At 39.7% G+C, this 72089-nt stretch overlaps 2 protein-coding genes and 1 non-coding gene across 5 annotated transcripts; 2 read left to right on the top strand and 1 right to left on the bottom strand.

Moving 5' to 3' along the window:
* Nucleotides 1-37134: 37134 nt before the first annotated feature.
* Nucleotides 37135-40592, top strand: LOC122042204 (sec-independent protein translocase protein TATB, chloroplastic-like). Of its 2 annotated transcripts, none has more exons than XM_042602206.1 (6): nt 37135-37438; nt 37785-37906; nt 38594-38653; nt 38801-38930; nt 40009-40170; nt 40302-40592. In XM_042602206.1, the coding sequence occupies exons 1-6, from the start codon at nt 37195-37197 to the stop codon at nt 40337-40339; spliced, it is 756 nt and encodes a 251-aa protein (XP_042458140.1). In that variant the 5' UTR covers nt 37135-37194; the 3' UTR covers nt 40340-40592. The 2 variants fall into 2 exon arrangements, with proteins under 2 accessions (XP_042458140.1, XP_042458139.1); XM_042602205.1 differs by having other exon boundaries at nt 37136-37438; nt 40260-40592.
* Nucleotides 40593-40778: 186 nt separating this feature from the next.
* Nucleotides 40779-40862, top strand: TRNAL-CAA. Its single transcript has one exon. It is a non-coding gene; the product is annotated as a tRNA-Leu (tRNA).
* A 429-nt stretch (nt 40863-41291) lies between these two features.
* On the bottom strand, nt 41292-50752 carry LOC122042203 (pumilio homolog 4-like). Of its 2 annotated transcripts, XR_006129181.1 has the most exons (12): nt 50578-50752; nt 49815-50429; nt 47428-48256; nt 46718-47249; nt 46495-46636; nt 46308-46415; nt 45505-45717; nt 45274-45384; nt 42126-42320; nt 41784-41958; nt 41593-41697; nt 41292-41497 (listed from the first exon to the last, which is right to left on the bottom strand). XR_006129181.1 is itself a non-coding variant. In XM_042602204.1 (11 exons), exons 2-11 carry the CDS (start codon nt 50418-50420, stop codon nt 41669-41671), a joined length of 2940 nt encoding a protein of 979 aa, XP_042458138.1. In that variant the 5' UTR covers nt 50421-50429; nt 50578-50751; the 3' UTR covers nt 41292-41668. The 2 variants fall into 2 exon arrangements, 1 of the variants encoding a protein (XP_042458138.1); XM_042602204.1 differs by having other exon boundaries at nt 41292-41697; nt 50578-50751.
* Nucleotides 50753-72089: the final 21337 nt, after the last annotated feature.

Below are 72089 nucleotides of genomic sequence, written 5' to 3'. Positions count from 1 at the left end.
TAAAGTATTAGCTTTTAGCTTTTTAGAAAATAGCTAAGTTTGTATAGTCTAATTTTCAAACAGAAAAATTTTTAAGTTCCAAATTTCAAGAAATTTAATTTTCAAAATAAGTTTTAACTTGGAACACTTTACAAACATGAGTTTTTGAAGATCAAAGTTTCACGATCAAGGTGTAAATTTTTAGAATGAGTTTCAATTTTGAAATACTTTTCAAACATGAGTTTTCAAAATCCAATTTTCAAAGCTTAGTTTGAAATTTAATTTTCAAAAAATTAATTTTCAAAACTAAGTTTGTATTTGCTTAACTTAATTTTGAACATTAAGTTTGAAAAATCATAATTTCAGAATTAAGTAAAGTCTCAACATCACAAGTGAGGTCAACTTTTAAGCTAGATTCAATTTTCAAAATCAAGGACAACGATTTTGAAAAACTTAGATTGTGAACTTAAGTTCTAATTTAACATTCAAATCAAACTTAAGTAAAATCAAATTTTCATAAATAAATTTTCAATTTTAATTTTCAAACCTAAGTTAAAGTTAATTTTCAAAATCAATTTTCAATAAAAAGTAAAAAAATTTAATTTTATATGAGTTAGTTTTCAAAAATAGGTTTAAGAAAGCATAAAAAAATATTTTTAATAATTGAAAAATAAGTAAATTAATTTCTACCCTTGAACCTGACGTTAAAATTTTCAAAGTAAGATTTTTAATGTAATTTTTTTTAAATTGAGGTAGGATTTTCTAAAGAGATTTAAATAGAAAATTTGATAAAAAGAAAAATTTGAACCTCCCTTGAATTTATTACTCCCCTTAATTTAATATCTCCCCCTTAAGTTAATACTAAGGTTTGGTTATATTAAATTTTACAGCATCAATACATTTTTGTACCTAAGTGTTTTGGTGGATACAGTGTTAGTGACACTTATTTATATAAGTATATTTATATACCTGGTATAGTTTTTTTGATAAGAATAAGATTATTGAAGTTAACGAGTAATCAATTTAATAATAGGTAATAAGTAATTTATTACAAACTTAATAATAGTTAATCATTATCAATAGTTTATTGATTATCTTTTATTTTACTTGACTTTTCTAATTAAATTTCATATTAATTGACTGAGTTGGTCAATGAAAGTGTTAGTTATAATTATTATTATTATTTTCTTTTCTAATTCAAGTCAATTTTAGTACTCAACTAAAGTTAGAATTAAACAATTAAGTTATACATGATTAGGTTTAAAGTTTAAGGTAATGAAATTTAAGTTTTTAAGACATGTGTCTAAGTTTTAAACGAATTAAAAAGAATTTTATTATTATTAACATAATTTTTTAAATAGTTTTCTTTTTGGAGAATTTTTAAAATGATTTTTAAAAGAGTTTTTAAAATGAGTTTTAAAAGTTTTTTTATAAATAATTTTTAAAAGAATTTTTCAAATGATTTTTAAAAGAGTTTTTACAATGAGTTTTAAAAGTTTTAAAAATAATTTTTAAAGGAATTTTTAAAATAATTTTCAAAGGAATTTTTAAAATGAGTTTTAAAAAAAAATTCACATAATTTTTAAAGGAATTAAAAAAAAATTAAATAATTTTTTAAAGGAATTAAAATGAGTTTTTAAAAAGTTTTTAAAATAATTTTTAAAGGAATTTTTAAAATGAGTTTTTTTTCCAAAAAAATAAAAAATTTTTTAAAGGAATTTGTAAAATGAGTTTTAAAAAAGTTTTAAAAATAATTTTTAAAAGGATTTTTAAATGAGTTTTTAAAAAATTTTTAAATGAATTTTTAAAAGAATTTTTAAATGAGTTTTAAAAAAGTTTTTAAAATAATTCTTAAAAGAATTTTTAAATGATTTTTAAAGTAATTTTTAAAATAATTTTTAAAGAAATTTCTAAAATAATTTTTAAAGTAATTTTTAAAATAGTTTTTAAATATTTTTTAAATATTTTTAAAATAAGTTTTAAAGTATTTTTAAAATAGTTCTTTTTAAAGAATTTTTTAAAGAATTTTTAAAATAATTTTTAAAGAATTTTTAAAATAGTTTTTAAAGAATTTTTTAAAAATAATTTTTAAAGAATTTTTAGAATAGTTTGTTTTAATGAATTTTTGAAATAATGTTTTAAAGAATTTTTTAAAAGAATTTTTAAAATAATTTTTAAAGTAATTTTTAAAATAGTTTTAAAAGAATTTTTAAAGAATTTTAAAACAATTTTTAAAGATTTTTTAAAATAGTTTTTAAAGAATTTTTAAAATAGTTTCTAAAAGAAATTTTTAAAATAGTTTTGAAAAGTATTTTTAAAATATTTTTTAAAAGGATTTTTAAAATAGTTTTTTTTAAGTTAAACGAATTTTTAAAGGTATTTTTAAAATAATTTTTTAAAAGAATTTTTAAATAATTTTTAAAAGAATTTTTAAATAATTTTTAAAAGAATTTTAAAAATAATTTTTGAAAGTGTTTTTAAAATAATTTTTTAATTATTTTAAAATAATTTTTAAAGAATTTTTAAAATAGTTTTTTTAAAATGAATTTTTAATTTAATTTTTAACGAATTTTTAGAATAGTTTTTTTTAAAGATTTTTTTTTGAAATAATTTTTTAAATAAATTTTTAAAATAGTTTTTAAAGAGTTTTTTTTTAAAATAAATTTTAAAGTAATTTTTAAAATGGTTTTTAAAGAATTTTTAAAATAAATTTGAAAGAATTTATTAAAACAATTTTTAAAATAATTTTCAGGTTAAAATAAATTTTAAAATAATTTATTAAGTTAAAATAATATATTTTTTTGAGTTAAAATAATTTTTAAAATAATTTTCAGTTCAAAATAATTTTTAAAATAAATTTTTAAGTTAAAAAAAATTTAAGTTTAATTTTTAAAATAAATTTTTAAGTTAAAACAATTTAAGTTTAATTTTTAAAATAAATTGTAAAGTTTAGAAAAATTTAAGTTTAATTTTTAAAATATATTTTTAAGTTAAAACAATTTAAGTTTAACGTTTAAAATAAATTTTTAAAGTTAAAAAAATTTAAGTTTAATTTTTAAAATAAATTTTTAAGTTAAAACAATTTAAGTTTAATTTTTAAAATAAATTTTAAAGTAAAAAAAATTTAAGTTTAATTTTTAAAATAAATTTTTAAGTTAAAACAATTTAAGTTTAATTTTTAAAATAAATTTTAAAGTTAAAAAAAATTTAAGTTTTTTTTTAAAACAAATTTTAAAGTTAAAAAAAATTAATCTAATTTAACTTAATTTAAATTAAATTATATTTATTTTAATTCTATTAATTAATTTCATTTAGGTCCTTAGTAATCTCACCCGATCTATGTTTTCAATCAGGGAATCCTATAATTTTGTGAGATGAGTTAGGTTCAATTTTAGGGTTTGTTTTTAACTTGTGTTAGATTCAGGTTTAACTTTGGGTTCAACAAATAGGTGTTCTCTGGATAAACTTCTGGGCTATGGTGAGTCACTTGGACATCATTAGAGTAACCATGCTGATCTTGTCCGAACGCTGAGTCGACGCTGGGGACGTGACACTCTCCTCTATCTCCGTCCAGCTGCACAAATCTCCGGCGAACCTGCAAGGAAATCGAGCCGGGAAGGGGTTCCCGGCGACGACCCTCCGACGCTCAAGTCAGGCAAGAGGAAAAGGATAAAGTGGCTCCAAAGATGAGATATCGCATACCTCCGGCGAAGTCTGAGGGCTCTTATATAGAGCTGCGGGGAGACTTGTGCACACCTACCGAGGCGTACACGTGTCCTATACCATGCCTTAGTATGGGCTTGCCAGAGGAGCATGCATGACACCATACTGCTACAGTCTGAGCGCCTCTCTGATGGGACAGCAGAACCTTTCGTCGTACGATTCTGCGTATGGCCTGGTCGTCGAATATGTCTGCTGTCAGAAGATGATGTTCCCCAATGTCCCTTTGTCCTTGTCTCCTTTCTCCCCGAGCCGAGCATCCATCCATTCGGCAGGCATCAGTCCGACCGGGCGTAGGTATCAGTCCGACCGGATGCTCGGCTGAGACTATTCCTTCACAGTATTGATGCTTTACGCCCCGGCCGAGCGGGCTACCCGCTCGGCCCGGCGACCCTGTTCACCATGAGTGTCGGAAACCCGACTCCCCGTCGGGTTGTCTTTGATTCCGGCTCGGACCCTCAAGGCCGGTCGGTCGGTTAACCCTACTCATATCCGATCGTTCCGACCTTAGGTTGACCATTTTGCCTTTTGACCTCCACGTGGCGTTGACTCCCCTTCAGAGGGGGTCCCCCGACCTTACTGCCGGATCACTTGCCTTCCCTTCAAGTCTAGTCGAAGGAGGCGCATAGTCCGACTGACTGGACGCTCGTAGTGCCGAGCGGCGCATCCAAGAAACCCTCCTCTGATCAACCCGTGTGGAAGTAGCTACGGGCTCAGTCAACGCCACCCTCCCTCGGATCTTCTCGGAATTTGCATCAATCTCCGTCATTAAGGTGGAGCACGCGCTCATTAAATGCACTCCAGTGGCCGAATGCCACGTGGCGCTGCTGTCGTCATCGTACGGCGGCGGCGTCGCGGTGACGAGACCGAGGCAATTTGAAATGGACGGCCCGATGCCTGCTTCGGTTCCCGTGACCTGCATCTAACGGTGGAGGTCACTCGGGCCCAACCCTATAAAGCCTTCGCCTTCTCCCCCTACTCGTCGCATTTGTGCTCTCGCGTGCCCAGAGGCTTCCCCTACCATCTTTGCTCTGGTGATCCTACTGCTGCTTCTTCCGGCAATCTCTCGCCTACTTCTTTCGATCTTCGTCTGCTTCCGTAAGATCCTTCTGCCTTTTACTTTTCATTTCCTGTTTTTCTCGTGCTTTCTTCTTCTCTTCGCGTTCTCGTCTCCCGGTTACGATTCGGTTTCCTCTCTTAAGCTTTTTGCCCTTTCGTTCATCTTTCACTCCTTTTCCCGCTCGGCTGATGGCCAGCTCTTCTCAACCCCAAGACCCAGCCCTCGGCCCGTGGTATACCACCATGGAGTCGCGCTTCAATCGGCGCGACGCTGAGGTTCTGATGAACAACTTTGACATCCCCTCCGACTTTGAACTTATCTTACCCTCCCCCTCCGCTCGGCCACACAAACCATCGCACGGAGCTTTCTGTGTTTTCCGCGATCAGTTCACCGCCGGTCTGCGCTTTCCCATCCATCCCTTTATCGCAGAAGTTTGTAATTTTTTCGGCATTCCGCTTGGAAGTTTGGTCCCTAACACCTTCCGCCTTCTATGCGGCGTTGTTGTCTTGTTCAAAATCCATAACATTCCCCTCCGACCGGAGGTCTTCTACTACTTTTATTATCCTAAATAGTCCGAGCTGGGTACTTACATGTTCCAGGCTCGGTCCGATTTAGTTTTCTTTAATAAACTACCATCTTCCAATAAACATTGGAAAGAGTATTATTTCTATCTCCGTCTCCCCGAACGGGCCTCCTTCCGAACCCAGTGGCAGGTCGGACCGCCAATTTCCCCTGAGCTAAAGAGGTTCAAGACCCGACCGAACTATCTTCACGCTGCCAACATGCTAGCCGGTCTGAAGTTTGACATCAACAAGTTCTTACCTGAAGGGGTGATGTACATATTTGGCCTGAGTCCGAACCGGACTCCCCTCCTGAGCGGCTTCAGTAAGAATTTTACTTGTGCATTCGCCTTGATTGCTAACTGATTTTCTCCTGTTTTCTTTGCAGCGGACATTGTCATGGAATCCGTGATGGCCAGAATTTTGAAGAGGAAAGCGGCAGCGCTCGAGGCCGCAGCTGCCAAGGAGATGGAGGCTCTTGGCATTGAGCCGGTCGGCTCACACGAAGGGGAGAGAGGGACTCACGAGGAGTCGGCCGCTCAATCCTCCGCCCGGGATGTGGCCAGAGGCGCCACCCCTAGCAGGGAGATAACTGTCCATGAGGAAGGCTCCGCTCAGGAGGAAGAGCGCCCTCTCCGACAAAAGAGGCGCCGAACGGAGACACCACTTCGCTCGGCCACTTCAGCGGTTCAGCCGTCCGAACGGACCACCGCCGATTCTCGCGGTAAAGCCCTAGCGGTTGAGGCGATTTCGTCCGATCGGACACCATCCCAGTTGGATGCGTCTGCGGACCCCCTCGAGGCCATTCCTGTCAGCGCCCTTCCGCCCGCTCCCCGCCAAGTCCAACGTTCGGCCATTTTGTCCCAGTTTTCTGCGCCGGCCTCCGATCCTTCCCTAGCTTCTGCTCAGACGACTCCCAGTCGGCACCCTACCATCAGGGTCTCCCTACATCTCCCCACCGAAGAGTTGATGCCCGAGTCCGCTCGACCAACCGCGCCCGAGCACATGATCACCATGAAGGGGCCACTAGCGGAAATGTGGGCCGACGCTCGGGCACGTGTCGCGATGATTCCACTCAGCAATCTAGCCAATAGCCATATGCAGCAGACTACTGGGTAAACGTGTTTTCTCAAGTCCTTTCCGCATTCTTTCCATTCGGCTATTAACAATCTTGCTTATGTCAGAGATGGGTGGAGGAGATCGCTGTCTCCAATCGTCTAGCCATGATGGACGAGGAGCTAAAGAGGTTAAGGAGTTCGGGCGGCGCGCCCTCTCAGGGTCCTTCATACGCCGAGCTGCAGACAGAGTTCAAGAAGACCCAGGCTCTGCTGGCGGCTGAGCAAAAGAAGACGGCCGACCAGTCCCATACTTTGGCCGAACTCGATCGACAGGTCAAATCACTGGACCGAAAAATAAGCCTGGCCACCGATCGGAAGAGAACAGCCATCGCCGATCTAGAGAAGAAGAAATGTTGAGGCGCGGGGCTTGGAGCAGCGAGTCAAAGAGCTGATGGAGCAGCTGGATGGCGAGAAAACGAGTCGCTCGACCGAGGCGATTAAACATAAGGATGAACTGAAGGCTTTGCAGGAGTCTCTCGAAGCTTCTCAAGCTGCCTTCAGGGAATATCAAGAGCGGAACTGGACCGAGTCGCAGCCTTGAGGCTGAAGCACATCCGCTCGACCGAATTTTCAGAAAAAGTATGCGAGCGGATGTATAATGCCTTTGAGTTGGCCATCACCGCCACAACGGACTACCTGAAGTCCAAGGCTCAACTCCCTGACTCCGCCAGCATCCCGACCCAAGACTATGCGGCGCTCCTCAACACCATCCCAAAGGACCTTTATGATTTTTTGGAGTAGAAGTCTTCATGTAATTCGACCGTTCGGCCAAAAAAACTTCCTTTTGTAATTCGGCTGCTCGGCCCTAATTTCTCTAATTTGAATGCAAAATTTATCTTCGTGCAACTTTATCTTTGTGCAACTTCATTTTTATTTTGCATGCGTGTGGGTGATTGGTCGGGGCCTATGACACACTTGGCCAACTAGGCCTCCCGAGCGGGGCGTAGGTGGCATACGACTTGTCACTACTTTCCTTTGTCGCTTATCTCAAAGCGTCTTTCGTTCCGGCCGGGGGGTTAAAAATCGCCGGTCCGACTCTCAATATTTAACGTCGGAGCTCGACGGTCTTCCGGCCGGAGAGTTTATAGTCACCGGTTCGACTCTCGATATTTAACGTCGGAGCTCGACCGTCTTCCGGCCGGAGGGTTTATAGTCGCCGGTTCGACTCTCGATATTTAACGCGGAGCTCGACGGTCTTCCGGCCGGAGGGTTTATAGTCGCTGGTTCGACTCTCGATATTTAATGTCAGAGCTCGACGGTCTTCCGGCTGGAGGGTTTATAGTCGCCGGCGCGACTCTCGATATTTAACGTCGGAGCTCGACGGTCTTCCGGCCGGAGGGTTTATAGTCGCTGGTTCGACTCTCGATATTTAACGTCAGAGCTCGACGGTCTTCCGGCTGGAGGGTTTATAGTCGCCGGCGCGACTCTCGATATTTAATGTCGGAGCTCGACGGTCTTCCGCTCGGTTTATAGTCGGTTCGACTCTCGATATTTAACGTCGGCTCGGCGGTCTTCCGGCCGGAGGGTTTATAGTCGCCGTGACTCTCGATATTTAACGTCGGAGCTCGACGGTCTTCCGGAGGGTTTATAATCGCCAGCGCGACTCTCAATTAACGCCTGAGCTCGACGGTCTTCCGGCCGGAGGGTTTATAGTCGCCGGCGCGACTCTCGAGATTTGACGCGGGAGCTCGACGGGCTTCGGGCTGGGGGGTTTATACTCGCCGGCACGACTCTCGATATTTAACGTCGGAGCTCGACGGTCTTCCGGCCGGAGGGTTTATAGTCGTCGGCGCGACTCTCGATATTTAACATCGGAGCTCGACGGTCTTCCGGCCGGAGGGTTTATAGTCGCTGGCACGACTCTCGATATTTAACGTCAGAGCTCGACGGTCTTCCGGGCGGAGGGTTTATAGTCGCCGGCGCGACTATCGATATTTAACGTCGGAGCTCGACGGTCTTCCGATTCGGCTGACGATGCCCTATACTTGCGCTAATTTTCTGACTTTTTTACTCCTGCATTTCAAGTATACAGCCGAACGGAAAGTATACAGCATACATTACATTGGCGCACCTTTCACCCCGCCCGGTAAGGCTGGAAGTGGTTCGCGCTCCATGGTCGATCCAGTTGCCGTCCGTCTTCATCCTCCAAATAATAGGCACCCAAGCGGAGCTTTTTGATGACTTTGAAGGGGCCCACTCAAGGAGCCTCCAGCTTGCCAACGTCCCCGACCGGCTTTACTTTCTTCCACACTAGGTCGCCGACCTGGAATGCTCTAGGGATCACGCGCCGGTTGTAGTTCTGCTTCATTCTCTGCCGGTATGCCATCAGCCAGACGGACGCCTTGGCTCGCTCCTCGTCGATCAAGTCCAACTCCATCTTCCTCCGCTCGGCATTGTCATCATCATAGTTCTGAATCCGGACGGACTCTACGCCGACTTCAATTGGGATAACTGCTTCGCCGCCGTACACTAAATGGAATGGCGTGACGCCCGTTCCTTCCTTTGGGGTCGTACGGATAGCCCATAGGACGCCTGGCAGCTCGTCCACCCAGCTTCCTCCCATATGGTCGAGCCGAGCCCGTAGAATGCGAAGGATCTCTCGGTTGGCTACTTCGGCTTGACCATTGCTTTGGGGGTACGCCACGGACGTAAAGTGTTGTTCGATACCATAACTTTTACACCATTCTTCGAGTTGCTTCCCGACGAAATGTCGCCTGTTATTAGATATGAGCCAGCGAGGAATGCCGAACCGACAGATTATATGCTGCCAGATGAACCTTTTGACCATCTGCTCAGTGATCTTGGCCAGTGGCTCGGCCTCCACCCATTTGGAAAAGTAGTCGACCGCCACTAGAAGAAACTTCCGCTGACCAGTCGCCATAGGGAACGGACCTACGATATCCATTTCCCACTGATCGAACGGACATGATACTGTAGATGCTTTCATCTCCTCAGCCGGTCGGTGGGAGACGTTGTGGTACTTCTGGCAGGAGAGGCACGTCGCGACGGTCCGAGCGGCGTCTGCTTGCATGGTTGGCCAGAAGTACCCGGCCAGCAGGATCTTCCTAGCCAGCGATCGCCCGCCCGGATGTCCTCCGCACGATCCTTGGTGCACTTCCTGGAGGATGTACTCCGCGTCCTCCAAGCTCACACACTTCAAAAGTGGGCGGGAGAAAGCCTTTTTGTAGAGTTGGTCTCCAACGAGTGTGAACCGACCGACTCTCCTCCTCAATAGCTGAGCTTCCTCCCAATCGGATGGTGTCGCACCCGAGCACAGAAACTCCATGATGGCTGTCCTCCAATCGCTCGAGAATGCGAGGCCCTCCATCCGGTCAATGTGCGCCACCAAGGATACTTGCTCAATTGGTTGCTGGATGATGATCGGTGATATTGAACTTGCGAGCTTGGCTAACTCATCTGCCGCCTGGTTCTCTGCTCGGGGTATCTTCTGGATAATGACTTCTCTGAAGTGGGCCTTGAGCTTTTCGAAGGCCTCAGCGTAGAGCTTGAGTCGAGCATTGTTAATCTCAAAAGTGCCCGAGAGCTGCTGGGCAGCCAGCTGGGAGTCTGAATGGAGTGTCACCCGACCGGCTCCTACATGCCGGGCTGCCTGCAAGCCGGCTATGAGGGCCTCATACTCCTCTTCATTATTCGTGGCTTTGTAGTCCAGCCGGATGGATAGGTGCATCCGCTCTTCTTGGGGGGAGAGTAATAGCACACCAATTCCGCTCCCGCGCTGAGTGGACGATCCATCCACAAATATTTTCCAGGTAGCTTCGGGTTCAGAATTTTGCACTTCGGTAACAAAATCTGCTAAGGAATGCGCCTTTATCGCCGAACGGGGTTAATACTGAATGTCAAATTCACTCAACTCCGTTGTCCATTTGATGAGCCGTCCGGACGCTTCCGGATTCAGCAGCACTCTTCCCAATGGACTATTTGTCCGGACGATGATTGTATGTGCCAGGAAATAAGGACGCAGTCTCCGAGCGGCGAGGACCAAAGCAAAAGCCAGCTTCTCGAGCCCAGTGTAGCGAGATTCAGCATTTTTTAGAATATGGCTCAAGAAGTACACGGGTTGTTCTTCACTGCTTGTCCTCACTAACGCCGAGCCTACTGCCCGCTCGGTTGAAGATAAATAAATACAGGGTGACTCACCTACAGCTGGCTTGGCTAACACGGGCAAGGAGTTCAGGTATGTCTTCAGCTCCTCAAACACCCGATCGCATTCTTTGTCCCAATGAAACTTAGTAGTTTTGCGCAAGATCTTGAAAAAAGGGAGACTCCGGTCGGCAGTCTTAGAGATGAATCTTGATAATGCAGTTATCTGCTCGGTCAGGCGCTGTACTTCCCTCAGATTTCTTGGGGGAGGCATACCTTGCAACGCTTTTACCTTACTGGGATTTGCCTCTATGCCCCGCTCGGTCACTATATAGCCCAAGAAACGTCCGCCTTTTGCTCCGAACAAACATTTGTGAGGGTTCAGTTTGACTCCATACTTCCTCAGCATTCGGAAGGTCTCCTCCATGTCCGTAAAAAGGTCAGCCACTCGGACAGACTTGATGAGAATATTATCTACGTACACTTCTAAATTGTGTCCGATATGCTCCTTGAATACTTTGTTCATTAAGCGCTGGTAGGTTGCTCCCGCATTCTTTAGTCCGAACGACATTACATTGTAACAGTAAGTGACGTCGACTGTGACGAAGCTGACATTCTCTTGATCTTCTCGGGCGAGCGGCACCTGATAGTAGCCCTGATAGGCGTCTAGCATGCATATCAGCTCGCACCCGGCTGTGGAGTCCACCAGTTGATCAATCCGGGGCAGAGGGTAGAAATCCTTTGGGCATGCTTTGTTGAGATCCCGGAAATCGATACAAACCCTCCACTTGTTGCCTGGCTTGGAGACTAGCACTACATTTGCGAGCCAGCTCGGGAACTGGACCTCCTTTATATGGCCGGCCTCCAGGAGCTTCTCGACCTCCGCTCGGATGATGACGTTTTGTTCGGCGCTAAAGTTCCTCTTCCTTTGCTTCACCGCCCGAGCGTCTGGTCGGACGTGAAGCTCATGTTGTGCTATACTTGGTGAAATTCCCGGCAGCTCATGCGTCGACCAAACGAAGACGTCGCAATTTCTCTGGAGACATTTGATCACCTCCTTTTTCTGGCTTGCCTCCAGATTGGCCGCAATGAATGTGGTGGCCTCCGATCGGGTTGGGTGGATCTGCACCTCTTCTTTTTCTTCATAAACCAAAGAGGGTGGTTTTTCGGTTATGACGTTCACTTCGATCCGTGGCGTCTTCCACACGGAATTAGCTTCGGCTTGGACCATTTCGACGTAGCATCACCGAGCCGCCAGCTGGTCTCCTCGCACTTCTCCAACTTTATCTTCAACCGGGAACTTAATTTTCTGGTAGAAGGTGGAGACGGCTGCTTGGAACTCACTGAGCGCTGGTCTCCCCAGGATAACATTGTATGCTGAGGGAGAGTTGACCACGACGAAGTTGGCAGTCCGCGTCCTTCTGAGCGGCTCCTCTCCCAGCGAAATAACCAGTCGGACCTGTCCGACCGATAGAACTTCATTGCCCGTAAACCCGTAGAGGGGGGTTGTCATGGGTAGCAACTCAGCTCGATCAATTTGTAGTTGGTCGAAACCCTTTTTAAATATAATGTTGACCGACCTGCCTGTATCAATGAAAATGCGATGAATAGTGTAGTTAGCTATTACCGCTTTGATGATGAGGGCGTCGTCATGTGGCACTTCGACTCCCTCAAGGTCCCTGGGCCCGAAGATGATTTCGGGCCCGCTCGCCCGTTCTTGACTGCAGCCGACCGCATAGATCTTGAGCTGCCTGACACTCACCTTCCTTGCTATGTTGGAGTAGCCTCCGGTCGGTCTGCCAGAGATGATGTTGATTTCGCCCCGGGACGTGTTGCTTCTATTTTCTTCCTCCCGGGCGGACAACCTAGGCCGCTCCTTAGATACCCGGGGATTGTCCTCATGCCCTTGAGGATGATACCGCTCGGGAGACTTTCTGGATATCCGCCGATCGGCTTCATGGTGTCGCTGTCGCCTGTCGGATGATGGCGATCGGCGACGGCCACTCCGGGGAGCGGGGTGGGCGATCAGGGGAAGGTTTCGGCAATCTCGTGTGTTATGCGTGTCGGTCCGGTGGAACGAGCAAAACATGGGGGTCCATTCCTTCTTTTTTGGTTTGGGTCGCTCGGCGGTTACCTCTTGGACGGCATGGGACCTTGCGTGGTGAGGGCGGACTGCTTCGGTTCGCGGTCCTCTAGGCAGCTGGTGGCCAGCGAGCGGCTTCTGCTCGGCAAGGGCTAGTCACTCAGTTGGAGCTTCTTTTCTTCGGGCTGTCTGTGCTTCCTCCACATTAATGTACTCATTGGCCCGGTGTAACATATGATCATAGTCTCGGGGCGACTTTCGAATAAGTGATCGGAAGAAGTCACCGTCCACGAGGCCTTGAGTGAACGCATTCATCATTGTTTCTGAGGTGGCCGTTGGAATATCCATGGCCACCCGGTTGAATCGTTGAATATAAGCTTGGAGCGGCTCCCTGGGCTCTTGCTTGATGGCATATAGACTAACACTGGTCTTCTGGTAACGCCGACTGCTCGCAAAATGATGGAGAAAAGCGATGCGGAACTCTTTAAAGCTGGTGATGGATCCGTCCGACAGTCTCCGGAACCATCGTTGCGCCGATCCCGAGAGGGTGGTAAGGAACACCCAACATTTCACTCAATCTGTGTATTGATGTAGTGTAGCTGTGTTGTCAAACTTTCCTAGATGGTCGTCCGGGTCGGTGGTTCCGTTGTATTCCCCGATCGCCGGGGGCACATAATGCTTGGGCAGAGGTCCCGTAGGATGACCTCTGAAAACTGCTGGTTGATCCGCTCGGGGGAGGAGTCCGTTCGGGGAGCCTTGCCTTTTCTGTAGTCTCGCCTGGGTGCCTCGTCGGATGAAGATCCTTGATCAATATTAGCTGGTGCGACTTCAGGAGGCGTACGGAATAGGGCCCGATGAAATGGAACTGGGGCAGGCGGTGCTTCCGCTCGTCCTCCTGACGCTGACGTCGCTTGTTGCTCCAGTCGCTCGGCTTGCGCCTTCTATTTCTGTTGCTCCACGAGCTTAGCTGCTCTTGCCTCGATTAGAGCATCGAGCTCCTCCTGGGAGAGCATCACGGTGTGAGATCATCCAGCTTCGTCCATCTCTTCCGCTCGGATGCAGGTGCGTTCCCACAGACGGCGCCAATTTGATCCTGTCCGAACGCTGAGTTGACGGACGCTGGGGACGTGGCACTCTCCTCTATCTCCGACCAGCTGCACAAATCTCCGACGAACCTGCAAGGAAGTCGAGCTGGGAAGGGGTTCCCGGCGACGACCCTCCGACGCTCAAGTCAGGCAAGAGGAAAAGGATGAAGTGGCTCCAAAGATGAGAGATCGCATACCTCCGGCAAAGTCTGAGGGCTCTTATATAGAGTTGCGGGGAGACTTGTGCACACCTACCGAGGCGTACACGTGTCCTATACCATGCCTTAGTATGGGCTTGCCAGAGGAGCATGCTTGACACCATATTGCTACAGTCTGAGCGCCTCTCTGATGGGACAGCAGAACCTTCCGTCGTACGATTCTGCGTATGGCCTGGTCATCGAATATGCCTGCTGTCAGAAGATGATATTCCCCAATGTCCCCTTGTCCTTGTCTCCTTTCTCCCCGAGCCGAGCATCCATCCGCTCGGCTGAGACTGTTCCTTCACAGTATTGATGCTTTACGCCCCGGCCGAGCGGGCTACTCGCTCGGCACGACGACCCTGTTCACCATTAGCGTCGGAAACCCGACTCCCCGTCGGGTTGTCTTTGATTCCGGCTTGGACCCTCTAGGCCAGTCGGCCGGTTAACCCTACTCCTATCCGATCGTTCTGACCTTAGGTTGACCATTTTGCCTTTTGACCTCCACATGGCGTTGACTCCCCTTCAGAGGGGGTCCCCCGACCTTACTGCCGGATCACATGCCTTCAAGGTTTTCCAAATAGTCCTATCCACTAGACTTAGTACAAAACCTGGGTCTAATTGGTTAAGATCCATAAAGGGTAGCTTCGGTCAGTTCCACTTAGCCAAATGCACCAGGTCGAAGCCATATCTTCATAGACATGCATAGACTAAGCTTCCCTAACGTACTATCATCCAAAACTTCACCAGTACCATTTTTAAGTTAAACTTGAACCCTTTTTAACTAGTCCTAATTACCCTCTCGGGTAGGTTGGTTAGGGTTACCCTGCCGAGTAGATTAGTTTTAGAGGTGCCAGCTATTCTGGAGCCTCCCCCTAAATTATTGATTTTCCTTTTTAAGATTTCTTGTATAATTTAGTTTTGGTTAAAATTTAATGTTTAATTTGTAATTTAGATTTAAGTTTTTAATTTTGAATTAATTAAATTGGTCAAATTATCTTTCTTTAAGAGAGTGTATTTAATATTTGAATTTTCTTTTAATTTTATTAAGTTAATTGAATTATTTTTATTTAATAGATTAGTGTTAATGTTTAAGTTTTTATTAATTTTTAAATTTGAATTAATTAAAGTGTTTGAATTATATTTCCTTAAAGTTTATCTTTTAACCTTTTATTAATTGTTAATTTTGAATTTTTATTATCTTTGTTTAATATGTTATCTTTAACATTTAATTTCAATTTTATTAAATTTAGTTTTGATTTTATTAAAGTGTTTGATTTTATCTTTATATTTTCTTTGTCTTTTAAGTTGATATAATTAGTGGAATTTATTAGATTATTCTTATCATTAAAATTTAATTTTTTTATTAATTAAATTATCTTGGATTTGGATATGATTTTCTAGATTAATATTGTCTAGATTATTAAATAATTTATTAATTTTATCTAGATCAATATTGACTTTGTCAACTCTATCATTTGAGTTTTCAGATTTATTTAGGTTTAAGTTTGAATTTTTAGGTTTATTAATTATTTTCAGACTTTTTGAATTTTCTAAATTAATTAGATTTGTTTTATCAGATAATATTCTAGGGATATTTTGTAATTATTGTCAACTACATTATTTTCACATATATTTTCAGAAATATCTAAATTAACATGTATATTCCTTAAACTACTATTAGCAGGGGTATTTTGATAAATATTACTCACCTTAACCGCATCCCCTAATTCAGTAGGCTTTTCAATTGGATCTGACCCGAGTTCGGATTCAATTTTTACTTGATCCTCGAGCTCCATCGACTCCTCGTGAAGTTTGATCAACTGGGTCCAAAGCTCATGTGCATCTTTGTACTTTTCTAGTATGCATAAAATATTGTTAGGTAAAATATTACAAATAATTTTACTTACATTTGTGTTTAGTTCTGAGTTCTGAGTTCTGAGTTCTGAGAAGATTTTCTCAATATCAGCCAATAATCAAAGTTTAGACTTCCTAAGAAACATTCCATTCTTTGCCTCCAGTAGTTGAAATCTTGATCGTACGATGGTGGTTCGTTGGGGTTCCATCCTTCTTGAAGAGGCATTGGTCTTGTACACTTGGAAACAGAGAAAAAGTCCCAAGACTTGGTCTTGGATTAGCAGTGTTGGAGAAAAAAAATATAATTTTTCACCTTTTTTTCAAAAAAATGATAAAATATTAATAAAAAAATATTATCTCAAATTTTTGAAAATATAATATTTTGTCGATACTAAATAATGGTGAAAAGATGACGATATATTTTTCAAAACCAGTTTTGGAGGGAAAAAATGAAAGGTGTAAGGTTTTATTTTAAGAACGAATGATATCTAATTTTTCTTTAAAAAGACCCTCCCCCTTTGTCTGATTGGTGGTTGCACCAAATCAGAGCGGTACCTGCTCTGATACCACTTGTTGGATCGTAGACGTTCGATAGAGGGGGGGGTGAATATCGATTATAAAAATTCGTCGAGAGTAAGCGCAGCGGAAAAGACAAAATTGAAACAACGCTAACACAAGAACCAATTTTACATGGTTCGGAGCCTTTGGCGACTCCTACTCCAAGGCCCGCACACGAGGGTGCTTTCGATGGGCAATTCACTAGCAGTTCGAAAGATATTACAAACTAAGTACAGAAAAATACTAATGAAATAATTAAAGCAATACCGACAAAATAAGAGACTTTAAAAAGAGAAGCAGAGCGTTTGTCGGAGCTTTGCAGCGTCGCAGGAGCACAAGAGAGCGAGTTCTTCAATTCAGAGTTGTTGTCAAGGTTCCACCCCTGCCCCTTCTTTTATATGAGGCTCGGGGCGCCCCGGATCCCTTCTAGGCGCCCTGGTGTGACATAGCAGGTCCAACCAGCGAGCTCCACGTGTCGACGCCACAATCAGGATAGAATTCACCTCCGGGCGCTCGTACCACCTTTTTCCAGGGAGCATCTTTCTTGCAAGACAAGGTTAGTCCGAGGCAAATAGATAGTATATATCCTGCAAAACAAAGTGTTAGCACAGTTTATAAGTTCAATATAAAAAGTATGACTTAGATTCCGTCTTTCTGAGACCGGAATCTAGTCACGATCTCGACTTAGATATCCAAAATAGATCTAAGCCGGATCAAAGCCTAATGTTCCCTTCCCGGGAACACGTCCTCACAGTCACTCCCTTCCAGTGACTTACCTTTACTCACCTGCCAGACGTCCGGTTAGCCCTTCAACCCGTCTGGACTTCTCGCCAGCTATCCGGTCAGCCCGTCGACCTAGCTAGACTTCGTGTCAAATGCCCGGTCAGCCCTTCAACCCATTTGGACTTCGTGCCAAGCGTCCGGTCAGCCTGCCGACCCGCTTGGACTTCTCGCCAAGCGTACGGTCAGCCCGTCGACCCGCTTGGACTTCGTGCCAAACATCCAGTCAGCCCGTCGACCTGTTTGGACTTAGCCTGTACACTCGATCAGAGTGTTAGATAGCGACAAACCTAACTTAACCTGATTTATTATTCATCAAAACTTGAGTTAGATCGTTAGTGCTAACCACACCAACAATATCATTCACGGTCATCAAGGACTCGAGGTATGTTTTTATGCTATTTTGTATAAAACTATATGCACCACTAAAAGATCCATGATTCAGTATATGCCTTTCGCTGTGCTCTGAACCCAACAATACTTTCATTAATTAATTAGCTCAATCAATTAATATGAAATTTAAGTTGTTTTAATCAAATAAGTATTAAATTATTAATTGAGTTAGTAACAAATTATTTATTATTGAGTTAGTAACAATTATTTCTTAGGGATGTAAATGAACCAAACGGTTCGCGAGCTATTCAGAGCTCGATTCGGTAAAAAGCTCGTTCGAGTTCGTTCGTTTATCTTATCGAGCCGAGCTCGAGCTCGATTTTGAGCTCGACAGTTTTATCGAGCCGAACTTGAGCTTAAGGATATTCGACTCGTGAGCTCGCGAACATGTTCGTTTATAGGTTCGCGAGCTAAAAAAATGAGCCTTAAACCGAGCCAAAAAATGAGCTCTAAAATGAGCCAAAAAACGAGCTCTAAAATGAACCTTAAAATGAGCTTTAAAATGAGCCAAAAAATGACCTCTAAAATGAGCCAAAACGAGCTCTAAATCGCTTAACGAGTTAGGCTCGTTAACTTTGATAATCAAACTAATAACGAGCCGAGCTCGAACTGTTTGCGAGCTTGATAATTCTAAAACGAGCCGAGCTCGAGCGTTGTGATAAAAGCTCGATTCGAGCTCGAGCCCTAATATAACTTAAACAAGTCGAGCTCGAGCTTAATACTGTTCGGTTCGGTTCGACTCGTTTACATCCCTATTATTTCTTAACTTAATTTAAGAATAATTATTTAATGATCTTATTTTAATCAAACTTAAATGAACAATTATATTACGTATATATAGAAATACTTATGTAAATAATATACTTACTGAACATAAGTGTTACTAACACTAAATCCCCTAAAAACTTAGGTAAAACTTCTTATAGCTAACAAAAATAATCAAAAGTTGCTAGGTTAAGAGGGAGGAAGGGTCTTAAAAATATGTTGCAAAATTTAACATACCCAAACCTTAGTACGACTTAAGGGAGAGTGTTAACTTAAAGGAGAGAAAAAGTTCAAATATTTTGAATTTCTTTAAAACATTGATTTGATTTTTTTTTTTAAATTTGTAACTTACTTTCAACACATCTTCGAAAAATTATTTGCTTTGAATTTTTTTTTGAAAAATCAAATCATTTTTAACTTGAAAAATTATTTCTTACCTAAAAATTTTTTTAAGAAAAATTTTCTTCCACTTTGAAAATCTTTCTTAAAATTTTTATGTAAAATTATTTTATTTTTTTTTAAAATTTACAATGAAAATCTTTCTTAGAAAATCTTTCTTTAAATTACTTTTAAAATATTTTTTTAGAAATTTTTCTTTGCAAATATTTACTTAGATTTTTTTTCAAAGGTTTATTTAGAAGTTTATGAAATAGTTTATTCCAATATTTTTGAAAAAGTTCACATGAGAATTTTTTTCCCCTACTTTGAAAAATTGACTTAGAAAATTCTTTTGAAAAGAGATTCCTCAACAATTATGAAGAAATTTTCTTGAAAGTTTTTTTTCAAAAGTCTTACTTGGAAAATAACTTTACTAAAATTTTACTTAGTAAATGCTTTTAAAAAATTATGCATTCACACTTGTTTCTTACACTTATTAAAAATTTCCTTGAAAATATCATAAAACCCTCTTGAAAAATATTTGAAGTTCCTTCGTTCTTTGAACATTATTTGAAAATCTTTATCTTACTTGTAAAATTGACTTGCAAAATATCTAGAAATGGTTTACAAAATTCAGCTTTGCAAATTTGCAAAACTCAATTTTCATTATTTGAAAATCTTTTGAAAATTTGAGAAGATTGCTTTCAAATTACTTTAATTTTTTATCTACTCCTCTCTATAATAAACCTGAGTTTTTTTTTTCTGAACAAAAACTTCACCTTTGTTTACTTGAAAAAATCATTTTTAAGACATAATATTTTCTATTTGTAATGGTTGTTTCAAAATTTAAGAATTTAAAATTATTAATTGAAAACTTGTTCGAAAAACTTAGTTTGCAACATTTATTTATTTTGCTGAAACTTCACTTAAATTGTTCAAAAATTTCCAAACATTAGTCAAACAAATTGGTTGAAATATTTGCAACTTTTGTTTAAACTTTTATAAAAAATTGAAAATTTGTGCTTAATGAGTTGTATCAATTTTTGATATATGCCAAAGGGGAGGATAGTGTGTTAGGTTAGAAAATCTAACTCACTTAAATTTTGCATGTTTAATGCTTATTTGCATGTTTTTTTTTTCTAACTTTAACCTAGGTTGTCATTACATCAAAAAGGGGGAGATTGTTGGTGCAGGTTACACTGATAATCAGATTTTTGTTAGTGCAATTGACCTCTAGGGTTTTGATATTTGACAAGGAGAGAGAAGTCTAGTCAGGACTAAAGAACTAATAAAGGTAAGTCCTAACCAAAGGTTAGGCAAAGTGGAAGTCCTGTTGAGTGAAGTCAGACCCTAGTGAGTGAAGCTAAGTGGTGAAAGTCCCAGTAAGTGAAGTCGGGTCCTAGTGAGTGAAGGTAGGTGGTGGAAGCCCCGGTGAGTGAAGCCGGGCTCTAGTGAGTGAAGTTAGGTAGTGGAATTCCTGGTGAGTGAAGCCAAATCCTAGTGAGTGAAGCTAGGTGGTGGAAGTCCCGGTGAGTGAAGGCGGGCCCTAGTGAGTGAAGTTAGGCGGAGGAAGTTCTGGTGAGTGAAGCTGGACAATGGAAGTCCTAGTGAGTGAAGCTAGGCAACCCTAGGGAGGTAACCCTAGGTTTACTGTACTATTTTTTATCTATTGTGCTAACTCAGTGTTGGTAGGTCGACGGGTTGATCGGGTAGCTGGCACGAAATCTAGACTGGTCGACGGGTTGATCAGATGTCTGGCAGGTAAGTTAAGGCAAGGTACTGGAGGAGAGTGACTGTGAGGACGCGTTCCCGGGTAGGGAACTTAGGCGTTGATCCAACTTAGATTCATTTCGGAAATCTAAGTTGAGATCATGACCAGATTCCGGTCTCGAAGAGACGGAATCTAATTACTAGTCTATTTTACTATAATTGTGCTAACTTCTGTTTTATAGGGTAGTTTAGCTATTATTTTGCCTCGGACTAACTCTTTCTTGCAGGAGAAGGACTTTCTGGAGAAAGGTGGTTCGGGAAGGGATCCGGGCGTCCAGAGTTGGTCCGAGCGCCCGGAAGGCAATTTTTATCCCCACAAGTCATTGCAACGTGGAGCTCACTTGGTTGACTGGGCTACGTCACAGTCCAGGCGCCCGGAAGGGATTCGGGCGCCCGTAGTCTCCTATATAACGATGGTGAGTCCTGAAGCAAAAAATAACAATGACATCTGCTCTACTGCGTTGTGTCCTTGTGATGCTGCGAAGCTTCTCTGACAACATGTTGCTTTTTCTTTCCTTTATTGTTGTCGGTATTTCTTCTTTAAAAGTTCTTGTACTTTCATTTGTATTATTTTTACGAACTATTAGTGATTGCCTAACGAAAGCACTCGATAAGTGCGGGCCTTGGAGTAGGAGTCGACCAAGGCTCTGAACCAAGTAAATTGGTTCTTGTTAGCATTGTTCTTTTTCTTTTTCGTTGCGTACTCGCTACGAATTTTTCGATCGATATTCACCCCCCCCCTCTATCGACTTTCACGATCCAACAATTTTGATATATGACAAATATGTTAAAGTTAGATGTGGTGTTTGTCTAACTTCTTTACTAAGTGTGCAGGAGTTGACGGGTCTAAAGGACCTGACACCAAGCTGAAATCCAGCTAGGTCCATGAGACTCGATAGTTGGTGCTAAGCCCAAATAGGTCAAAGGGCTGACTTGATATCTGGCTGGAAGTCTAGTTGGTCCGCAGAGCCTGACAGCTGGCCAAAATCTAGTTGGGTCTGCAGACCTGACAACTAGCATAAAGACCTGGTAGGTCGAGAGACTAGTTGATAGACTGTAAATTCGTAAGTGAAGGTAAGTCATTGGAGGAGAGTGGCTAAGTGAGGAGGCGTCCTAATTGAGGGGATAGTAGGCCTCGGTCCAATTTAAATCTATTTTAGAAATCTAAATTTAGACTCTGACTATATTCTGGTCTCGGGTAGACAGGATCTAACTCATAAATCTTTATAAACTGTTCATGCATATATTTTTCTAACCTTATGTTGTAGAGACAAATGTAGAGTGGAAACTGACAAAGCTTGATTCCGAGTTCAGAGTCAAAATTAAAGTTATGGCCTTCGAAAGATTGCTGTTGGAGGCGCCTTGAGCTTGCTGGAAGGCACCTTGAAGAGCTTTGAAGGCTCTTTCTAGAGGATAAAACTTGAAGTTTGTAGATTTTATCATCATCGAAGATTGGGGTATAAACTTTACTTGTGGAGGCACCTTGGAGGAGGTTGAAGGCACCTTTCATAGCCTATATAAGCCCTGTTTGAGCAGCATTCAAGACATAACTCTTTTACAAGTTTGTACACGTCCGTTTGGATTTTTGACTACTCCGGCTTTCTACTGTAGCCCTGCTACGACGCTATTACGCCCGACTACTGCTAAGGAGTCGTCCAACATCGAGCCTGATCCGATCATCTTTGAGGGTGTTGGGTAACGAAATTTTAATACTGTACTTAATTGTTGTATAAAGAAAAGTGTAGTGTGTTATACTCTTTCTTATTCTTTCATTGTACTCGATCCTCTCTTTTGGTAGTTCCGAAAGAGGTATTTTAGTGGATTACCCATTGATAGGTTCAAGGGACTTAGGTCTTGGAGTAGGAGTCGCCAAAGGTTTCAAACCAAGTAATTAAAACTGACCGTGTTTATCTCTGTCTTCTTATTCCTTTTAATTCTTGTGTTTTCCTACTGCGTACTTTGATCTCAAAATGAAAAGAACAAATTTTTCAAAACCACTTAATTCACCCCCTCTCATGTACAACTCGATCCAGCACTACGTGACTTGAGTAAATTACAAATTTGTCTTGAACAATGAAGTCTTTGGCTCAATCCGGCCACAGTGAGATATTCGTTAGGAAGCCCCCTATTTGTGATTTGTGCATAAGGTTTATCCATTATGCTTATAACTATGGAGACAAGCCATGAGTTTCAAGGAGTTCGGATCGCTATGTCTTGCCCACCAATCTTGCACCTTTTCTTCGTTGATGATAGTCTTATCTTCTTCAAGGAAAAGGTCCAAGATAGCTCCAAAATTAGTGATTGCTTGAAGAAATATAAGATCACATCTGGTCATCTGTTAAACTTTGAAAAGTTAGCATTGTCTTTTAGTCTGAATACCTCTACAACCACTATTGAAGCAATTAAAATGATACTCACACTACTAGTAGTCCAAGGTAATGAATTTTGTCTAGGCCTACCGACTTTCTCAATGTGGAGTAAAAGAATGCAATTTTCCTACCTTTAAGAGGGGGTTATAAAATGAATAAAAAGTTGGGGCATAAAATTTTCTCAGTGGGTGGCAAAGAGGTTTTGATCAAATCAGTTTTGCAAGCTATCCCGATCAATGCAATGTCATGTTTTCGCATACCACAATTAGTATGAGAAAAGATTGAAATGGAGTGTGCAAACTCTTGGTGGGGAATGGATAATGGTAACAGACACATGCACTTGAAGCAATGAGGGCAAACTTTGTGAGCCTATATAAGAATTTGGGTGGGCTGGGATTTCAACGACTCACTTCATTCAACCAAGCGTTACTAGCTAAGCAAATATTAGAGGATGATTCAGCAACCACAATCTTTGTTATCTCATGTTTTCAAGGCACGATACTTTAAGCACATGGATATAATAAATGACCCTTTAGGAAATAATCCTTCCTTTGTTTGGTGCTCACTGCTTTGGGGTTGGGAGTTGATGGATAAGGGGTTGCTCTTGCATATCGGGGATGGGAAAATAGCAAGGATATTAAAGGATAAGTGGCTACTAGAATGCCAAAGTGGAATCAATACTGCAACACAGATGACGGAGGACCAAAGGATGTGCTCTTTAATCTTAGAGGGGATGTGGAATGAGTTAATTATTGGATCAAAGTTTACTTTGTACTATGCTAAACAAACTTTTAAAATTTCCCTACTTTCATTTGATGAGCCGGGCACTAGATTTTAGAGATTGGATAGCAAGGGGTGGTACATAGTCCAGGGTATATAGGGTAGTGTGTAATATACTATCATCACCAGAAAACCATGGAATTATTTATTGGGAGCATGGTAAAAGTTCATATAAAGCCTAAACATACTTCCTAAAATCCAAATCTTTTGGTGGCACCTATCGAATGATATTATCCCTGCTTCAACTAACTTAAAACAACGTTATGTGCCATGCTTAGAATCATGTCTGTTGTGTGGTTTTCATTGAGACAGTACAATTTATGTATTATTCCTTTATGCTTCTATAAAGGAATGTTAGAAGAAAACCAACCTCTGGAATTTATGTCAACCCTCTAAGACACCAACACCTTAGATGACTACCTCTGGATCCAAGTCAATACAGAACAACTTTTGACAGACTGACCACTTGTGCATGGGACATCTGGCAATATCGAATGGAAACTATATTTGGTAACGACGGGAAAGAGCTATGACACAACTTGAGTTGGTACGATAGCATGTTTCATGATTACCAAGAGTTTAGAATAAAATTACAATCTGAGTCCACTATCTTGAACCAACCAGAGCCTCCACCCGGAATGACCCTGCCACCGGGCAATAAACAAGTGGAAGTTGATGCGTGTGTAAACAAATGGCTGAACAAATATAGAGTGAGAGGGGTGATGAGAGACTCCTAAGGAAGTAAACTCTACGCTTTTGGGATGAGCATTCCAACACCATCATTAGCAACAGAACTCATAGCCATCCATGAAGGGGTGAGGTTTGCCTACTTGCCAGTGTAAGTACCCCGTGGTGGTTTTGATGTGATCAACCAAGTCAAGTTAGGTCCTATTGATATTTAACCCCTGTGTCTAAGTATGTAGGAACTTAGGAGCACAGGAAGTCGAGTGAAAGACGCAGCTAGCGAGAAGGATGACACGGAAAAAAGCCGATGGGCTCGGTGTGTCCGAGGGATGAGGTGTTGCGGAAGAGTATGCGGGCGGACGAGAAGGAGGCACTCGATGTTTACGAGGGACGAGAAGCCAGAGCGGAAGACTGCTCGAAGACCAGAAGTTGGGTTCGAGTGAGCCCTATTTTTGGATGGCTGAGATCACCCAAGCGAGCGAAACCAGAGCGGAAGACTCAGACCAATGCGAGCGGAACCAGAGCGGAAGACCCGAATCTGGTTCGGGCGCCTAGAACCCTTCCGGGAGCTTGGAGTAGGTTTTTATCCAGAACATGACGTGGCACATTCTATTGCAAAGGGGATAAAAGTTTATCCCCCCGGTGCCTGAAACCCTTCCAGGCGCCTCGACCAAGGCTATAAATATATCTCTGGTCCTAGAAGCTTAGATACAACACTTGTAATTAATTCCATTCTTGTTTAGCTTTGTAATTGTGTGCTTCAATGTTGTAAGAAGCTACTCCGCCTAAAGGAGAATCTTAGTGTTCTTTTTAAGGTCTTGGATTTGTAATCCCCTTATTGCAAACTAAGTAAATTTGGTGCCTCCTTTTTCTTAATTAGTTTCTGAATTCTGTTTATGCAAATGTTAATTTTAATTACGCTGTAAAGCTCAAGAAGGGTTAGCGTATTATTTTTGCAGGGCAGTTGCCCCCCCTCTTGTCGACCGACAAGGGTCCTACAAGTGGTATTAGAGCAAGGTTCGCTTCAAAAAGACTAACCGCTGACGGAAGCAAAATCAATGACCGGACCAAGCCTTATCCCACCAAAGTTCGAGAGGGAGTTCACACATTGGAAACGCCAAATGGAGGTATTTCTAAAAATCGATTTTGAAATTCTTTTAATTATTAAATATGATTTTGTAGTTCCAAAAGATCAACAAGGCATAGAGAAAGATGAGTATCTTTGGATGAAGAAGGAACAAAGTAATTTCATTGTCAACAGCAGAGCAGAATATCACCTGCTAAGTGTGTTACCGCCTCAAAAAGTCAACCGCATTGGAAGCTACTCATCGGGCAAAGAATTTTGGGAAAAATTCCTGGAACTCCATGAAGGCACATCTAAAATGAAGCTTACACGACGAGACCTTGTTAGAAATTAACTAACAAACATACATCTGGAAAAAGGTGAGAAGGTATCCCAATTATACGTGAAGATCAAGGAACTTGTTGGGACCGAAAAGTAGCTAGAGGGGGGGGGTGAATAGCTTCGCGTGCGCTCGTCGTGCTTCGTTGCTCGTTTCTTCAAAGTGATGCACAGCGGAATACAAAGAAACAAACTACAACAATGCTAACAATAGGATTTTACTTGGTATCCACCTCACAAGAGGTGACTAGTCCAAGGATCCACGCACACACACACACCTCCACTAATAAACACTTCTTTTCGGTAACTACCGAAGGCGGAGAAGCCCTACAAGACTCTCAATACAAGTAGAAGAAAGGGTAGCAAAGAATAAGCAAAGGCTTACAAGAGATGCAGTAAAAACCCTAGCTTCTTCTTCTTCTCGTTGCAACTCGCCTCTTGACTTGGATAAACCTCCAAGAACCTTCAAGAACTGGCGGTGAGGAGCTTAGAGAGTGCTGGGGAGGAGCTGTGATGAATCTCGAATGAATCGGTGAAGAGATGCCGAAGGAAATGAATGCCTGCGGCTTAAATCGACGCTAACGGTCGAATCCCGATCGATTGGAATGCTCCCAATCGATCGGGGAGGCTTTGGATCGATCCACGGATCGATCCAGAGCGCCTCTGTGCTCTGGAAAAATGCCTGGATCGATCCACGGATCGATCCAGCGCTTATCCCGTGAAGCAGCAGCGTCCCAATCGATTCACTGATCGATTGGGACCTCTGGATCGATCCACCGATCGATCCAGAGGGGTTATGTTCGCGGGGACTCACCGGATCGATCGGCCGATCGATCCAGATCTTCTGGATCGATCCACTGATCGATCCAGATCTGCTGGATCAATCCACAGATCAATCCAAACCTGCTGGATCAATCCACGGATCAATCCAAACCCGCTGGATCAATCGGCTGATCAATCCAGATCTTGGTTTTTGCCCAAAACCAAGTCCAAAACCCCCTAAACCAACATCTAGTCAACCATGACTTGTTGGTACATAAGACCTAGCATCCGGTCACCCTTGACCAGCTAGGACTATCTCACCAAGTGTCTGGTCAATCCCTTTGACCCACTTGGACTTTTCTCTTCTTGCCAAGTATCCGGTCACTCCCTAAGACTTACTTGGACTTTTCTTTCTCGTGCCAAGTATCCGGTCAATCCCTTTGACCTACTTGGACTCTCACCAGATGTCTGATCAACCTTGACCCATCTGGATTTCTCTTGCCTGACTTCACTCACCAGGACTTTCCCAATTGCCTAGCTTCACTCTCACTAGGTCTTTCACCTGGCTTCACTCACCAGGATTTTCCTCCTGCCTAGCTTCACTCACTAGGACTTCCCAATTGCCTAGCTTCACTCACTAGGTCTTTCACCTAGCTTCACTCACCAGGATTTTCCTCCTGCCTAGCTTCACTCACTAGGACTTTCCTTCTGCCTAACATCCCAGTCAAGTATCCGGTCATCCTTGACCTACTTGACTCTTCTTCAATCAACCTTGCATTGTCAAACATCGAAACCCAAACCAAGACTCAAGCTTGGTCAACCAGGTCAACCTTGACCTGAGGGATGTTGCACCAACAATCTCCCCCTTTTTGATGTTTGACAATACCAACACTATCTCTTACAATACCACATGTAAGTTAGGCTTAGGCTAATCCCATAGCATAAACCTTCTTCATGCCACTAGGTAATGAATACATAAGTTAAGCCCTTCATTCTCCCTCTAAGAGGGCAAACTCCCTCTAGGTGATAAAAGCCTAACTTACTCCCTTTCATTCTCCCCCTATTGGCACACATCAAACCATGCCCCATTTTTGGGCACACATCAACAAATTCACTTGTTGAAAACTCTCTCCCTGAAGAGTTGCTCATCGTTGTTCACAACTTCACTCGTTGTGATCAGCACGATAATGAAGGTCCCATACCCTTCATTAACCTTAACCCTACATTCTCCCCCAATGTAGGCAAATGTCCATCCTTGAGCATTATCCACTTGAAACCACTTGAACAATGAGGATATCCACTCCCCATTAAAGTTCAAACGCTCAACCTTGAGCATGTTCTTAACGGAAGGTTAACCACCTTCCAAGGTTCATGAAAAATAATTTTTATGTCTTTAAAGAGTCCCTCCCCATAAAGACATGGTGGTAACTTCTGTCATTGCACCAACAATGACTTGGAATCCCCAAAACTTTAGGAAACCCAATTTTAGAAGTTTTGAGGTTCAAATATTCGAAATTTGAAACAAACCTCAACCTAAACTTCAACTTAGCATTCCTTAACCAATCCATCCTTGTTTTCCACACGAAAACACCCTTTTTATGTATACAAATGTATTTTCAGGGGTTTGGAATGGTTACCTAGACTAAAATAGGTTCAAAATGCTGAAAATAAGCTTTCCCAGCCAATCAGCATCTTGATCGATTGGAGTTGGGTTCCAATCGATTGAACCTAATCGATCCACCGATCGATTCGGTCTTCTTGGATAGATCGGCTGATCGATCCAGCGAGCTTCGGCTCGAAATGCCTTCTCAATCGATTGACTGATCGATTGAGGCACTCAAAATCGATCCATCGATCGATTGGAGCTGAAATTGCTGAAATTCAATTTCAGCCATTTGAAACCCTAGAAAATTCTACAAAATTCCAAAATCGTAAAAATTTGTGTAGACATTATTTAGGGTATAATTTATCATGGAAAAATAGTTTTCTATGAAAATACATCATATTTTCAAAGATTGACACAAACTTGAGAACTTACAAAAACTTTAGTGTTTTCTTCAAGTTTGTGTCTAACTATTCAATGGTGATTACTATCAAAAGATAGCCTTCACCAAGGTTTTCCAAAATCATTTTAAACAACATTTTCAAAACCAATATCCCACCATGTTCCTTGGGCTTAATGCACATGACTTGTATATTAGCTTTCCCAATGATGGGAAAACACATAACTATGTGTTTTGATGAACCTAAAACTCTAAAGAATGCACTAAATCAACATCTTGAGTTTTGTTCATCATCCTAACATCTCACTTGTATCTAATGTGCACTAAAACACATACAAGTCATCTTATAGGCCTTTGTGAGATGTAAATTTGGTTTTGCCCTAATCTAGGGATCATGCATCTCTATTAGGCATTTTGAGTGGTGAACATCCACCAAGGATGTTACTTGTTGATTCCACTTGTGTATACCACTTGTGTATTAATACCACTTGTTGGTATGTCACTTGTTGATATATCACTTATTGGTATAACTTGTATATAAATGCCATTTGTTTATACCATTTGTTGGTAAAATCATTTGTCCTTAATTTTAAGGAAATCAAACTACATGCATGATTAATGTTATGACATACATCAATATAACATATCTTTCAAAAGAAAGAGTCCTATAGCTACATGATGTATGTATGACATGACATGGTATTTTTGTATTTTTCACAATAAAGGAATGAATGCAAAATACAGAACTAAATATGATGTCATGACATATCATGGGCAAACAATCATGGCAATGTTTAGCATAAACAGAATATACCTAGATTACCTATCTAAGTATCCTTAACCACTTAGCTAACTCAAAATATACCACTTGTTTTAACTTAAAATGGTAAACCTAGATTGCCATAAATGTTTCAAGAAAATGCCAAAACCCAAATTGACATTTCTATTTCTCTTGATTTGTTTATGCCACTTAAAAATTAAGCATATCCTCAAATGTTGGCATATACCATTTTTCCTCAAGAGTAGCACTTTAAATTAAAGCTCGGATTGCCTTAAGGTTCTAAGAGAATACCAAAATCCCAACTTGGTATTTCTCTAGGTTTTCCCAATTTATGCCATTTTAAGATAAAATCAATTTTTCCACCATTAGACACATTTTACTCTTTCAAAGAGTAAATAATAATTCCATTTCATTTTCAAAGGTTAACAAAAACCTTGAAAATGCTCCTTGAGTGTCAATTTTCTCAAAGTTGGGTTAACTACCCTTCTAATCGGAGTTGACACTCTCTAACCCATCTATGGGGTAGAGAAAATGCTCCTAGGAACCCAACACCTATTGGTGCTCCTTGGATGCTCTAGGTACTCACTAGGGATAACTTCCCTAGATACCTTCCTAGTGACCTTGTTGGGCTTCTTAGAAGCCTTGGTCACATTTTCTAAGTCAACTCTAGGGATAGCCTCCCTTGTGACCTTGTTAGTGACTTTCTTAGACTTCTTAGAAGTCTTAGTCACTTTGGTTGCAAAGATACTTCTAGGGATATCTTTCCTTGTATCCTTGACTTGACCTCTAGACTTAGGGTTTGTTCCATAACTATATGGAACCCTATGATAACTAGGCACATCATTTTTTGCTTTGGTTTTGTATCCCAAACCTCTATGACCATTTGATGGCTTTTGTACCCCTAAACCTAGGTTATGCTCATTTTGCCCTAATAGGATATTTTCCAATCTTTTTAGGGTCTTTTCTAATTTATCAAGTCTTGACCTCAAGCCTTGATTTTCCCTCACTAAGTCCTTAGTATTTGATTTTTCATTTGATCCATGAGCATTTTTATTCTTGGGCTTGTATCTATTATCCTTAGCGTTCTTGCCCAAATATCTATCTACCTTCCTAACCTTAGGTTGGGTAGTCTTGGCATGTAGGGCCACATGCTTTTCCTTAATGCCCTCATGCTTTCTATTCTTATGGTAAATTGCATTAAAATGATAAAAATTAGAACTATCATGCTTTTTACCATAATGTAAAGGGGTAGGCTCAATAAAAGTTACCTTCCTTTTTACCTTAGAGGCTCCCCCTTGACTTGAGCTTCTTCCTTGAGCCTTGACCATCTTCTTCCCCTTAGGGCATTGACTCCGGTAATGCCCCTTTTTATTGCAAGAGAAGCACACAATGTGCTCCTTGCTCTTCTTTGTTCCGGGGATGATCTCCTTTGACTTCTCCTTGCCCTTAGGTGCCACTTGGCCCTTTTTCTTGGCCAATTTAGGGCACTTGCTTTTATAGTGCCCATGTTCCCTACATTCAAAACATATAATATGATTCTTATTATTAATTGAACTATTTATACCTTCTTGTGTAGGGGTGGCACTTGCTCCTCCATTTGATATGAATGTAGAGGCTTCCTCTTGATCCGAAATCGATTTCCCTCCAATTGATTTATCTTGACTTGTGGAGGTGGAAGCTTCTTCATCCTCTTCTTCGGAAGTTGAGCATCTCTCAACTTCGGAGTCCTCCTCTTGATCTTGCTCCAATGAGTCACCCTCTTTGGATTCTTCTTGGTTAGGTACAGTGGAGGGGATCTCATGAGCCTTTTCCAATTTGCTCCATAGCTCTTTGGCATCTTCAACTTCTCCAATTTTCTCCAAGATGTTGCTCGGCAATAGATTGACCAAAAGCTTGGTCACTTTGTCATTGGCCTCACATCTTTGGATTTGTTCTTGGCTCCATTTGCTCCTTTTGAGAACTTTGCCCTTTGAATTCCTTGGAGCCTTAAAACCTTCCATTAGAGCAAACCATTGCTCTATCTCTATCATCAAGAAATTTTCAATTCTTGATCTCCAAGAATCGAAGCTTGTGGATGTGTATGGTGGAGCCACCCTTGTATCAAATCCAAGTCCATCTTGGAATTGCATCTTGAAGTTGAGCTTCTTGAATTCTTTGACTTTGATGAATTTGCTCCAACTTCTTCACCCTCTAGCTTTGCTTGTTATGTTTGCCCCTTCCGGCGGTGATTCCGGTGAAGAGCAACCTTGCTCTGATACCACTTGTTGGGACCGAAAAGTAACTAGAGGGGGGGGGGTGAATAGCTTCGCGTGCGCTCGTCGTGCTTCGTTGCTCGTTTCTTCAAAGTGATGCACAGCGGAATACAAAGAAACAAACTACAATAATGCTAACAATAGGATTTTACTTGGTATCCACCTCACAAGAGGTGACTAGTCCAAGGATCCACGCACACACACACACCTCCACTAATAAACACTCCTTTTCGGTAACTACCGAAGGCGGAGAAGCCCTACAAGACTCTCAATACAAGTAGAAGAAAGGGTAGCAAAGAATAAGCAAAGGCTTACAAGAGATGTAGTAAAAACCCTAGCTTCTTCTTCTTCTCGTTGCAACTCGCCTCTTGACTTGGATAAACCTCCAAGAACCTTCAAGAACTGGCGGTGAGGAGCTTAGAGAGTGCTGGGGAGGAGCTGTGATGAATCTCGAATGAATCGGTGAAGAGATGCCGAAGGAAATGAACGCCTGCGGCTTAAATCGACGCTAACGGTCGAATCTCGATCGATTGGAATGCTCCCAATCGATCGGGGAGGCTTTGGATCGATCCACGGATCGATCCAGAGCGCCTCTGTGCTCTGGAAAAACGCCTAGATCGATCCACGGATCGATCCAGCGCTTATCGCGTGAAGCAGCAGCGTCCCAATCGATCCACTGATCGATTGGGACCTCTGGATCGATCCACCGATCGATCCAGAGGGGTTATGTTCGCGGGGACTCACTGGATCGATCGACCGATCGATCCAGATCTTCTGGATCGATCCACTGATCGATCCAGATCTGCTGGATCGATCCACGGATCAATCCAAACCTGCTGGATCAATCCATGGATCAATCCAAACCCGCTGGATCAATCGGCTGATCAATCCAGATCTTGGTTTTTGCCCAAAACCAAGTCCAAAGCCCCCTAAACCAACATCTAGTCAACCATGACTTGTTGGTACATAAGACCTAGCATCCGGTCACCCTTGACCAGCTAGGACTATCTCACCAAGTGTCTGGTCAATCCCTTTGACCCACTTGGACTTTTCTCTTCTTGCCAAGTATCCGGTCACTCCCTAAGACCTACTTGGACTTTTCTTTCTCGTGCCAAGTATCCGGTCACTCCCTTTGACCTACTTGGACTCTCACCAGATGTCTGGTCAACCTTGACCCATCTGGATTTCTCTTGCCTGGCTTCACTCACCAGGACTTTCCCAATTGCCTAGCTTCACTCACTAGGTCTTTCACCTGGCTTCACTCACCAAGATTTTCCAATTGCCTAGCTTCACTCACTAGGTCTTTCACCTGGCTTCACTCACCAGGATTTTCCTCCTGCCTAGCTTCACTCACTAGGACTTTCACCTGGCTTCACTCACTAGGACTTTCCTTCTGCCTAACATCCCAGTCAAGTATCCGGTCATCCTTGACCTACTTGACTCTTCTTCAATCAACCTTGCATTGTCAAACATCGAAACACAAACCAAGACTCAAGCTTGGTCAACCAGGTCAACCTTGACCTGAGGGATGTTGCACCAACACTAATCATCGGACCGGTCAACCTCAATGAAACAGTAATGAATCGGGACTCGATACTCTACACACTCAACGCCTTTCCCAGAATTCCAGAATGGACCTCAATCGACACCTACGATATCTCGAAGGACTTGGAGGTAAGTACACTAGAAGAATTATTTTCAACTTTAGAATTACATGAATCCAGATGTGCAAGATCAAGTAAAGAGCCAAGCCAGAACCTAGCACTGAGAGCCACCAAGAAGGATGAACCTGAGTCAGACTCAGATCTGGAAGGAGACCAAGAAGCTTATATGGTAAGGAAGTTTAGGAAATTTTTTTAGATCTAATAAATTTAAGGAAATGTAGAACAAAAAAACTCTAAGAAATAGAAGAAAAGTTCGATGCTACCGATGTTAAAAGGAAGGACACGTAAAAAAGGACTGCCCGGAGCTCAAAAAGGAAAAAAGACAAGGGGCCCAAGCCAAACAAACACAAGAATCTCACGGCTACTTGGGACGAAAGCTCATCATCAGAGTCAGAAATAGAAGTATACGTCGGACTAGCACTGATGGCTAGCCACGAAGATTAAAACACCTCTGAAGCCAGCATCGATGAAGGGAGATCGACATCAGACAAAAGCAGCGAAGCAGTGGGAGAATCAAGCTTCAGATCCGACATAGTAAGTGAGGTATGTCTCTTACCTCCTAATCAACTCTATTTCGGTATTAAGTCTATGACTAAATCAATATGAAAATTAAAAAGTAAAAATGATAATTTGGAAAAGGAGAATTTAAAAATAAAAAGAATCTTAGCAAAGTCATACTTAATAGAGGAGCTTGATAAATTGAAAATGTTAATTTAAAGGAACAATTAGAAAACTTAAAAAGTTCTATATATTCAATTTTTTGTTTTAAATTTTAGAAACTATAAAGGATTAAACTGGTATTATAGATTTCATAAGGGCCAAATTAAAAAAATATCACAGAAATATGTTCTTAAAAATTTTTTGATTTATCTTATAGGAAGGAACCTATTTTGTGTTCCAAAATCATATTTAGATTAATATTTTTTTTGGCTTTCAGACAGAAAGTTAAATATTTAATTTTTTTAAAAGGCTTTGTCTAGAAAGTAGTTGTTTCTCTAATAATCCAAGAAGGTCTAGTGTCTCGCCACAGCTTGAAGCCAATTATTGAAATAAATATTTAATTGATCAACTTTTAAGTAATTAGTTTTTATAAAAATACTTTAAAATGTTTGTCAAAAATTTTGTGAAAAATTATTTAAAAGTTATTTTTTCCGAGAACTTCATCACTTAATTATAAGAAAATTTTCAAATGTTAAAATTTTCTGAATGTTAAATTTTTTAGAATTTTTTTAACGATAATTTTAACTTCATATGAATTTTTTTCTGCCTTAAATATGTTAAATTTTTTTTCAAAGATTAAACTTTAATGTTATTTTTAATTCTCCCTTAGACTTTTTATTGTTGTTAAGTAGAATTTTTTAAAGTACCCTATTTTTAATGAGATCAAAAGTGGGAGTAGTAAATATTAAGTCTAAGGGGAGGGTAGTACAATTTTTAATTTTTGTACTTGCAAAAATCTTACTTTATAACTATTATTTTTGTGGTTTACCCTAACTTAACTTGGGGTTCTCACATAAAAAAGGGAGAGATTGTAAGTACCCCATGATAGTTTTGATGTGATCAACCAAGTCAAGTTAGGTCTTATTGATATTTAACCTCTATTTCTAAGAATGTATGAACTTAGGAGTACAGAAAGTTGAGCGAAAGACGTAGCTAGCGAGAAGAACGACATGGGAGAGAGCTAACAGGCTCAGTGTGTCCGAGGGACGAGGTGCTGCGGAAGAGTACGCGGGTGGATGAGAAGGAGGGGCGCCACATTTTCGAGGGACGAGAAGCCGGAGTGGAAGACTGCTCGAAGGTTGGAAGTTGGGTTTGGGTGAGCCCTATTCTAGATGGCTGAGATCACCCATACGAGTGGAACCGGAGCGGAAGACCCGGACCAAAAAGTCAATTGATAGTTGACTTTCTGGTCCAGACGTCTGGAACCCTTTCAGGTACCTAGAGTAGGTTTTTATCCAGAATGCGACGTGGCGCGATCGTTACGGCGGAGATAAAAGTTTATCCTCCCAGGCGTCTGGAACTTTTCTAGGCGCCCCGACTAGGGCTATAAATACAACCCTGATCCTAAAAGATTAGACACAACACTTGTAATTAATTCCATTCTTATTTAACTTTGTAATTGTGTGTTTCAACGTTGTAAGTGGCTACTCCATCTAGAGGAGAATCTTAATGTGCTTTTCAAGGTCTTGAATTTGTAATCCCCTGATTACAAACCAAGTAAATTCGATGTCTCCTTTTTATTAAATAAATAAAGATAGTCACTTTTTTATTCACGGGTATTTCATAAAAATAGATAAAGACAGCCACTTTTTAATTTTATTAAAAAAAATTGATAAATCCACTTAGCCTCATTGACTAGCTCTGATGATCGATCTAGTCCCATAAAATTTTTCCATCGACTACTAGAGTAAATCGAGAAGCGTGTACTGTGGATAGCCTAAAAGTCCAACATTCTTTGGTTGCACATCCCATTTAGAGAAAAAATTTCTACAGATATGTCATAGCTGGGGATCAAATCGTCGGTGCCTTGGTGACATCCTGAATGTCCTACCACGACACCATAGGCTCGGGGACCACTTTTTTATTTTATTAAAAATATGATAATCTCAGTTAGTCTTATTGACTATCTCTGGATTACCAGTCCGGCCCTATGGAAGTTTTCCGCTGGTCATCAGGGTAAATCGAAAAGCACACACGACGGCCAGCACAGAAGTCGAGCATCTCTTGGAGGAAAATTTTTTACAAATACACTATAGTTACAAATCGAATCATGAATATTTGGATGATAATTTGAATATCCTGTTACCGTATTGTATCCTGGGGATTATCATATTTTTTATTTTATTGAATCTAAAAGAGGAGGATATTTTATTAATAGCCAACTTAGTTTTATATTCAAATTACCCTTCTTTACCAATACCAAATTAATTCAGCTATAATTAGTACATACTGTAACATTATAATAATTATGATTTGTAATTATACTATTCTAATCATAATTATTATAATATAGTATTAATTATCATTAATTTTTGTCTTTTATAAATATTGTAGTAGTTATAAATCAATATGGAACATTTGTAAATTATATAATTATGAATCATAGCTATAAGAAGGATAATTGAGTAACAAAAACTGAAGATGCTCTTTTATTGATGATTAACAAAAAGGACATTTTTTTTATTAATTCTAATAAAAAGGGATGTTATTCTATTTTTATCTTTATTTTTAAAATTGATTTTGTAGTGGTTGATTTCTTGACTAACTAAGCCATGACTTAGTTATGAAATTGTGGCCAAGCGGCTTCTCGGCTACCCCAGTCATGAAATTATAATTAAGCACCCAATTGATTGTGATTTCATGTTTATCGACCGAGCAAGTTACAATTGCAATTGAGTTCGCTGCGCAATCGAAATGAAACGGTCGCACAATTAGCTCGGCCATAAAATCACAGTCAAGCGACTATGAAATTGCCATTGCATCATGATCAAATTGGCTGCTATTTTAGATTGCCTTATCACTTATTTACATGTGCAAAAGGTGATAATGCTCGTATCCGATGCTTCTCAACCGTCTGTTTCAAATAGTTCAGATTCTCAGTTCTGAAATAACTTTATTCTCGTATCCTTTTATCAATCGGACACTCATGACATCCTTAAAATATGTACGATATCTTCATAATATAAAATATCTTTAAAATATAATTTGACTCATTCGATAGATAAAAAAATACAGGGATAGAGATATTTCGAGACAAAGATCTAAACTCATGTCTCAAGAAATCTTATGAAAAAAAAAAAAAATTACGGTATTAAACGGAAGCTTATTCCCTAAAAAATCATTAGTCAAAAACAGGAGAGACGAGGATCGTGGCGGGGTACGTTCGAAAATAAACAAATGATTTCATAATTTTAAATTTTATTATTAATTTATTTTATAAGCATATAATTTAGAGTTTTTTAAATGTATCGTAACAACCGTTACAGTAGCCGTAACGGCTTTCCTCATGGACAACCCTACCCATATCGCATGGCGACCAGTGGTAGCCTTTTCGTACGCTTCCAGTCCACGCTCTCGTCTTTCCTCCGCCGCGATGGGCTCTGCAACGGTCCTCGCATCACTCTGCCACTGCTCCCTCTCCCTCTCCTCCTCTTCCCACTCGATGAAGGTGGCCCTCCTCATCTCTTCCCGTCCGCCCTCTAGGCCTTCTCCCAAAATCCCACCTACGTCCCATCTCCGCGGATCCTTTCCCGCACTCCACCTGCCTCGCCCCCCGCTGTGGGACGGCCTCAAGCCGCTGGCGAGGCCTCTTTCTTTTGGAAACTTTGCGCGCAAAGGTAACTCCTTGTCCTCCCTAAGATTTTGGTCTTCTTGAAAAACGAGGTCTTTGCTGGAGAGTTGCGTGTGCATACCTAATTCTGGGAAGATTAGGGGTTCGGTCACGCTGATGCATTTATTTCCGGAACCCATCACTAATACTAAGCTTCATTCCCTCTTCTTCTTCTTCTTCTACTACTACTTAAATAGTTAAATTAAGCATCTTTTGCTTTTATGTATAAATTGCTTACCTACTTGTAGCTGATTCATTCCTGCTGCTGGGTTTACTTTCTTGTTTTCATAGACTTGCACGGATGTCTAATCTACTTGGAAAATATGTTTGATGTTCTTTTACTTGTTTGGCAGAGAAAAAGGTGAAATTTCGTGGTAAAGTTGTTCGTGCTTCTTTATTTGGAGTGGGTGCTCCTGAAGCATTGGTTATTGGAGTGGTAGCTCTGCTGGTGTTTGGCCCTAAAGGCCTAGCTGAGGCAAGTTCCTTCTTTGAACAGTAGATAAATTCATCTGTACGCTGAAAATGTGTAGAAATACATAGGAATCAAACTGTCAGGACAAGTATTGCCCTTAGACAGTATTCCGAGTACAATTTGATACGCTAATACATTGTAGAGATGCCTGTTCCAGATTCTGATATATTTTCTGAGGCCAGTGCTTCTCGATCATGCATGGCAAGCATCTTGCTAGTTTAGTGAACGGATTGATACTTTTGTGGGAAGTATGTGACTTCTATCATTGGAGATGATAGAAGTTAATTTTTCAAATTGATCTAATTATTAAATTCCAAATGCACCAAGAATATAACTGAGATGCATATCAGTTTATGCTAGTTAATTTTTGGCTCATGTTTTTGGCCTCTCCCCAAATACCTCATTGTCACCAGCGTAGGACTTGCATTGTTTCAGTAGTATGTTCTTGGTTCCTCTTTGGTTACTCCTCAAAATGGGATCTCCCTTCACATCTGAAGAAAAAAATAAAAAATCTAATAGTATTATAGGCTGGAAACTTATTATTTGTTCTAAATAAAGCTAATAGGAAAGCATTGTTTTACTAAGAGTGTTTGCATTCAGATGTCACATTGCTAAACTTCCAGTTTGTTTCCTTAGTTATTTGCCAACAGTTGATTGCTGAAATTCTTCTCAACCAAGTCCTATTTGCAGATAGCACGTAACTTGGGGAAAACATTGCGTGCTTTCCAGCCAACTATTAGGGAGCTTCAGGTTAATTTTGTTTGCATATTAAATTTCATTTTATTATGCAATAGGAAAATAAACTTGATAAGGAATCCATGCTAAATTGTCAGATGAAAATAAAGGCGTAGCTTCCAATTATGCTGGAATTATCATTCAATTGTTCTTATGCTACAGGATGTGTCTAGAGAATTCAAGAACACTCTTGAGCGTGAGATTGGAATTGATGAAGTTGTGCCTCCAACAAATTACATCAACAAATCGACCTTGTACGCTGATGAAAAACAAGAAACCGTGGTAGATCCAAGTAAGTGACCTAAAAGTTTAGGTTGATAATCATGAATAGTAAATATATAGGCCTATTGCATTTGCATATGTCACCTCCCTATTTGAAGTATTTGAATAAATCCTGCATCAAATCAATATTTTCCAGGGTTCAAACCAACATTTTGAATAGTGGCATTAGCAACTGTAGAGGTCTTAAAGAAAGAAAAATACCATTCAATTATTTTGTGCACAAATTTGAGAAATTCAAATTTAACATTTTAAAATTTTCACTTTTATGTTATATGTTCTATGTTTTGTATCTTTGGAGCATGAAAACAAAGATGTAGTCAACTTAGGTTCTAGGTGAATTAGCCAGCATGAGAGTCTGATTTGACCTAGTACTATTATGATATAATTTAGATGCATGAAATTTTTGTAAGAAATCTAGATATATTTGGATCTATTATTCAATGGGAATGGGGTGTTGATGGAGATAAGAAGGGGAGCTTCAATATTGTAGTATGATTATTATGTGCTTCTTGTGCTGAAAGAACATTTTATATTTTATCTGACTGATATGATCCACCATATTTTATGGATTAGAATATTCTGCTGTTATGAAGGAACAAATGAAAAAATATAACATAGCAGACATGAGAATGCCAAGATAGATATGGCGAATTAATAGCAATTAGGTGTAGCTCCAATTGATGATAAAAGGAGAGAATAGAATAAGATGGTACTAACATCCAATAACAACAAATATATCCAATTGGCAAATGTATCCTATTAAAATAAAAGATGCAAGAGGTAGAGAGACAAAATAAATATTAGTATTAATTTTGATTATTGTTAGTGATATAGCTTTATATATAACTTAATATAAGAGTAATATTTTTGTAGCGGACATCACATAATTAAGAGAAACACAACTTGATGATGTTTTCTCCATATTCTATTCTGGTATTATATTTTTGTTTTTCTTTCTTGAAATTTCTCTGTTATCCACTCATTTTGATAGGCTAGCATTCTGGTCCTAAAATGATCGTGATCTTAATATTCTTACATGATGTATTTGATTCCTTGATCTTGCTTGAATCATAGTGCTTACTCTGCAGATGGAAAACCACTAGCCCAATCATATACCAGCGAAGAACTCTTGAAGGTTACAGAACAGCAGCTGGCTGCATCTTCTGCCACATCCAAAATTGAGTCGACGCCTGAATCACAAGGCACTGCATCTCAAGTTGAAGAACAAGCACCTAAAGAACAACCAAAAGGTTAGGCATCTCTTCTAACCTCGATGCTTCTACCATTTACTTGTTCATACTTTTGACTGACATAATTTAATATGCTAAAACCACTTCAGAAACTTTTACAACTGAAACAAGCACTTTCAATTCCGATACAGATGCACAATCATCGGCTAAATCTGAGCACCAGAGTTGAAGGTGATGCATGTGTATACCCCAATGTGAAAAGATGGAGCATAGGAAATCGATGCGAGGCAAACAATGTATAACTTGGAGTCTTACTTAACATGCCATGTAAATGTTTTGCGTTTTGTCTTGGATTGGAGGAAGGCCTGATGCAGTTTTGTAGTCTGATTTCTTTGTCGATATCCAACTGTTTCATGCTCTTTGGAAACTATAGAATGATGTGAACCCATTGACACCTCTAGTATATCTTGTTGCATGCCTGAGTTATGTGTGAATAGCACACACAATGTTCATGTATAAAAGAGTTAGTTCATGTAAATTGTTTTCAGTGATTTGCAAGTTGACTTCAATCAATTTGCGACATGACCTTCGGAGTGGAAGATTTCCAACTATTAGTTTGTTTGAGGTTTTCAATAATTTAAAATTATTAGATATTTTACTAACAGTAAGTCAGGATGGCCGAGTGGTCTAAGGCGCCAGACTCAAGTTCTGGTTCTCGTGAGAGAGCGTGGGTTCAAATCCCACTTCTGACATAATAAAAAACTTTTTTAAATTTCCTTTTTGGTTGAAAAATGCTATATACATATATAGTTAAAACAGATTGTTTATAAGATTAAAATAATAATTTTTAAAACCTTATTTGCATCGTACTCAAATATTATATAAACATTGAATCCAAAATCTCTACCAAATTTAATGGATAACTTGTAGTAAAGTGTTTGTAATTTTAATTATTCAATTTAGTACATTTACCTGTCAAAAAATAGTTAGAGTTTACATGCTCATACTATTATTTTAATTCTGTAGAAAAAGTGATGAGCGAGTTTAATCATCGGAAATACTCCGAAATATGGAGTGACCTTTGTTAGAAGAACAAGATCTATCGTACATAAAGTAGCAAAAGAAACACTCTTAAACTCTAGTTCAATAGGGATGCTGAGACTGCCGCCATGACATCGACATTGAACAAGGCTTTTCATCAGCAAATTTATAGAAAAAGTTTGAATGCAGGCACCTTCTCGATAGAACAGCGCCCCGCGACCACTACTACACAGACTTTACAGAAGTTCTATAGTGTTAATTCCTCTCGAACGCCAGACGTATCGCCTCGACTCCCATTCTGCTAATCTAACCATCATTTAGGGCATTGCTGTTTCTATTTCTGTTGCTTGAATAAATACAAGTGCACATATACACAGGCTCAGGAAAATTCTTATTTCAAGATGCCTATCTTTTATTTACATCGGCAGATTGCGGAAGCACCTTTTATACTGGAAAAGACGAGTCGAACACTAGCCTCATTATCTGTACAGTTGTGCTGCAGTTTCACGTCTCACGATCAGCGTGATGACACTCCAATGTGCCTTTCTGTAAACGACAGGAGACACGCGAGTTTAGTGCAGATTAGATTGATATTTGTCCCGGGGGATGAGCTTCGAATATGAATGCATTACCTCCGGTGGCAATAAGCTTCTCGACGCGAGCAACTATATGCTTTCCATATGTGTACTTCTTCAAGGCATTCCAGTGAACCTTGATGCGCGAAAGGATGAGTTCACGATTTCGATCATCGCTTGTCTCAAGAACCTTTTGTACAACGTAATTCCCGAATTGGTCTTTCATCATAGCCTGTGGAGTCAAATAGAAACGTAAAAACCATTAAGAAGAAATTATTGTAATGGATGTTACACCGAGTGCTCTGGGACTAACAGTACTATATCAATAGTAAACCAACACCTCTATTGGGAATGATAATTGTATATCAAACTAAATGCCGAGAAGTGAAAATAAGCTACCTGCAGAGGTTCATTTTCATCTGTTGAGCCAAGCATCTCGCTTATTAGGATTTGCCGTTCCTTAGCAGTGCCATAAGCCAAGCACTTCTCGATGACATTAGATGCATATTTCTGTTGGCTCATTTTTACAATCTGTCCGGCAAGGTTGCTAATGATGACAGACCGCTCTTCTGGTTTACCATGCTTCAGAACATGCTAATGATAATTCAACTGAGTCAGCTTATAATGAAATAAAAATCTGAGAACCAAACTGATATGATTCCCCAAAATAATATGCACTATGAAAGTGGTGTTTTATGGAAACAGACATGCATTCGAACAACTATGTTCTAATCACTAATGTATATCAACATAAGGTCAAGTGAACTTTCGACCATGTCTGAAAGCCCTTTGGAACTATTCTAACAAAACAATTAGGGATGAGGCTTTTCTTCAACCTAAATATAATCTCTCTAGGACGCAAGAACAAATGAAGGGACATGGTGATAAAAAGAGGAAACCAGTATAATTTGCAGTAGGAGGATGGATGCTGCTTAAATTAAGGCCCCATACGCGGTTTTTAGGAGGATTAATAAAAAAATTAGCAGCAAGGTATTATGAACCTTTCTAGATTGTTGCAAAATATGGAGGTTGCATATAATAAAAGCTTAAAATTCCACCTCATTCTCAGGTCCATTCCATTTTCATGTATCATTACTTAAGAAAGATATTGGAGATTACAATGTGCAAGCATATCTATCCAATGGACTGGAGGTTGCACTATAAGATAATGTGGAACCAGAATAAATGATCAATGACTAGTCAAATGGAAGAGCAAGAGCATAATTAGGGATGATAATTACCTCCGAATTCGATGGACGATCAGATATCCGACCCGAATGGAGGAGGGTGTGGAAGAATTTTTTAGACCCGATTAAATAATCGGATATGAAGGCAGGTCTTCTAGTAGAATCCTACTCATACCCAAACCGACTCATTGTCATCCCTAAGCATGATTGACACAACGTTGGCGGATGATTTTTTTTTTAATCTTGGGGGTGATGGACCCAGCCCCACGGAAATTTCCCATCGGTTACCAAGGTAAATCGGGGAACCGCACGTGGAGGCTCATCCAGTGTTCTCAGGTCCGTTACCTATTGAGGGACAAATCTCCCCACAATATGCAATATGCCGCAGCTGAGTCTCAAACTCCACAAGATGGGAGGATGATTTCACTCTTACAAGAGGTGGTAATGATAGAAACCAATTTCAAAATGAGGGCCCATTACTGAATCATGGAAGAAACAAGCTCACAACATGGCGTGTATATTCTAGGTCGAACAAAATCAAAAGGGGCCGGAATAGAATTAATATGTAGGAAGTTAAATTGCAGACAATTATATTTTAGAATCAGTTATATCTGTGTGGTAGTTATGTTAGCATGCTTTAGAGTATGTGTGTGGTTATAAGTTTGTATGAAGTTAGAGAGGGTGAGAAGGGAATATATTTTTCTGGTTTGTGGAAGATCGGAGAATTATCATTATAAGAGAGCATTGACTCTGGGTAGTGGAGAGAGTTTCTTTAAAATTTGAGTATTCTTTGTTGTACTGCTTGTGTTAAAACCTAATAAAATTCTTTGTTTCTCTATTCTGATTTTTGGAATTCTAACACATTATCATTTGCTATTTCATTGCTAGACTTAGGGCTGTAAACGAGCCGAGCCGAGCCAAGCTTTGGGGTGTTCAAGCTTGTTTGATAAGGTAACCGAGCCGAGCCGAGCCGAGCTTAAAATGAACCAAGCTTTTGAAATGAGTGTTCAAGCTTGGCTTGGTTTATTTTTTATGAGCTTGAGCTTGTTTGAAGCTTGGCTTGAGCTTGGTTCGTTTAGATGTTATCAAGCTCTCAATTCAAGCTTGGCTTGAGCTTGGTTCGAGCTTGACTTGAGCTTGATTCGAGCTTGGTTCGTTTAGATGTTATCGAGCTTTCAATTCAAGCTTGTTTGATTGTTTGAAACTTTTAGTTATTTGATTGGTTATTGAGCTTGGAAATTTAAATTTATTTATTTATTTTATTTTATTTTATTTTATTATTTATTTAGCATATTGAAAAGAGTTTTATTAATGAATATGGTTCGTGAACATTGTTCACGAACGTTGTTCAGGAACATTGTTCACGAACTTTGTTCACGAACGTTAACGAGCTGAACACATATGTGTTCAAGCTTGTTTGTTTAGCTTAACGAGCTGTTCAAGCTTGTTTATTTAATCAATCTTGTGTATATTGAACGAACATAAACAAGCTCTTACCAAGCCAAACACCAAACTTATTCACGAACGCTTGGTTCATTTACAACCCTAGCTAGACTTGTACACATTAACTGGATGATACAGCACTGTATATTGTGTATTCTGCTGCACTATCCCTATCCTCTTTCTTAGCCCTCTACACGAACCAAATCTCCTCTACTTGTCCTCCTGCAATGCCCACCCGCACACTACCACGACGTGATTCCCCATTGTTTGCCCATATTACAATCTCACAGCCAAGTGATTTTCACACTCCCCTCCTGTGGCACAAGCCTCCTGGTCTCTCAACAATTATCTTCCCTCGCACAAACTTTCTTAAAATTGCTAGACCTGATATCATTTTTGTGGTTAGTGTTGTAATTTAAATCATCCAAAAGCTTAAGAAAGATGTCAAAAGGAAAGGTTTGCTCTTAAGAAGCATATCTGTTGCAGATTATGGTAGTGAACGAATATCTACTTTTGGAATTTTGCCATTACTAGAGGCGACCATGTGTGGAAGAGGAAAAAATAAAGTTCACTGTATTATCGAAAAGGAATATGGAACAAAAGCACACAGCCTATGAGATGAGATAGGTCAAGTTTTTACTAGATGATCTCAAAGTTATAAACACTAGATTAAAGAATATCATTGTAACAATTAAGTAGCCATACAAACCTTTCAAGGAACAAATAGCTGATATTTTATTGAGCTAAATGTTAAAATAAAAACTTTAATAACATATTAGTAATTATTATGTTGTTAGGTTGTGGGTTATATGGTGAGGGACCAATCGATCATTAGATAATGCAACACAAACCCAGAATGTAATAAAAACATGTACATGCTACTATGGTAAACAGGTGTAGCTGCTAAGATAACCTACCTGGATAACATAGTTACCATATTGGTCTTGTGCTAAATTACAAACCGACTGCATGATCTCCTCCATCATAATGCTTTGTGTTTTTAGATCATCACAGTACTCAAGCACTCTCTGCCATAATTAATATCATATAAACAAGTGAAATCAAAGATCCACTGCTGAGCAAATAGTTTCTTAATATTATTTTTCAACTGCCCTAATAAAATAACCCAAAAAAAACCATGTTGAAACCTGTATAACCCGGCATCCATATGGATGGGTAGACAGTGCTAGAACGTGCCCATAAAAAGATTCAATGATAAATCGAATCTTCTCCTGAGGAACACATTCAATAGACTTCTGGATTACGTGGTTTCCATTCTGATCACGAACACATTTCATTATATGTCCATCAAGCTCTAGTACCATTTCAGTCTTTTGATCAACATCAACCGCCTCTAACGCCTGCAATAGTAGCAAGTCAAGCTCCCCAAGAACAGGAACAATTTTTTCAAAACAAGGAAATTCACTCATCCAAACTTGTAAGCTAAGAGAATCAACACAAATCAGATATAAAATCCTTATTTGAAACACTAAAATGACGGGGAACCTGAAAAAAGAGGACCATAGGTCATCAAATCAAGCTTACCAGCTTGTATCACTTGATTTGTATAGACCCTTCAAACTATAAGTGGCAACCTTTTATTCTCATGCCATGCCTTAAACAGTGCACCATCATACAATTGGTGCTAGCTTGTAACTCTATATTCAAAATTTAACCACTGCTGTATGCTTGATATTTCAGTTAGATATTTCTATTCCAAATCCCAATAGTATATATTAGATGGTATCAGTATCGACTTATCCATATAACTGGTCTTTAATTACAAACTAGATCAGATTATTTTATAGAAGTTACACAAACCCCAACTTTCAAAAACTAACCATAATTAACATGCAGCCCATGCAGGATAAGTAAACTTAAGGAAACGGATGTAATTAGCAGGACAACTATTAAAGCTATAGAATCAAAGGTAGCAGCAATGTTAACAAACCTTCTGGATTACTCTACAGCCATACATTTGAAGACTGAGACGTAAAACATGGCCCTTAAGATGACTTGCGAGTTGCTTTCTTTGAATTTCTGTACCATGCTCGAAGAACTGCAACCCAAGTTACAATGAACATTTAAAAAGTTTGCAGGGAAAAATATCCAGAGTTCATTTGTTAACATAGGCATACTTTCTGAATGACATAGTTCCCAAACACATCAGTCATTAGAGAATGAGCTTTAGGGAGTATCTCAGGGAAAATTTTGTTCTTTTCTTCAACTGAGGCAGTCTCAAGTTGTTGTTGGATAAAGCGACTGCCATACTGATCCGCACTGAAAAAAAAAGAAGACAAAGTGAACTGGTAGCCACTTTAATGTTTGAAGAGCATGAATCTATAAGAAATAAATGAGTACCTGAACTCAACAACATGACCTACAATATCTGATAGCTCCAAAAGTAATGTCTTCTTGTTCTTAAATTCTTCCAACAAAGATGGCAACATATAGCCTTCTCTCATGCTACCATTTTCTCCAGCTGCCCTTCTCAACATGGAAAGGGTATGAGATAACTGATCATTTTGCCTCAGAGGGTTCCCAGTAGGCAAAGGAGAATGAGCATTACTAGTCAATGAACCTCCTAAATATGGCATTGCGATACCATAAGCATGACTACCATAGTAACCATGATTCGAGCTATCTGATTTGAGGTGCATGCCATACTGTAAATTCTGCTGTGCAAGCAATGCTTCCAGGTAAAGATGTGAATATTCAGGTAAATCCAATTGGTGGGTATTAAGGTAATTTTGTCCTAAATAAGGATCCAAACTTCCTGGAGGATGTACTTGTGAATCAGAAGTACCATGCAAATATTGTCTGTACATGGAACCTGTAGATGGCCCATATAGACCAGTATCTACATGGTTCCCAGATGAATTATATTGTATATCTGCATCACCCAACCATATTTTTATTATTACAGGCAGAGAGCAGAAAACTACTGGGGAATATACATTCTAAACACTAGCAGATCCAATTTCTACATTCATTTAAAAAAAAATCTAATTTTGTTTATCTAACAAATATATATATTGAACAAGGAAGAAAAAGATGAAAAGAAAGACTACCAGAACCAAACTGACTGTTTAACATCATTTGTACACCATAGCTACCGCCTGTATATTCTTCTGAGTTCTCTCTGTTGTAATCAGTATCAGGCACATCAACATTTAGACGTGCACTTTTAGAAATTGCTGAACCAGCAGATTGCACTTTCTCATAAGATGGCTGCTTTGGAAAGTATGTTTGTCCATTAGAAGTTAATCTAGCTAATTCCACGTCTGTCAATCTACTAGTTTTCTTGGAGGCATCAAAATACCCAACATCATCAAGAGCACTTTCTAACAATGCTGACTGAGACTTCTCACTAACTTTTTGATGCAGAAACTGTATATTATCACTGAGGGCATTAGAAAGCAGTTCAGATTGGCTAGCAATATCCTTGTTAAGCAGACATAGCACATTGCCCTCTCTCTCTTTTGGTTTCATTCTAGACAAGTTCAATTCAGAGAAAGTGGTTTCAATGTTGATACCAGATGCATGAGATGAAACACCACCTAAGCCATTTGGTCTATTGCTATTACTACTTTTTGTTCCCACTGGGGGGAGGCAGGGGCTTGGTGATCTTCGTATTAATTGAGGATCAGGGGTTGTACTTCTAGAAAGAGAAGAACCTAGTGTAGATACTAAAGAGTGATTGATTGAGGATCCAAGGCTGTGGACCTTAGTAAGACTGGAGGAAGTTGATCCAAATTGTATTTCCCCTAAACCATTCAAGTCATTCTGAAGCTTCATCATTGATGATTCTGATGCTCTTAACGAATCAATATTATCATAATCATTACAACTAACTGGGCGTGAAAGAAGTCCAGTGACAGGTGGATAGACAAGTTCCTCCTGCAAGTTAAATTTAGTCTAAATAAGTCTAAGTAAGTTGAACTAAAGCTCAAAATAAGTATCATACCCATTTAACACAAGTCTCAGTTCGGCAGGGTCATTAATATCAATGACAGGACAAAAGCCAATAAGGAGCATATTAACTAACAATACACATCAATGATTCTACAACATCACCACAACACATGCTTTTGTCTGAAACTTGAAAGTGATATGACAAGCATAGAGCTTACTATCAATATAACAAAATTTCATGATAAGCATAACTTTGTGTGCATTACAAAAAACCTAGATGATATGCAAATGCACTTCCAGAAAAGAAAGCAGTTGTTACAGTTACAGATAATCTGGAAGGTGGCTTAAAACAGAAAACAGGATTAACTTCAATCTTAGCTAAATAAAGCAAAGCGTGATTATATACATCATAAATAATTTGATTATCTCAAAATGACATAAAAAAGGTACAGTGACCCCACATAGTTGAAGGAGTAGATCAATATGTAACTGATATATCTAAATTTAGTGGTATCATAACTACCGGAATATGCAGAAGATGAGTAGTCTGCTAAGTGGTAACTGGAATTAGACTGACTTAGGAAATATTATTTACTCATAGACTTCCTAGTTATTATGTGTACAAGTAATAATCATATATTAAATGTGAGCAAAGACAATTTGCTATTTGAAATACTGATATGTATATAACTAGATGTGTACCAGTTAGGTCTAGTCATCCTTTGAGTCTCTCCACGTCATTCTTCAGTAAAGTAAAAAAAATAACATAATAACTGACTGTATGACAAACTGCCTTCCTCTAATAACTTTTACGAACAAGGACAATAAACCAGAAAATAGAATAATCAATAATTATTTTTCTTAAGCACTGTGGGCAATTATCTAGTAACTTAATCATGCGTCAGTGGAAGCATGAGATGCATCATCAATGTAGAAATTAAAATACATGTTATGTCCCTTGGCTCATGGTCCAAGGTCCAAAATAGCATACGAGTAGAATAGTGCAGTGGTAGAGAAAAGCACAAAAGAGCAAATATTTTGCTTGTTCTAAGAAACAAAGAAAGTCAGATTCATTTATCACCAGGGTTTATGTAGACAACAAACAAACGATGCAAGGCTCCCTCTCCCATGTTTTTTTTTTTATATATTTAGATCATTCCAACCGCCCCACCCAAATAAAGAAAAATAAATAAACACGATTGTTCTTCTTAAATTCAGATTCATATGCAAAATAATCTCCACTATCACTGCCTAAAGTATGACAAAATGGGTTATGCATGCAACACGGTGAAACAACATATCCTGAAATTATCCCAAGCATAGACAGACAATCAGGGAACGTGATTACAAAAAGCTTATTTAAAGCTTACACATTTAATATGAGAAGCTATATATGCTCTATGATTAGTCAACTACTAAATTTTGGCAATCATGTTTTGCTGATACAGAGATAGTGATCAACAGATACATACATTTCTGTAGAAACTTTAAAACAAGTGTTAAATCTGCAAATTTAGAACAGCTCAAAATAAACCAAATACACCTGCAAGACATCAGCAGAATTTTTCCTCCTCGTGCCTAAACCAGAGTCTGGCGGTCCAATAAGTACATTGCTATTCTGCTCAAACCACTCCCTGGACAGCTTCTGTGAATCTAGCATCTCTAAGCCTGGCTGAACAGAAAAAAGGGAGCTGCTTTGGCTGCCATTTTTCATGTATTCATTTCTTCGCCTCCTATCACCGATCCCTCCCAATGAAGACCCACTGGGATGAAATCTTTGTTGGACACGCCAGTCCTCTTTCGACATTGCTGGAGGAGGCATCCTCGGATTGTGATTCTCGTTGGAAAAATAGTAGGATAAATAGTCTGGATGCGACCTCAAATCCTCCTCAGACAGCAAGCCTCCAGAATCCTGGACCCTTAAGTGGCGGGTCGCCTCCCCAAAACCATCGTGCCCAAACAAGCTCCAAATGGCTGTTCTTGAATCATCAACCGTGGGCGGCGCACTGCCGGAACGAAGAATATTCAGCTCATCGAGGTCCAGATCATAGGTAGCAGCTCTACTGTTCTGCTGCTCTCGGATCAAAGCGTCAAGATCCCTCTCGAAGTCATCATCGAAGTTCCCGCTCGTTGGTGTTTCCAGTGTCATCTTCAAACACTGCGTAACCATCATTAGAACCCTTGTTTAGCGACGATCATAAATATCATTCAAGGGAACAGAACTTAGAAATCCAAAACTAAAAAAAAAAAAAAAAACAATAACAACAATAACAACAAAAACAAATTGGAGAGAGGAGAATTCTCGCCTTTACAACAGCTTCATCATTGCATCCTTCGTAAGGCGCTTATCGCCCCCATTCCGGCCCAAAAATCAATCTTTTACAAACCTTGATTGCCGTATCCGCATCGAACAGCGTAAAAAACGGAACTTTAGCCGTTTCAAATCGCCGCGAGAGGGGTAACAGAGGAGAAAGAGAATCTAGGGTTCTACTAGAACCATAAGTTCGAGGGGGCGCAAGGAAACGGCTGCAGGGAACGTTGGCGACGGCGTTGCTTCAAACGCAGACTACAGCCGTCAGATTGTCACCGGAGGGTCGATGATTGGTCTCGGCGTAACGTTGCCAGCTCCTCGAGGCGTTCGGGCTGTAACGGAAAGGTAAGTGACGCGCTGCCCTCCGTCCGATTCGTGAGGTCGACGAGATCGTTGCCGTACAACGGCATCAATCGATCCCCGCTACGGAGTGCCCTGGATGGGGCCCACATGGGTTGTCATCCGATAAGTCAATACGAAACGGTTAAGTCGGCCCATTTAAATTGACCCAACAGTTGCTCTCTTTTATGGGTCTTTAAATTTTGACTAAATCTAATAAGATAACCTATGGAAATTAGATTACCTCACGTGATTTTGTTGCTAGGATTTCAAACATATGAATTATATAGACAATATAAAAAATTCATTCATCATTACGTAGAATTTAATTAAAATAATATATGAAAGTAGATTTTTTTTTATTTTTATTTTTCACTTATAAAAATAGTTTAATCAAAATAAAATTATCAATACTAAATAATGAAATATTTGTTATGCTTAATATCTTTAACTTAATCTATATCTGCCTTAAATCTGTGCTTTATTGAATAGTTTTTTCTTTCTCAAATTATCTGGAGCATATGCGATTTTTAATACAATCATAGATGCTTTTCTTTTTTCTATTAGCCTGGCAAGCTGTTGTAAAATTTCAATTAAAATTTTTAATACTTACTAAATAGAGTCATTTTGCCAAATCCAAATCCATTCATAATTTATTCGATAATAAAATTTGAAAAATGTATGAGTTGTATCAATGATATTGTCGATGCTTACATGGGGTGATAAAAAAATTGAGTTAAATTAAATAAATTAAATAAACTAATTAAATTTTAAAATTCGACTCAATTTATTCAAAAATTTAAATTTTTTTCTAAAAAAATTAGTTGATTCGGTCAATTTAATTTTTAAATTTCTTATTCAATTAAACGAAATGGATCGAATTTTTAAATTAAACTAAATTCTTAGACCTTATTTAAACAAAATTTTATTTTAAAATAAATTTAATTTAAAAAATTGAATTTTGCGGAAACATAATATCTCTCTAAAATGTTCTTTTTTTCTCAAATCATAAGTCCCACTATGATTTTTTTTTTTAATTAAACTGACACTTTATTGGACGATTTATTAAATTATTTATTTGATTTTGTATATTATCTAAACAGTGTATCCACTTTAAAATTGAACAATCATGTATCTTCGCATTTTCTTTTCCATAATACTCTTATTCCTTTAATTTAATTTTTCAAAAAAAAAAAAAATCTCCAAACCCTCATTTTTCATCTTCATTTTCTCTATTATCGAAGCATCAACAGCGGATATTCATCGTCATCCCTTTGCCTCCATCCAACAACACAAAGAGACATAATAAGTCGACGGCAGTTTGAGATCAAAGCTGAATTTTTACTGATTTATGATAGCCAACGCTATCAATTTAAAAAAGGACACTGAGGGTGATCTTTTCTTATCATTCCATCCCAACTCTATTCACTCTTTGTTCATAATCCTCACGCCATTGTATTACTTTTTTTATTTTAGTATTTGATCTCTTTTTTAAGTTTCATGTTATTATTAGAAGTAAAGTCTGACGAGTCGGAGAAGTCAGTCATGAGAGGAAAATGAGTACTTTCGGAGGATGAGACTGACATTGTAAATTCTTCGCCAAAGGACAATTCCAGTTGCAGAAGTGTCGGTGCATCCCTGGTGGTGAAGTAAATTTTTTATTTTAAATTAAAAATCTAAACTTTGTGTGTTTTAGGGTGTTTTTTTTTACCGGTAGTTGTTTGATTAAATGTCAAGATGGACGATGATATAGGAAACTCGCTGAGATGGAGATGAAGGGGGATGGATGGAAGATAAGAATTTTTTAGAGGAAAAAAATTGTTGGTGTACTGAGTAACTAATCCTAATTGGGTTTTGATATTTAACAATGTACCCAAGTTAGGTTAGTTTGACTAAGGGTGGATCCAAATAGGACTTGATATTTGATAGAAAGAAGTCTAGTAAGGAGTAGATAACTAGCAAGGGTAAGTTTTAACTAGAAGTTAGGTAGGTGAGAAGTTTACTAAGTAACTAATCCTAATTAGAGGTTAGGTAAGAGGAAATCCTAATGAGTGAAGTTAGGTGGTGGAAGTCCTGGTGAGTAAAATCATGCAATGGAAGCCTAATGAGTGAAGCTAGACCCTAGTGAGTGAAGCTAGGTGATAAATATTCTAATGAGTGAAGTCAAGCAATGAAAGTTGTTGGTGCAATCAGCTATAAGGTTTCTATGTTTGATAATATACTCAAGTCTGGTTAATTTGACCAAGGGTGGATCTAAATAGGACTTGATGTTGGGAAGAAAAGAGTTTAGTCAGGATTAAATGACTAGCAAGGGTAAGTCTTAACTATAAGTTAGGCAGGTGAGAAGTCTACTAAGTGACTAGTCCTAACTAGAGGTTAGGCAAGGGGAAGCCCTAGTGAGTGAAGTTAAGTGGTAAAAGTCCTATTGAGTGAAGCCAAACAGTGGGAACCCTAGTGAGTGAAGTAAAGTGGTGGAAGTCCTGGTGAGTAAAGTCAGATAATGGAAGTCCTAGTTGTTGGGATATGCCCGATTCGGTGTGTGCTAAAACATATTTCGTAAACATACACAACGGAAAATAAAATAATAATAATTCTTAAATTATTACATCATACGCACCACACGCATAAAAGGATACAACATGCCAAACATGATCGCATAATTAAATTTTTACGAAATATAAATTTAAGCTAGGTGTACCTTACGGATGACCTGTAACGAGAAGGACATCAACTGTAGCGACATTGTCGAACCTTGCCTCTATTTGTATCAACACCGAGTTACTTAAGACAACTCCTTGAGTACAAGCTTCTCCTTTGGAAGTTACTAGCCACGAGCAAAGAAAAGAGATCAAGAGGAAGAGGAAGAGAAACACACAAGGAAGAGATTTCTTCCTTGTGGTGGTTACAGCAACAAGGGGAAGGGTTTCCCCTTGTTGGCGGCGGCAAAGAGAGAGGGGAGAGGGAGAGGCGAAGAGAAATTGGGTTAAGGTTTTCAAAAAGCTTAGAAGCCAATTAATGATCTCATGTGTATAATCCTCTCTCAACCATATCAATATATAGCCCTTATTAATGAGTTGGATTAGAACACCCAAATCCAATCCATTATCTCTTAACCAAAAATTAGTCTATTAATCCCTTGGTTTGGTTCACAACTAAACCAAGTTGGTTCACGACTAATTCATGATTCAACCAAATATGGTCCAACTCTTTCATAGGAGATGTGACCCATCTGCGCTTTCGTTGCGACAAATATTTCTATATTTGTCTTATATATGGTCCAATCAAATATTTATCTCTTGATCTAAAAATCATATTCTTTAACTTGTTTTATGTTTTTTAGAGACTCGTTAGTACGTGAGACCCAATAGGTTCCATAATTAACTACTTAATTATAAAATGATCATGAGTGACACCTAGTAGTACATCATGATCCTCAATTAGTCGAAAAATTATAGTTGATCTTAGAATTAATTCTAAACCCTTCAGCAGCTATAGTGAGTCATGCCTCGTTCCTTTCACTCATCTTATACCCACTTAGTTCAAGACATGGTCTATGTGTCTTGTCCCTACTAGGCTGATTACGTCATGCCTAGCTAAAGTAATACTTCCTCGTTTTGCGAATTCAAATTACTCATACATGTGTACAAGAGTCTTGCACTTTTAACATGTGATGCTTTGGCCAAAGACTTTGAGTAATAATCCAAACAAGTGGTCATAGGATATACGTCTCCTCGCAAGAAGCAATGAATTCTCTATGGGCTATCCAAATACCTTCGGGCACTTCAACTTATACCTAATCATCCCGGGTCCACACCTAAATGAGATGCTTGCTTAAGATGTCAAAGTATAAGTCTCTATGACCAAGATAACTTGTATACCTCAAGTCGAAGGAAACTTGTACTCGTGCTGCAGTAAGAACTTCACAGATATATCTATATATATATGTAGAGAACCATATGAAGTCTTACAACGAGTCACTCCAATGAACCATAATCAACATCCACGTTTAACTCTCGACATTCTAATGTCTCCAGCCAGTGAGAAAACAGTTGCTTGGCCTAACTAAAGAGTATAACTCATGTTAGTCTTATAGAATTGATGATGTCCAAATACATCAATTCGACGACTAGAGAAATTTCAATATATTCATAATTTCACATGTAGAGATAATCACTAATTGCGATCAAATCACAAATTCTCTCATGTTATGAATTATATTACGGGCATTCAGTAAATGAGTTTAACAATCAAACATATAATATGCACTCAAATAGTGAATCTATACTTATCAAATAAATAGACAAAACCGTAAGATGATTGCCTTAGGACATCCCTCAAATTCTAACACTCTCACTTGGCCTAAAGTCAATCGCCACAGTGTCCTAAACCATAAGCACATATGTGACTCTCAAACTTACTTTATGTTAGAGTCTTGTCAAAGGATTCGCTAGATTCCTTTCAGTGGAAATTTTCTCGAGTTATATTTCTTTTCTACTAACGATCTTCCTGATCAGATGATAATGACGAAGCACATGTTTTGATCGCTGATGAGACCTTGGTTCCTTTACTTGCGCAATGGCTCCAGTGTTGTCGTAGTAAATAGGTAATGCTTCAACAATTGATAGAACCACTCCAAATTCAGTAACAAACTTCTTGATCCAAACCGCTTCCTTTGCTACTTCCGAAGCTGCAATGCATTCCGCCTCACAAGTAAAATATGCAATAGTATCTTGCTTGGAACTTTTTCAACTAACTGCACCTTCATTTAATATGAATATGAATCCAGACTGGGACTTGGAGTCATCCTTGTCCATCTCGAAATTAGCATCTGTATATCCGCGTATGGTCATATCACTATCTCTATAAACTAAGAACATATCCTTAGTTCTCCTTAAGTACTTAAGGATCATCTTGACGGTCACTCAATGATCCATTCCTGGATCAGACTGGTATCTGCTTGTAACACTCAGAGCATATGATACATCGGGTCTTATACATAACATAGTATGTTGGGGATCTTGTGTGATCGGCTAAAGGGGGATTGGATAGACGGCGCCCCCAACTCAATCGCTTCCTACATTTGTTAGTTTGTGCAGCGAAAATACAAACTAATATGAATACAAAGAAAGCTAAAGACAAAGAAAACAAGAAAGTCGCTAACACAATAATTTACGTGGTTCGGAGATAACTTGCTCATATTCTACGGCTGTCCGTAAGGTGGACGATCCCTCAATCCGTCGGTGGATTAATCCTCGGAAACTCTAGCTAGCACAATCCTCCTTGTTGGCGGAGAAACCTCGTACAATTCGACCAAGAGCACTTGGATTGCTAGGGCACTAGTTGACTACTAATTAAGGTTAACCACCATTACTTTCGTCAACTTTAACCAAGCTTCCAAGCCTTAGTTATATAGGCCACGGGTTGGAAAACCCCGCCTACTAGTCGACTCGTGAAAGTGCCAGTCGATTGCCCTTTGTGGAGATTCGATCGTTACAACCCAATGGCTCGATACCAGTCAACTGGTGAAAGTACCAATCGACTGCTCCACACTGACCGAGCGAACAGAAATATTCTGTTCACTCCCAGTCGACTATACCAGTCGACTGCCATTTACATTAGTCGACTGGTACCCCGAGTACAGTCTCAACAGTCGGATCCTCACCCTTACGACTCAACTAACTCTTCATTACAGCCTTGACTTCTTGCATTCAATGCTACTTCCTTTGGCTCTTGTCTCTCGGATGCACCCAAGTCTGCGGCTCGTCCCAATGTCATCATTCGCATATGCTTCGAAGTCACTTCCCTCGACCCTTGCCCTCGTTGCATTGTCCACGGTCCCTCTGATGCTCCATCCTTCATCGGATCCGAAGCCATCAACCTGAGTTATATTTGTATCCTGCAAACCTGCACAACTTAAATACACATATCAAATACAAGGGTGAACCTAACTTAAACCCTTTGCCCAAATACCAAAACACATAGCCACACGGACCATTGGGATTGCTCCAACAATCTCCCCCTTTTTGATGTTTGGCAATACATTTAAGTTAGGAAAAATATAATAGCAAAACAATATGCTAAAAACAATAAACTTACATTACCAAGGATGCACACTTGAACTTACACTACCAAATGAACTTACATTACCAAGGCTACACACTTGGACTTACACCGCTGAATGGACTTACGTTGCCAAGGCTACACACTTGGACTTACACCGCTGAATGGACTTACGTTGCCAAGGCTACACACTTGGACTTACATCGTCGAATAGACTTATGTTGTCAAGGCTACACACTTGGACTTATACCGCAAAAAAATGCACAGACATGCATTGGAACCTATCTCAAGGCTCCCCCTACACCTATGCTCCCCATTGAGTTAAGAATTTTACCACAGGACTATTTAAGAACCTATCACAAGACTCCCCCTACACCTATGCTCTTCATTGAGCTAGGATTTTCACCACTTCAAAGGTATTTCAGGTTTTCTCACTTAAACCTTACATCTCCCCCTTTACCTAATATCAAAAAGCTCCAACAATCTCTCAATTGTCGAAATTTATCATCCAAACTAACCCTAAACTCATATATTTATTCTCCATGGATCTCATACACCTATACGAGCTGACCTGGTCAAAACCACTGCTGAAAAACAATTTCAGTCTGGTATCAGTCGACTACCACAAGCATCAGTCGACTGCCACCCTTATCGAAACAAACCCACAGAACTATTCTATGTTTGATAGACACTGTTACCAGTCGACTGGTAACTATACTAGTCGACTGATACACTATTTTCAACTCAAATAATATTTTGCACCCAACTTCAGAAATGCATAAAAAATTTCACAGACATTCAAATATTTCTAAATTTTATAGAGAGATATGTTTTACCCATGTCTATTTGAGAAAAATACATTAAAAAATGTGTCTATCACCAATCCCAAGATTAACACAAAATCTAAAATTAACTAAATAGGTCAATTAAACCTTGACCTAAAGTTCTAGTTTTGACTTCCTCTTGATGTATTTGCTCATACTAAACCACAATGCATCCTTAGATTGGTTTATATGACATCTATACATCCAAAACTAATTATCATGCAATATGACCCCCAATGTCATATTTCCTTGCATGAAACACACCCTTTGTGTCAATTTCCAAAGTTGAGACTCAAATTCATCTTCAAACTTTTTAGCACATTTCATGACCCAATCTAAACTCCCAAGTAAAATTCACTTGAGATTCATTTGCCATGGGTTTCAAATTGACTCTTAGAGCTCTCCCTAAAGCCCTTAGCCTTATCCACCTCTCTAGGTGACCCATCCACAATTGCTAGGCCATATCGGTGCACCTCTGGTGACACTTGACCTTGAAACCTAACCTTTTTAACCTTAGACACCTTGTCTGTGGTTAATTTCTTCTTACCATTATATGACTTTCATTTGTCATTAATTGGCTTCTTCTTACTATAGTCATGTGCAACCCTAGCATAAGACTTTCCCTTAATCTTGGAGACACTAGATCGGTATCTCAAACCCGATCTATCATTGTTGGGTCTTTGACTACCCAACACCGTACTCAACCCTCTAGATCCAACCGTGAATCTAGCTAGGGTTTTCTCCAATTGATCAAGCTTGTCTTCAAAGCTTGATTTTTCCTTTCTAGGTTCCTAACCCTAGAATTGACTTGTCCACATTGGACATTCCTAGACCTACCCATTTTTCTAGGCATGTGTCTCCCCTTATTGGGATTAATGTCTTTGTTTTCCTTAGGTCTACCATTTCTAGGTTTATCATGTATAGATCTCCTAGGGTTATGATCTACATTTACCCTATTCCTATCATGATATTTAAAATCAAAATTTTCATTGCTACATAATGATAATCATTATTTATCCTAGCATGCATGGAGGAATTTAAGCTTGACTTCAAATTTAAACTAGGGTTTACCTTACCCTTTACCTTTGGATCTCCCCTTTGATATGAACCTCCATTATTCCTCCACTTCTTTTTCCACATCTTCAAATGTGCCAACTTCTTGAGCTCTCCCTGTTGGTTAGTCCTAGAAAAACGTACCGATTCCACTGTACAAAAATTTTTGTACAAGTGTCGAACCTTTCCTTAAATAACCTATTTGTATTCTTTAGAAATTAAATTAGGAATCGCAGACGGAACTTAACATCATTGATTCCAAATTTAACTTATCTGTTCTTAATGATTTAGATTTGAATCGCAAGTGGAACTTAACACTATTGATTCAAATCCACCTATGTTATTAATTTCATTAAATATTAATTTCATTAAATATTAATTTCATTAAATATTAATTTCCAAAATTGGCTTCCAGGACTGTATGGCGAGGCACATGGCCTTCTTGGATATGGGAGCAATCATCACCGCCTAGACAAAGCCTTTTAAGGAAAGCTAATATTTAATTTCCTTAAATAACTCTAGGTTAACCAAAAAGAACAATCAAATCACAAATTTGAAAACAAAGAAAACACAAACTCGAAAAATAAATTCAAAAAACTAGATCTAATGTCTCTTGTGTTTGAAATTCATACAAAAGGAATACAACTAGTATGATGTGGAAATTAATTACTAATTATATCTTCCTTTGTATGCAACAACCTCTTGATCTTCTACCGTATTCCTCTTTTTATCCCGGACGTTGTGTGGGCAACGATCTACCGAGATGAGAACCACTCAAACCCTTCTTCTCCAAGCAAGTTTCGGCCACCACATAAACTCCAAGAGATGTGAGGTTCGGCCACCACCACCAAGCTCCAAGGGATACTAGAAACGAAGCATTCTTTCTCTCCTTCTTCTCCTAGCTAGAACTGGCCACCATGGACTTCCCTTATGTTGATGCCGCCGACCACAAAGGAGGAAGAGAAAAGAAGGAGAAGAGGAGACCCTAGGGTCGGCCACACCAAGGAGGAAAAGAGAGGAAGAAAAGAATAGAGTCGTTAGCCATTAAGGCACCTCTACCCCCTCTTTTATAATCCTTGGTCTTGGCAAATAAGGAAATTTTAATAAAAACTTCCTTAATTCTTTTGTCATGAAAAAAAAAAATTAATTAAAATCAATTTTCTTTTTCCAAATTACTTGGCCGACCACTTTCTCCCCAAAACAAGGAAAGTTTTAAAACAAGAATTAAAACTTCCTAATTTGTTTCCGGAAATTTATAAAAAATTTCTCTAATAATTTTTCCCTTCATGGTGATTTGTAAAAAGAAATTTTATAAATTAAAATCTTTCTTTTAAACATGTGGATAATTTCCAAAAAAAGAAAGTTATCTTAAAAATTAAAATCTCTTTTCAATCTACAAATAAGGAAAGATATCAAATCTTTTCTTAATCTTTTGTAGAAACTAATAAAAGAGAATATTTAATTTTTAAACTCTCTTTTAAATCATGAACATGGTTAAAAAGGAAAGTTTTCTCAAAATTAAAATTTCCTTTCAATCTACAAATAAGGAAAGATTTCAAATTTTTTCTTAATCTTTTGTAGAAAGCTATAAAAGGAAAGATTTAAATTTTAAACTCTCTTTAAAACCATAATATCCACATAAGAAATAATTTTAATAAAAATTCCTTTTAATTTTCTAGTGGCCGGCCAAGCTTTGGCCGGCCACCAACTTGGCTCATCCACTTGGTCTTGACCGACCCTAGCTTGGGTTCCAAGCTAGCTTGGCTGGCCCCATTAGGATGGGTAAGAAGGTGGGTATGTGGTGGGTATACATCTCTATATACAAGAGACTACGATAAGGATCGAGAGGAGGAATTGGTTTTGGTCTCCTGATGAAATTAAGCTTCCCGTGTTCGCCCCGAACACACAACTTAACTTCATCAATAATAATTCATACCACTAAAGAATTATTATTGAACTACCGCACCAATCCTAAATTACATTTTTGGGCTCATTCTTATTATGAGTGTGTTAGTCTCCCTGTGTTTAAGATGTCGAATGTCCACTAATTAAGTGAGTTACTGACAACTTATTTAATTAATATCTTAGTCCAAGAGTAGTACCACTCAACCTTATTGTCATGTCGGACTAAGTCCACCTACATAGTTTAACATGACAATCCTTATGAGCTCCTCTTGGGGATATTATCAACCTAGATCACTAGGACACAGTTTCCTTCTATAATCAACAACACACACTATAAGTGATATCATTTCCCAACTTATCGGGCTTATTGATTTATCGAACTAAATCTCACCCATTGATAAATTAAAGAAATAAATATCAAATATATGTGCTTGTTATTATATTAGGATTAAGAGCACACACTTCCATAATAACTGAGGTCTTTGTTCCTCAATACACTCTAAGTATACTAGTGTAATAATATAGTTAAGATAAACTAATACCTAATTACACTACGACCTTCCAATGGTTTGTTCCTTTCCATCTTGGTCGTGAGCTACTGTTTATAATTCATAAGGTACTGATAACATGATCCTCTGTGTGTGACACCACACACCATGTTATCTACAATATAAATTAATTGAACAACTACATTTATCATAAATGTAGATATTTGACCAATGTGATTCTTATTTCTAGAAAAATATTTATACCAAAAGCTAGGCTTTTAGTATACATCCTAACACTCCCTTCCTTGGGAATTTTGTGTGATAGTGTCCATTCTCCCCACACGTGAAGCATACGATCACATTCTCCTCCTTTGGGGTTCTTCATTTCTACAACCTTTGTTAGTGTTTAAATTAACTTGAATGAGTTTAGGATTTACCTTCTTTTTATCCAATGGACATCTACTCTTGTAATGCTCCTTCTTATTGCACCCGAAGCAAATGATGTGGTCTTTTGACTTCACTTCAGCGGAGATGCTCACTAGGTTGACCTCCAAGACTCCTTCTTCATTCGTCTTGGATTCTTCTTCAACCCTTGAGGATGTTGATGATGCTTCCTCATCCTCCTTCTCCTCCTCGGATGTTGAGCATGACTCAACTTCTAGTTACCACCTCCTCTCCTTGAGCAATTGAACCCATTTCTTTGGGCTCTTTTTCTTCTTGTGTAGGCATAGGCTCTTCCCAAGGAACATTCTTTATCTTGCTCCGTAAATCATGGGCATTCTCATATTTACCTATACGGCTCATCACATCATTAAGTAAAATATCAATTAAAGTAGATATTACCTTATCATTTGCCTTTGATTGTGAGGTTTGTAAGATATAAGAAAAATTAGCAGCCCCTTATACAATAAGACCTCCTTAACCGGAGAAAAATATTTTAATCAACAAGATATAGCACTTGTACAACAAATTAAACAATTAGTAAAAGTAATTCCCATGTTAACACTCTCACTTGATTCTGACTACTTAGTTATTGAAACAGATGGATGTAAAACAGGATGGGGAGGCATTTTATTTAGAAAAACTTCCAAATATAACCCTAAACCTATAGAAACCTTATGCAGGTATACCTCTGGGAAATTTCAAGAAAAAGGATATTTAACTTCACTATATTTTGAAATATTAGCGATTATTTATTGTTTAGAAGCCTTTTGATTATTCATTTGCAATAAGCAAGAAATTACTATTAGAACATACTGTGAAGCTATAGTTAAGTATAGTCAACAAACTAAAGGATTAAGAAAATGATTAAGTACTAAAAGATGGTTAAAATTCACAGATACCATTATTAATAAAGGTTTTCGCATTCACTGGGAATATATAAAGGGAATTAACAATTCTTTAGCTGATACTTTATCTCGTTTACTCCACTAATTTTTTTTCAGGTAATGGATAGACCAAGGAAGGTATGGACATCATTTGCTACTAAAACATTAAGATTTAGAACTCAAGAATTACAACAGTTCACACAACAGGAAGATAAGTTCCGCTCTATATTTAGAGACAAATTAGATCACATACAACACTGTCTTATTGATAACATTTGACACATTCCAACCATTCCTGGCAACTCTAAACATAATATAGCAGTTATAAATGCTTTAATAAACTATTTTCTAACAACCATACAAAAGTCAGTAGGTAAGAAATTCTCTTGTTATGTAATTTTCTCTGGATCACAAGCTGGGGTATATGCTACTTGGAAAGAAACAAATATAGTCATACAATGCCTATAACATCCTTTCTTTAAAGGATATTATTCACTTGAAGAGGCTTTTAATGCTGCTAAAGCCCAACTTGGTGTTAATTTTTTATTAGCACTTTATTAAAAACAACAACTATGATGACAAACTCAACCAACTCACAAACTAAAGAGACTCCTACATATGCACAAATTACTGAAGGAACTCATGGGTCTCCTTCCTCTTCTACAGCATTAATAGACAAAAAGCCACAACAACCTAACTATTTAACACTAGCCCAATTAAAAGAACAAGCTGCTACAACCTTCACTCAAAGAACATCTGTAGCTCATATATTGAGCCTGCCCAATACCATACCGGAGGACATTAACTCTTACATTCGAAACTTAGCAGAACAGTCTATATTACAAACCTTTATTGAATTATATGAAACCTTAAAGGCCTTCCATAAAAATCTCCCTCCTGGGATAACTATTATCTATGAAGCAAAATTTGCCCCAAAACTCAAATGTCAGAAAATTGGCCCAACCTGTGAAGACTCTGCTAAATATGGATGTCCATGATAGCTATTATATTCCTTCCGTAAAGTCAACTTGGACTATGAAAAGTATAAAGCAACCTCTTACAAAGGAAGGCTTATTACTCCTTTTCTTCTAATGGACTATGGACTGCTTTACAAAGTTTGGATACATGATCCAAATTCTGTCAAAGATTTGTCCTAAAAAGCTTGGTACTATTATTTCTATGGCCCTAGAAGAAGAAAAACGTTTGTCGTATGCACTTTTTCCAGTTCTCCACCTGAATGGCTTGACCTTAATATTGAACCAGCTAAACATCTGGTTAAGCTTGACATCAATGAAGTTGGAGGTATTCAGACGAAACTTGAAGATTATCCTTCTCACCCAGATCTTAATTGGGAAGCTCCACCTACTATTGGAGATCAACTAAAGTATTGGAGAGCATCAGTACAAGGAACTAATTGGGCTTGGGACCGTTTGACAGATCCAGACAATTACTTCCTAGTAGGAGAAACTTATACTGAAAAAATCTACTGGCCAAAAGATATGGGTACTAGATTCTTCCGTTTCTCCTTTAAAATACAACACACAACTTTGCTTCAACATTATCAAAGAAAAACTGAAAGATACTGTTAGAAGCGACTAGCCAGCTCTGTCCTCTCAGCTAGAGCATATAGAGCAGCACTCCACAGAAGTATGCAATCAGACTTAGCTAGAAGCTTACAAACTCCCTCTCTGGACCTTACAAGTGACAATAACCTAGATAACCTAATGGAGACTTAATGACAATATTGCCCATGAAACGTTATCTATGACGTCCTTTTTCATTCACACAACACTACAACAATATTTACTAAAAACATCATCCATGACATTTTTTTCCATTCCTCCAATAGTATGTCTACCCAACTACAATGCATCAATCTGTCCCTCACTAAGCCTCCTTTTGCCAGACCATCCTTTTTCCCATCTCTTGCTACTTTCCACCTGTCCCTCACCAAGCCTCCTCTTTCCCGACCCCTCTCTTCTCTTCTCTCCCTGATTTCCTTCTTCTCCACGCAAACACTCTCTCTCTGCCTATAAAAGGCCCCCATACCTCTCCTTTTGGGGCATCCACTTCTCCCACTGCCATCGCTACTGTCCAAATTCCCCCTGTGTTCTTCATGTTAGGATCGTTCGTACTCGGCTAGAGAGGGGGGGTGTGAATAGCCGCCCCAAATTCTCGCGTTCTTCCTACAGTTAGGGTTAGTCGCAGCGGAAATACAAGGAAGAAACTGAGGAGAAGAAAAACAAACCGATGTAACGAGGTTCGGAGATTAGGGCTCCTACTCCTCGACGTGTCCGTAAGGTGGACGAGTCCAGTCAATCCGTCGGTGGATGAGTCCCCGGAAAACCGGCTAATATGAACTCCTTCTGGGTGGAGAAACCTCGCCACAAAACTTGCAACAACAAGAAGGAGTACAAGAAATACAAATAGAAAGACAAGAACAATGTACAAACACTAACTCGCCTTCTCGTCGACTGCCTGTGAAGCAACAACTTCTTGGACAACAGCAGCAGCTGACCGTCGACTGGAAGCTCACGCGAAGCTTCGGAAGCGAGCTCAACAAAGCTCAGAACCTCAGAGCACAGAATCAGAAGCTTCAATCCAAGGAAGAAGAAGTAGTGCCCAATGTAGAAGCTCTCAGCCTCCTTTTATACCTGCGGAGAAAGAAGCATAGAAGAAATCTAGCCGTTGCGTCGCAACGGCTAGTGCCCTGATCGGTCTGTGGACCGATCAGGGAACCTACTGATCGGTCCACAGACCGATCAGGGAACTTCCTGATCGGTCCGGGGGACCGATCAGGCTTTGTGCTGATCGGTCCCCAGACCGATCAGCCCCTCTTGCGCCTCTCTCCTGTTCGGCTTCTGATCGACTCCTGATCGGTCACCAGACTGATCCAGGTTTAGAGCTCCCAGCCCTAAATCCTACCTGGTCCTGAGACCGAGCTACCGAGCTACCGAGCTCCCGAGCTACCGAGCTACGAGCTCTCTCCGACTTCGTCCGGAGACCGAGCTACCGAGCTACCGAGCTACGAGCTCCCGAGCTCCCGTGCTCCCGAGCTACCGAGCTACCGAGCTCTCCCCGACTTCGTCCGGAGCTACCGAGCTACCGAGCTCTCGAGCTCTCTCCGACTTCGTCCGGAGATCGAGCTACCGAGCTACCGAGCTACTGAGCTACCGAGCTCCCGAGCTATCGAGCTACCGAGCTCTCTCCGACTTCCCGTGCCAAGTCTCCAACTTGGTCTTCTCCGTGCCAAGTCTCCATACTTGGACTTTTCCCGTGCCAAGCTCCCTGCTTGGACTTTCACCGGATGTCCGATCAACCTTGACCCATCTGGATTTCCCTTGCAGCTTCACTCACGGGACTTCCACACCTCTTTCACGGATTTCCACCGCCTAACATCCAGTTAGGACTTTCTCACTGCTGGCTTCACTCACGGGACTTTCCAACCTAACATCCCTTAGGACTTTCACCTGGCTTCACTCACCAGGATTTCCACACTGCCTAACATCCCAGTTAGGACTTTCTCACTGCCTGGCTTCACTCACCAGGACTTTCCAACTGCCTAACATCCCAGTTAGGACTTTCCCACTGCCTGGCTTCACTCACCAGGACTTTCCACACTGCCTAACATCCCAGTTAGGACTTTCCCACTGCTTCACTCACCAGGACTTTCCACACTGCCTAACATCCCAGTTAGGACTTTCCCACTGCCTGGCTTCACTCACCAGGACTTTCCACCTGCCTAACATCCCAGTTAGGACTTCTCCGTGCCAAGTCTCCATACTTGGACTCTTTCCCGAATCAGGTCAACCAGGTCAACCTTGACCTACGTTGCACCAATAATCTCCCAAACATTTGTCCCATATCAAGAATACAACTCTTCCACGAGTGTCAAACATCAAAATACAACTCAACTAGGTCAACCTTGACCTAAGGTTGCACCAACAATCTTCCTAAGTCAAACATCAAAATACAACTCGAGTCAGGTCAACTCGAGTCAGGTCAACCAGATCAACCTTGACCTAAGGTTGCACTAACAATCTTCCCCTTTTTGATGTTTGACAAAACCATAATCAAGTTAGGTTAATCCGATAACCTAACTTAGGTTTCCCAATGTTCTTCAATGTTCTTCCTTGAACATTATCTAGAACATTCTCCCATTCTCCAACACTCTCCCCCTTTCTGACACACATAAAAAAGAGAGAATCAAGGTCAAGAGTTTCCTCCTAATGAAAGTCTCATACCTTTCATTGAAACTCTTAATTTCCCCCTTTGATACTAAACTCAACAATCAACTTAGTGACAATCCTATGTCACTAATCCTCAAAAGTCTTAAGGAGTAAAAACTCCCCCTAAGAGTCAACTCCCCTTGACAATTAGGTAAAAACTCCCCCTAAAGGTCAACTCCCCCTTGACCATTGCACCAACAATGTTTTGGAGAGTTTCAAACCTTTAGAAACTCGAAACTTAACTCCCAAAAGCTGAAATTTCATACACCTGCTGAAAATCAGAAACTGGCATGCACTGATCGGTCCTAAGACCGATAAAAAACCCCCTGGATCGGTCCCCAGACCGATCCATGCTTCATTGATCGCACTGGATCGTCACTGATCGGTCACCAGACCGATCAGGCCTTCACCAGATCGCACCAAGCTATCTGGATCTTACTGGATCGGTCTGCAGACCGATCCATGCTTCACTGGATCGGTCCGCAGACCGATCAGGACTTCCCTGGATTGGTCCCCAGACCGATCCAGACTCTGACAGGAGATTTCTGAAATTTCCTTCCCGAAATTCAGAAACTCTTAGAAAATTCCAGAAAATTCGAAAAATTGTGAAATTTTGAGGATACATTCCTCATAACATATACTATCATGGAAAAATAGTTTTCTATGAAAATAAATTCCATTTTTCAATCTTGATACAAAGTTCAAAAACTTTGAAATAGTTCAAGTTTAACTCAACTTTGTATCACAATGTTCAATGATGAATGCAATCACTAAGATGGCTTCATCAAGGTTTTCCAAATCAATTTCAAAATGATTTTAAACCTTTTAATTTAGGACCATAATCTTAGGGCTAAATGTATATGACTTGTACACAAGCTTTCCCTATGATCCTCCATTTCTTGAATTAGGCTCATCTAGGTACAAGAACTATGCACCTTGATCCTAATTCATGATCCTAATATCTCACACACATCTAAAGTGTATCAAACACATCCATGGCAATTTTAATGTGAGATATGGGTTTAGGTATCTCAGACTAAGGTCTCATGCATTTTCTAAACACAAATTTGATCTCAATATCAAAATGTGTTTTTCATCCTTAAATCAATTCAATTGATTATTAATGCAAGAGATGCTGACATGGCATAAAATGGTATCATAAATGAAAACATGTGCCAATGTCATGATGTCATGGCATAAAGTTTGAAACTTAAATAAACATGACATAAAAACTAGCCTAAGCATTATCATGACATTTCAAATGATAATAAAACTAAACATGATGTCATGACATGTGAGGGCAAACAATCATGGCAAGATTTAGCATTAATAAATATACCTAGATTACCTATCTAAGTATCCTTAACCACTTGGCTAACTTCAAATTTAATCCTAGATTGCCCCAAAATGCCAAAAATCTAATTTTGACACTTCTTGAACTCTAGATTAATTCATGCCACTTAAAGATCAAATTTATCCTCAAAACTTGGCATGCTTCATTTTTTTTTCGAGAGTTCTCTAGATTTTCCCAAATTGTGCCAATTGAGATTAAAAATAAAATTTCCAATCTTTAGGCACATTTAACTCTTCAAAGGAGTAAATGATAATTCCATTTCATTTTCAAAAGTTCTCAAAACCTTGAAAATGCTCCTTGAGTGTCAATTTCCTTAAAGTTGGGTTAACTACCCTTCTAATCGGAGTTGACACTCTCTAACCCATCTATGGGGTAGAGAAGATGCTCCTAGGAACCCAATACCTATTAGAGCTCATTGGGTTCACTAAATATTCACTAGGGATAACTTCCCTAGCAACCCTCCTAATGACCCTCCTAGGCTTTAAAGCCTTGATCATTTGGGACTCATCAAGATCAACTCTAGGGGTGACTCCCCTTGTGACCTTGGTGGTGGTCTCCCTAGCCCTAGTTTTTGTTCCATAATCGAATGGAACATTATGATAGGTGGGCTTGACCATTTGGGACTTAGGTTTGTGACCCAAACCTTTCTTGTCCTTGGGCTTTGAAATTTGACCCTTAGACCCTAGAGTTGACTTCTCTAAATTCTTTAGGGCCTTTTCTAGAGTGTTAAGTCTTGACCTCAAGACTTGATTTTCTTTCTCTAAAACCTCAAGTTTTAACTTATCATTCTTTCTTGAGGTGTTCCTAGGCATATGTCTAGTTGTCTTGGGGTTTCTACCTAGATTTTCCTTAGCCTTAGATGAGTTAATTCTAGGGTTAGCATTTCTAGAATTGTTCTTATCTAGGCCAACATGCTTGGCTCCTAAGCACATGTATCGATTTCTAGTGTTAACATGCTTATCATTATTGACAATGGCAATAAGACTACTAGCATGCATCCTACTAGAATTGTAGGAATGAGCTTTAAATGTTACCTTAGGGTTTGCCTTAGCTCCCCCTTTACACGTGTTTGGCCTCTTGTCCTTGTGAGGTTGCCTCCCCCTTGGACATTGACTCCTATAGTGTCCCCGTTGCTTGCATTGGAAGCACACCACGTGCTTCTTGCTCTTGCATGTCGGGACTCCGGCTTCCTTGACCTTTGGTGCCGGTGGAGTCTTTCTAACCCTCTTTGGACACTTACTCTTGTAGTGCCCAAACTTCCTACACTCAAAACACATTATGTGTAATTTGCTTGAAATCACAGTGTTTGAGTTACCTAGGGTTGTGGATGTAGATGAGCTTTCTTCTTCATCCCTTCCGGAGGTAGATGCCTCTTCTTTCTCCGATCTTGAACAAGAGCTCTCCTCCTCTTCTTCCTTGGATGTTGAGTAGCCCTCAACTCCCAATTCGCTTCCTCCATGATGTGAGCTACTTGGCTCACTAGGCTCCTCTTCATGGAATTTTGCCAAATTATTCCACAATTCCTTGGCGTTGTTGTACCTATCTATCTTGCACAAAACATTATTAGGTAAAGCAAATTCAATAATTTTTGTTACCTCGTCATTGATTTCGGATTGTCGGATTTGCTCTTTCGTCCACTCCTTCTTCTTGATAGGTTTTCCTTCCTCATCCATCGGAGGGGAAAACCCTTCTTGTACACAAAATCAATTTAACATATTAGTCCTAAGAAAATACATCATCCTTACCTTCCAATATGTGAAGTTGTCATGAGACTCGTAGAAGGGTTGAATCGTGACATCTTCTCCATAGAGATCCATCTCTAGCCCGTGCTCCCCCGGGTGTTGATCCGTCGAAGAGCGGCCTCGCTCTGATACCACTTGTTAGGATCGTTCGTACTCGGCTAGAGAGGGGGGTGTGAATAGCCGCCCCAAATTCTCGCGTTCTTCCTACAGTTAGGGTTAGTCGCAGCGGAAATACAAGGAAGAAACTGAGGAGAAGAAAAACAAACCGATGTAACGAGGTTCGGAGATTAGGGCTCCTACTCCTCGACGTGTCCGTAAGGTGGACGAGTCCAGTCAATCCGTCGGTGGATGAGTCCCCGGAAAACCGGCTAATATGAACTCCTTCTGGGTGGAGAAACCTCGTCACAAAACTTGCAACAACAAGAAGGAGTACAAGAAATACAAGTAGAAAGACAAGAACAATGTACAAACACTAACTCGCCTTCTCGTCGACTGCCTGTGAAGCAACAACTTCTCGGACAACAGCAGCAGCTGACCGTCGACTGGAAGCTCACGCGAAGCTTCGGAAGCGAGCTCAACAAAGCTCAGAACCTCAGAGCACAAAAGCAGAAGCTTCAATCCAAGGAAGAAGAAGTAGTGCCCAATGTAGAAGCTCTCAGCCTCCTTTTATACCTGCGGAGAAAGAAGCACAGAAGAAATCTAGCCGTTGCGTCATGGCAGCTGGTGTCTGATCGATGCGTGGACCGATCGAGGAACTCTTGATCGGTCCGCGACCGATCGAGGAACTCTGATCGGTCCGGGGACCGATCGGGCTTTGCTGATCGGTCCCGGACGATCAACCCCTCTGCGCCTCGCTCTGTTCGACCACGATCGACTCGATCGGTCACGGTGATCCGGTTTAGAGCTCCGGCCCTAAATCCTATCGGTCACGAGACCGAGCTACCGAGCTACCGAGCTACCGAGGCTCCCGAGCTACCGAGCTCCGAGGCTCTCTCGACTTGTCAGGAGACCGAGGCTGCAGAGCTACGAGCTCCCGGTCTCCCGAGCTACCGAGCTAGAGCTCTGGGGTTCTGGGCTCTGAGCTACAGGGCTCTCTCGGCTTCGTCCGGAGACCAGAGCTCTGAGCTCTGGGCTCCCGAGCTCTTGAGCTACCGAGCTCCGAGGCTCTCTCCGACTTCCGTGCCAAGTCTCCAACTTGGTCTTCTCAGTGCCAAGTCTCCATACTTGAACTTTTCCGTGCCAAGCTCCTGCTTAACTTTTCACCGATGTCGATCAACCTTGACCCATCTGGATTTCCCTCTGCTTCACTCACCGGGACTTCCACACCTTCACTAGTTTCCACACTGTCTAACATCCCAGTTAGGACTTTCTCACTGCCTGGCTTCACTCACTAGGACTTTCCAACTGCCTAACATCCCAGTTAGGACTTTCCCACTGCCTGGCTTCACTCACCAGGACTTCCACACTGCCTAACATCCCAGTTAGGACTTTCTCACTGCCTGGCTTCACTCACCAGGACTTTCCAACTGCCTAAGATCCCAGTTAGGACTTTCCCACTGCCTGGCTTCACTCACCAGGACTTTCCACACTGCCTAACATCCCAGTTAGGACTTCTCCGTGCCAAGTCTCCATACTTGGACTCTTTCCCGAATCAGGTCAACCAGGTCAACCTTGACCTACGTTGCACCAATAATCTCCCAAACATTTGTCCCATATCAAGAATACAACTCTTCCACGAGTGTCAAACATCAAAATACAACTCAATTAGGTCAACCTTGACCTAAGGTTGCACCAATAATCTTCCTAAGTCAAACATCAAAATACAACTCGAGTCAGGTCAACTCGAGTCAGGTCAACCAGATCAACCTTGACCTAAGGTTGCACCAACACTTCAAGTGTGCTCAAGTGTGTTTGTAAGTTTTCTTTGTAAGCTATCTTTATGTACAAATATGTAACTATCTCAATTTTTTGGTTGTAATTCCCTATAAAATTCTTCGCTAAATAAGACCTATGCTTATTTTTATGATAAACTGAGTTTACTAACAAAGATATTTTGTCTATCTTTTCTTAGTTCTTTTCCTTAACCCTTATCTATCTTAGTAACCAATAGGTGAACAGTAACTGTATCAGGAATAACCAAAATCATATAAGACCTGTGCAGGCTAAGTAAGAAGGGTATCTTTAA

This window comes from Zingiber officinale, chromosome 2A, assembly GCF_018446385.1.
Source record: "Zingiber officinale cultivar Zhangliang chromosome 2A, Zo_v1.1, whole genome shotgun sequence".
NCBI lineage: Eukaryota > Viridiplantae > Streptophyta > Magnoliopsida > Zingiberales > Zingiberaceae > Zingiber > Zingiber officinale.
The sequence above is the reverse complement of the archived record's forward strand: the minus strand, read 5'-3'. Positions and strand labels throughout refer to the sequence as shown.

Excerpts from the sequence above, each read along its gene's own strand:
- LOC122042203 (XM_042602204.1), bottom strand. The coding sequence starts at position 50,420 with ATGACACTGGAAACACCAACGAGCGGGAACTTCGATGATGACTTCGAG. Across the intron at positions 45,385-45,504 it reads ATGGATGCCGGGTTATACAG|AGAGTGCTTGAGTACTGTGA; the intron begins GTTTCAACATGG and ends TAATTATGGCAG. Across the intron at positions 42,321-45,273 it reads ATGGTAACTATGTTATCCAG|CATGTTCTGAAGCATGGTAA; the intron begins GTAGGTTATCTT and ends AATTATCATTAG.
- LOC122042204 (XM_042602205.1), top strand. The coding sequence starts at position 37,195 with ATGGGCTCTGCAACGGTCCTCGCATCACTCTGCCACTGCTCCCTCTCC. Across the intron at positions 37,439-37,784 it reads TGGAAACTTTGCGCGCAAAG|AGAAAAAGGTGAAATTTCGT; the intron begins GTAACTCCTTGT and ends CTTGTTTGGCAG. Across the intron at positions 38,931-40,008 it reads AGAAACCGTGGTAGATCCAA|ATGGAAAACCACTAGCCCAA; the intron begins GTAAGTGACCTA and ends CTTACTCTGCAG.